General features: G+C 35.6%; 2 long non-coding RNA genes across 2 annotated transcripts; both read right to left on the reverse strand.

Annotated features, from left to right (window-relative positions):
• Positions 1-2,230: 2,230 nt before the first annotated feature.
• LOC131445140 (uncharacterized) lies at positions 2,231-7,381 on the reverse strand. Its single transcript, XR_009233811.1, has 3 exons — positions 7,106-7,381; positions 3,800-3,904; positions 2,231-3,250 (listed from the first exon to the last, which is right to left on the reverse strand). It is a non-coding gene; the product is annotated as an uncharacterized LOC131445140 (long non-coding RNA).
• Positions 7,382-39,319: 31,938 nt separating this feature from the next.
• LOC131445082 (uncharacterized) lies at positions 39,320-45,133 on the reverse strand. Its single transcript, XR_009233803.1, has 3 exons — positions 44,741-45,133; positions 41,434-41,538; positions 39,320-40,884 (listed from the first exon to the last, which is right to left on the reverse strand). It is a non-coding gene; the product is annotated as an uncharacterized LOC131445082 (long non-coding RNA).
• Between the last annotated feature and the right edge of the window lie 26,956 nt (positions 45,134-72,089).

Here is a 72,089-nt window from a genome sequence, read left to right on the forward strand (position 1 = left end):
AAAAACAAACACTGAGGGTACAGAAGTATATCTTATAAGTTGTTAACTTCATTTGTGAGGTTTATGTTATGGGACAGTACACAAATGAAAAATCCGAAAACAGCCTTATCTCAGCTGAATGCGTACACAAACAGACACAAATAGAAAAACACATCCAAACTGTGAAATCATTGCAAAAACAAACACTGAGGGTTCAGAAGTATATCTTATAAGATGTTAACTTCATTTGTGAGGTTTATATTATGGGACAGTAGAAAAATGAAAGAAATCCGGAAACAGCCTTATCTCAGCTGAATGCGCACAAAAATAGAAAAACACATTACAACAGTAAAATCATTGCAAAATCAAACAGTGAAGGTACAGAAGTATATCTTATATGATGTTAACTTCATTCATGAGGTTTATATTATGGGACAGTAGAAAAAATAAAGAAATCCGAAAACTTATCTCGGCTGAATGCGCACACAAACATACACAAATAGAAAAACAGATGCAAACTGTGAAATCATTGCAAAATCAGACAGTGAAGGTACAGAAGTATATATTATATGATGTTAACTTCATTTGTTAGGTTTATATTATGGGAGAGTAGAAAAATTAAAAAAAATCAGGAAACAGCCTTATCTCAGCTGTATGCGCACAAAACAGACACAAATAGAAAAACACATCCAAACAGTGAAATCATTGCAAAATCAAACAGTGAAGGTACAGAAGTATATCTTATGAGATGCTAACTTCATTTGTGAAGTATATGTTATGGGACAATAGTAAAAAGAAAAACATCCGAAAACAGTGAAATCATTGCAAAATCAAACACTTATAAGTATTATAAGTGTAGTATCTATTGGGAACAATGACATGATGATGCTCCAACATTCGCCTCCGATTTTCATTAAGTTTCGATTCCACCTTAAAAAAATGCACTTTTCGGCCAGTAGGGAGAAGTGCAAATTCAGGAATGGTTGCACTAGAATTCAGTCAGCATTCATAATTGAGATGGACTTCCTCCTATAGTCCAGAGTAGATATGGACATATAGGGGATCACTGGAAAAATAAGGAGCTGTAGTATGCAAAGCAGGTGACATATTTCCTGGGAAATCATATTAGGCCATTAGAGGGCAAATGGTTGCAAAATAATTGTCAAAATCTTGACTTTTGAGATTGATTTTCTCCAAAATTCTCAAACCAGGAAAATTCATCACAAATACCTGATCACGATATGACAATATCAAAATTCTAAGATCATATCTTGTCTCATGTCATGATATAGATATAATATTGTCCAGCCTTCCTCATCATAGTTCACATTCCATTTGTCAGAGATAAAATATGAATCCATAACCCATTTTGAGAGGCAGGTTCTCATAAGGTTGGGAAGTGTCGACTAACTGGGTTGTCACTGATAGGTAGACTTCCCTGTTTAAATGTTGGAGTTTAGTATTTTGGGCAACACCATGTTAGTTTTTGAAACCAGAAACAGCCATAGTTATAAGAGAAGGGATGGATACTGATAGCTTGTCCACTACAAATCCACCTATAACTGCAACTTTGCAACCATGAAATGCAAAATTAAATTTACATTGTGGACATGCAGCTCTACTGAAGAGGAACTAAGACCATAAACCCTTTAGAACAATGTATGTAGCCCCCCCCCATAACTGAATGTTTTAGGAGAGCAAGCAGAACATTTAGGGGCGCACACCTTAAACATTTCCTCTCATTTTCACTGTATTACTGATCAATACTTTGATAATAATTGAAGAAATTGCAATGTGCTATTTAGAATTCCCAGTGAATTTTATTGTGCACTTGTTTGTTGAAGAATAAGATCACATAAGAGACATTAAGTGTACATAAAATACCATCACTGTCACTACAGTACAGTTATTAACTAGAAGTGGCCCGGTACTGTCCAGTACACAGAACCGGCACTTTTATTTGTGTACTGGCACGTTTCACAAGATGCCGGTAATCTCTTATCAGTCCAATTCATGATTATGGTCCAGAGCAATAATGTCTCAGGGTACACTATGTGACGTTCACCTGTTCTCGCAAAAGTCAAGTGTTTATTCCTTGAGTTTGGAGTTTTTATTTTCTATCTAATCTCTATCTGGAAGATGGCCGCTGTGTTGACCATCATCATGCTTCAAAAGCATGAGTTAGCTCATCCACAAACTTATACTTTCTAATATAATAAAAATAAACATGGAACTGGCAAGTTGAGGCTTGAAAATATCAGAGGACCATGCACAGAAGGGATTAAGCTGGGATATTGCCCGGTATCCTGGACTCTTGCTCAAAATAATAAATTGATAAAGTTAGGTTGCCATGGAGATTTATTCTCTGAAGCTCTGCCAGACCAGGGTAAGAGCCAGAAGAGATTAATCCTGCTGATGATTCCATTTGGTCAGCTGTCACTCTGATTGGTAAATAATTGCATTAACCCCCATGAAAATATTATGCTGTATGTCATTCAAACAAGTAGCTACATCTTATATTATTTTGACTGTAATCAATTTTACAATGATTCATGCCTACTGTGGTCATTATTAGACCACCGTCATTTAGGTCAGTAAGAGGTTTGATAATAAAGGCTCCAGAAAAAAACAACAAAAAAAAACACTCAATGCTGCCATTGTGAAAGGTCAACTGTTAAGAAAACCGGTACAATTGAAATAAGTTTACTTCATTTTGAGTTGTTTTGGTGCAATCTTTCATGAACAATAGTGGTGTCACTCTTTCCATGTGCATTTTATTAATTTGGCACAGGACGTGGTTATCTCGCTAAATGATGTTTAGTTCATTAGACATTCAAGAAACTGGGATGATGACATCATATTTAAGAACGAGAAAGAGAAAAACACTGATTTCATATACTGACTCACATCTTGTTTTACAATAGCTACACCTTGTGTAGGAGTGACACAGGCAGTGGCAGTCACTTACGTTTCCTGACGTCTTAATTTGTGCTCATCTGAAGTGAAACAAAACCCTGAATTTTCTTTTACACTAAAACAAGGCCAGACCAAAAGTTTCACTCCCAGGGCTGGAGTATGCCAGATGTAATATTATGAGATATTAATGTGGATGTTATGCAAGAATTTGATGCACAAGCCTGTTTTCTTTGGGTATTACCTTAATGACTCTGTCCTGGCAGTGCTGGATGATCTTACACAGCTCCTCTGTACCCTGAGACTCGAGACTCTGATGAAGGATCTGCTCAAACATCTACACAGCATTGTCCATTTGCTGGTGGCACACAGACACATGCACACAAAAGTGTCTTATTATGCCAAAAAGTTGAAAAAATGAACAAGCTAAAGTAAAACATAATCTGTAGTTTTGTGACATACATGCATGTAACACCAGACAAACTGACTCATATAGGAATATCCCGTGAAATAATGATAATATATGATAATGTACTACACCCAGTCCCACAGTCTGTATTGTGGCATGTCTGTAGACAACTATATCTATTTAACTGTCCACTGAGTTATCGAACCGCCAAAAGATGTTTGCCTTTAGTACTACTGTGTCCTTGATCAATGCCACAGTCAGAACCTCATCATCCAACTATTTGACAAACTCTAGTCAAACAGGAGCTACAGTGTAGGAAAATGATCAAGAAATAAAATGAGTGTCAATAAAATGATTAGCTCTCATAGAAACTTCCCATTGTGTTAACCAGTTAACCACCACCAACCAGTCTATATTAGACTGGTTAGTCAGTAGTTGAGGTTTCACCTCTCTCATGGGGATCTGGGCCCTTTGGACAAACACTGAGGGGCTGCTCACGTCAAACTGTTGATGCAGACCCTCAAGGCTCAGGTTCACCACCTTCTCATAGCAGCTGTGCATCTTAACTGGATGGAAAGCCAGCATAGAGATCTTCTCCATGTGCTGAGGAGGAGGACAAGAAGGGAGAGGAAGAGATGGATGAGGCATGGACAGATTTGGGAAAAATGTATAATTGTGTCTCACAGTAAATATACTACTGCAAAAGTATCACTAATGTTACACTAGACAAATGCTGTTTAAATCACAAACATATTTGGAATAGGAGTATAGGAATTGCGGATAGATAACATTTGTTTTGTAAAGATCCAGATTCTTGTGCTTCAACTGAGAAAATCAGAGTGCATTTTCTATACATACACATACATCTCACGTTATGGGTTTTATTTAAAGCGACACAATTTTCAACCTTCACGTAATGTCTCTAAGCAGGGATGGGAAGTATTTCTGATAAATTTATTAAAAAAAATACATATTTAAAATACAAAATATCATGCTCTTTTCTGGAGATGATGAAATTTCCTTCATATTTTGTACCAATATATTTCCATTATGTCTATTTTATTTAAAATACTGTAACATACATCCTTTAAAAAAAAGTGATGACATAAGAAGACAAATTGCAGGATGCTGCTTCAGATTGGACGTCATGGTGCTTGTGCCTACTTTAATTTGCCGGGACTCAAATTCACGCGATTACCGTCAGAGCTGAGTTTCAAGACTTTAGAACTCACTCTGTCGTTTACATCGATGACAGTGTTAAAGTCGCCACATAAAATAATTTTGTATCCGACCAATAGCGGTTCTTTAAGTCTTTTAAAAAGTTGAAAAATGTTTGTTCTCTCATGAGAGGTGTACACGTTTATCATTCGTATTTTCTAGTCAGTAAAAACAATCCAACATGAGCAATCTACAAGGAATTAAATTAGGAATTAATTCGTTTTATGAATAATAGTGACATCACCAGTTTTAAAAAATATCCCACCATCAGCTTTACTTTCGTCAATAGAAATACACTTAGACCTTTGTTCCACATGCTGGATACCTTTACTCTTTACTTGTGTTCCGTCTCAGTTCTTGACAACATAATATGTCACAGTCAGTTTTCAACAAAAACGTAATTTGTTGGGCTCTAAAAGAATTTGATTGGATGCCACGGGCATTCCAAGATGAAACTTTGGGGAAGGTCATAAATGTTTGGGGGGAAGCTATGGTGTGGGTTTGTCGTCATTTTATAACTTATACTACAAGCTTTTATTTTATTTTTCTCTACCTCTACAAAAGGTGTTTCATGATCATCATCAGGCTCTGGAGCGGGGAATTCAGAAGAAGAGTGAAAGAGCCAAAGTTGTTGCTGTAAGGGGGGCTCTCTGCTACAGCCTGCGGGTGCAGCGGGGTGCTGCCGACTCGCTGACCCTGACCCTGACCCTTATACCTACTCCAAGCCCTACCAGTAGAGACCCCCCAAACCCCAATTTATGAGCTGGAATAAAATTATATCAAAGTTTATTTGGGGTGGCAAAAGACCCAGAATAAGACTGGAAACTCTCCAGCTGCCAAAAGAAGGAGGGATGGGACTTCCAAAATTAAAGGAATGCTACCATGCGGCCCAATTGAGATGAAACACAGTGAAATGAAATAGAAAAAGAGTTTGGAATTATATTCTGTACCCAGTACAGAATATAATTGGGGATAAAGAAACATACAAGAAGATTCAAAACCAAATAGACACAATCACGATGTTCACATACAAAATATGGTTCAGCATAATAAAAAAAATATAAGATACAGAAAGACACTAATTTATTGAATTGGCATATGATATTATAATAGCATATGATAGCAATTTTACACCGACTAGGTACGATATAGGATTGAAACAGTGGACAAACCAAGGGAATCACAGCATGGTGTGTTTTCGGTGAAAGATGGACAGCTGGAGAGTTTCCAAAATATGACAGAAAAAAAGGATCTAGATAATCAATCATGAATTCTGTGGATTCCTGCAATTTAGAGACTACTATATGAAAGAGATCAGTATGGACCCCTCCTGAGAAGTGAATAGTGTGATCCAGATCATCATAATCAACGCATACAAAGAAACCACAATTAGAATTATATTGGGACTATATAAAAAATTGCTACAAAATACATAAAAAAAGATGGGAATCAGGATTTAACATAAAACTTAGTGATGAAGATTGGCTAAGATTGGTATAATCTGCCAGACATTAGCCTCATGTATGAAACAAAGTGATTTTGAAGCAGAAACATATTTAGGTTACAAGGTCAGAGCTGCAGTGACTTTATGACAAGTATAAATGAGCATTTCATGGGTTGTACTGGCAACAGATATGACAAATGATGGGTGGCTGGGAGATTTTTTTTTTAATCAGTCTTGAATATGTCAAAGATTACCCACAATATTAACTTTGAAGCATTGTTAGTTTTGTGTAGCATCAGATAAAACATGTATTCCCTCCCCTCTTAATTTGAAAAGAGGACATTTGTAATATAGAAATGATTGAATATTTGGAAGTTTTGAGGAGGACTGATGGAGGAGGACAAAAGTATTAATCTTTTATGACAACAATTCTTGGGAGTGAACATCCCTGCCATATACTCAAGTGTATGGTGAAAACAATGTTCAGTGTTCTATTAATAAAATGTTTTCATTTGAATTCCAATTTGCCAAGAGACCTTCTTACAAGAAAGTGTGCCATATGCACTAACACAGTGGAAATTAATCATAATGAAGCCTGAGGTTTAAGGATAAGGGTTGTCATCAACTAAATACTGTAGGCAGCAGCGAAGCTCTCTGAACAGATCAGTAATGTGACCCACAGTCCTCACAACCGAAGACGCAGCCGAAACACAGCAAGCGGTTCCGCGGAGACGGGAGCTTTGCAGCTGCGGGTCCGGGTGAGAGGACATCGGTTCTCACGGTGGAACTGTTCAGACAGAAAGTCTGGCTCCCGTGTAACGTCGCACACAACACCATCTCAGAGATATCTCAGAGATAGGATACTGACTGTATTTAAACACTAAACTTTCGCAAAAAACAGCAAAGCGAAAAAGAAAAAAAAGAGCACGCAACATTTACATGTGCATAATTTATTATTAACTATATTTCGATTAATTCGTGTGTGTGTTTAAATACATGTGTATGTATGTATTTATGTATGTATGTGTTTTCAATGAGTGAAAAGACGTAGTTACCCTAATTAACGAACACATTTTAGCAACAACTCTTTAGCCACCTGCCCTGCTGTTTAGCTCATTATAATAATGTAAAATTTCACTTACCTCTACATTTTTGAGCATCTTCCTGTGACATGTCAATAGCCTCCCTCTACCACCAACTTCCCCAGTAATTCCTTGGTCAGCGACTGATGCTGCAACTCCATTACATGTTCATCCACCTGCTGAGCAGACACTAACCTGTTAACGTTTTGGATATTAATCCGCTGCTGCTGTGGTGGGGAACTACGTTGCTTGGCTGGAGTGTGATGATGGTCGATAATTCTCTTAAAGCTACAGTAGTCGTTGAAATAAACGCCCCTTTTTTTCACCATACGTGTGTGTGCGTGTTTGTGTGTGCGTGCGTGTGTGTGAGTGCGTGTGTGTGAGTGCGTGTGTGTGAGTGCGTGTGTGTGTGTGTGTGTGTGTGCAACTCCAGACACTTCTTGTTCTCACATCAAGTTCAAATCGACATGATACACACACACCTACATCTACAAAGAGGCTCATACACACATTCACTCCTTTGAGTAAAAAAAAACAACAGGCATCTTGAGGGACTTCAAAGACTTGCCCTCTAAGTGAACCCAAACAAAAGTCTGGTTTTGTTTACACAGGTGCAATTACACGTAAACACAATGTTTCACTTTGTTTGGGGCTCAATTCATCCTGACTGTCAAAGAAACAGCATCAGAAGCTGAAGACCTCCACCTCATCAACATCAGTCACAATGTACTGAAAAAGAAAAAGGTTAAATAATTTATCAAAACTAACCCTAGCCCTATCATATTATAGTGATTACATGTAAAATAATTACATCAAATCAAACATAAGGTAGATGTTTGTTTGACCTGTGTGATCTACCGTTTTTGATGAAGTTTAAAATCCATAATTTGTATTAGTAGTGTATGATTTCACTTTCACTGAACTCTGAACTTATACTTCATATACTAGTAGTATGGAGTACTTTTACTGTATACGTTTTGGAGGAATATAGGGTCAAAGTTCAATTTTTTGCAACAAACAATAGGGTAATCATTTTTGATGAAGTAAAACTTTTTTATCAGTAGTTTATGATTTTACTTTCACTGGATTCAGTACCTCTTGTACTTCATATGCTAGTAATGTGAAGTACTTTTAATGTATACTTTTGGAGTAACCTGGCCTCCCTTCAACCCTTTTTTGTCCATTTTACTTAAACTGCCATAACCAAGCAGTCTTATTTCTGGTTTTCAAAAAAAAGTCCTATCGGATGCGATTACAACATACTGAAAAATAAATGTTCAAATTATATGTCAGTTTAATTTATTATATAACAATTATATCACATTATAGTGATTACATGTAAAATAATTGTTGAATATTTTCTAGTTTCTGTCATTTTTCAGCTTCTTAAATGTGAATATTTTTGACTTTCGGTTGCAATTATAGGTAAACACAATACACTTTGTTTGGGGATCAATTCATCCTGACGGTCAAGACACAGCCTGAGACGCTGAAACCCTCGACCTCATCAACCATCAGTCACAATGTACTGATTATATATTAATTATAAATCAAAACTAACCCCAAGCCTATCACATTATAGTGATAACATGAAAAATAATGACATCAAATCAAGCATAAGGTAGATGTATGTCCCAACAGGAACATGTTAACATACTATACTATGACAATTTTGAAATATTTTGGCCGACATACTAAACTGACATTTTTGAGATATTTTGGACGACATACTATACTATGACATTTTTATCTCATATTGGACGGCATGCTATACTGTGTCATTTTTGTCTCATTTTGTACGACATGCTATACTATGACAATTTTGAGATTTATTTTTTATGACATACCATACTATGACATTTTTTGGTGATTTAGGACGACTAACTATACTATGAGATTTTTTAGTTATTTTGGACGACATACTATACTATGACATTTTTTTGTGATTTTGGACGACATACTATACTATGATGTTTTTGTCTCATATTGAAAAACATACTATACTATGAAATTTTTGTGTGATTTTGGACGACATACTACACTATGACATTATTGAGTTGCTTTGGACGACATACTATACTATGACCTTTTTGTGTCATTTTGGACGACATACTATACTATGACATTTTTGTGTCATTTTGGACGACATACTTTACTATGACGTTTTTGTCTGATTTTGGACAACATACTATACTATGACATTTTGTCTAATTTTGGACGACATAGTATACTATGACATTTTGTCCCATTTTGGACGACATACTATAGTATGGCGTTTTTGAATTATTTTGGAGGACATACTATACTGTGTCATTTTTGTCTAATTTTAGACGACATACTATACTATGACAATTTTGAGATTTATTTTTTACGACATACTATACTATGAGATTTATTAGTTATTTTGGACGACATACTATACTATAACATTTTTATCTCATTTTGGACAACATAGTATACTATGACATTTTGTCCCATTTTGGACGACATACTATAGTATGACGTTTTTGTCTCATTTTGGACAACATACTATACTATGACATTTTGTCTTATTTTGGACGACATACTATACTATGACATTTTGTCTCATTTTGGACGACATACTATACTATGACATTTTTATCTAATTTTGGACGACATACTATGCTATGACATTTTTGTGTCATTTTTGACGACATACTATACTATGACGTTTTTGTCTCACTTTGGACAACATACATTTTGACAACAACATACTATGACATTTTGTCTCATTTTGGACGACATTCTATACTATGACATTTTTGTCTAATTCTGGACGACATACTATACTATGACGTTTTTGTCTCATTTTGGACGACATACTATACTATCACATTTTTGAGTTATTTTGGACGACATACTATACTATGACGTTTTTGTCTCATTTTGGACATCATACTATACTATGACATTTGTGAGTTATTTTGGACGAAATACTATAGTGACATTTTTTAGTTGTTTGGACGACATACTATACTATGACATTTTTGTGTCATTTTGGACGACATACTTTACTATGACGTTTTTGTCTGATTTTGGACAACATACTATACTATGACATTTTGTCTCATTTTGGACGACATAGTATACTATGACATTTTGTCCCATTTTGGACGACATACTATAGTATGGCGTTTTTGAATTATTTTGGAGGACATACTATACTGTGTCATTTTTGTCTAATTTTAGACGACATACTATACTATGACAATTTTGAGATTTATTTTTTACGACATACTATACTATGAGATTTATTAGTTATTTTGGAAGACATACTATACTATAACATTTTTATCTCATTTTGGACAACATAGTATACTATGACATTTTGTCCCATTTTGGACGACATACTATAGTATGACGTTTTTGTCTCATTTTGGACAACATACTATACTATGACATTTTGTCTTATTTTGGACGACATACTATACTATGACATTTTGTCTCATTTTGGACGACATACTATACTATGACATTTTTATCTAATTTTGGACGACATACTATGCTATGACATTTTTGTGTCATTTTTGACGACATACTATACTATGACGTTTTTGTCTCACTTTGGACAACATACATTTTGACAACAACATACTATGACATTTTGTCTCATTTTGGACGACATTCTATACTATGACATTTTTGTCTAATTCTGGACGACATACTATACTATGACGTTTTTGTCTCATTTTGGACGACATACTATACTATCACATTTTTGAGTTATTTTGGACGACATACTATACTATGACGTTTTTGTCTCATTTTGGACATCATACTATACTATGACATTTGTGAGTTATTTTGGACGAAATACTATAGTGAAATTTTTTAGTTGTTTGGACGACATACTATACTATGACATTATTGAGTTGTTTTGGACGACATTCTATACTATGACATTCTTGTCTCATTTTGAAAGACACACTATGCAATGACATTCTTATCTCATTTTGGACGATATGCTATACTATAAAATTTTTATCTTATTTTGGGCGACATACTATACTATGACATTTTTGTCTCATTTTGAAAAACATACTATACTAAGACGTTTTTGTCTCATTTTGAAAAACATACTATACTATGACATTTTTGAGTTATTTTGGACGATATACTATAGTGACATTTTTTAGTTGTTTTGGACAATATACTATACTGACATTTTTTAGTTGTTTTGGACGTCATACTATACTATGACATTATTGAGTGATTTTGGACAACATACTTCATTTGTGAGGTTTATATTTTGGGACAGTAGAAAAATTAAAAAAATCAGGAAACAGCCTTAGCTCAGCTGAATACGCACACAAACAGACACCAATAGAAAAACCCATCCAAACTGTGAAATCATTGCAAAATCAAACACTGAGGGTACAGAAGTATTTTAGACGACATGCTATACTATGACATTTTTGTCTCTTTTTTGACCACATACTATACTATGACGTTTTTGTCTCATTTAGACTACATACTATACTATGACGTTTTTGTCTCATTTTGGAAGACATAGCATACTATGACATTTTTGAGTCATTTTGGACGACATACTATACTATGACATTTTTGTGTCATTTTGGACGACATACTATACTATGACATTTTTGTCTCATTTTGGACGACATACTATGCTATGACATTCTTATCTCATTTTGGACGATATGCTATACTATAAAATTTTTATCTTATTTTGGGCGACATACTATACTATGACATTTTTGACTCATTTTGAAAAACATACTATACTAAGACGTTTTTGTCTCATTTTGAAAAACATACTATACTATGACATTTTTGTGTGATTTTGGACGATATACTATACTATGTCGTTTTTGTCTCATTTTTGACAACATACGATACTATGACGTTTGTGTCTCATTTTGAAAAACATACTATACTATGACGTTTTTGTCTCATTTTGGACATCATACTATACTATGACATTTTTGAGTTATTTTGGACGATATACTATAGTGACATTTTTTAGTTGTTTTGGACAACATACTATACTATGACATTTTTGAGTTATTTTGGACAATATACTATACTGACATTTTTTAGTTGTTTTGGACGTCATACTATACTATGACATTATTGAGTGATTTTGGACAACATACTTCATTTGTGAGGTTTATATTTTGGGACAGTAGAAAAATTAAAAAAATCAGGAAACAGCCTTAGCTCAGCTGAATACGCACACAAAACAGACACCAATAGAAAAACCCATCCAAACTGTGAAATCATTGCAAAATCAAACACTGAGGGTACAGAAGTATATCATAAGATGTTAACTTCATTTGTGAAGTATATATTATGGGAGAGTAGAAAAAAGAAAAACATCCGAAAACAGCCTTATCTCAGCATAATGCGCACACAAACAGACACCAATAGAAAAACACATCCCAACTGTGAAATCGTTGCAAAATCAAACACTGAGGGAACAGAAGTATATCTTTTAAGATGTTAACTTCATTTGTGAGCTTTATATTATGGGACAGTAGAAAAATGAAAAAAATCAGTAAACAGCCTTACCTCAGCTGAATGCGCACACAAAAAGACAGTAATAGAAAAACACATCCGAACAGTGAAATCATTGCAAAATCAAACACTGAGGGTACATAAATATATCTTATATGATGTTAACTTAATTTGTGAGGTTAATATTGTGGGACAGTAGAAAAAAGAAAAAATCAGTAAACAGCCTTATCTCACCGTAATGTGCACACAAGAAGGACACCAATAGGAAAACATAACCAAACAGTGGAAAAATTACAAATTCAAATACTGAGGCTACATAAATATATCTTATAAGGTGTTAACTTCATTTGTGAGTTTTATATTATAGGACAGTAGAAAAAAGATTGAAATACCCTCGATCAGCCTTAGTCTCTACTACACATACTGAAAAATCAGACCCCTGGCTCAATGCCTTTATTAATTATTGAAGAAAATACAGTTTCCCGCCTTTTTTACGTTTGAATTTTACAGACTGTCCTTTTGGCCGCTACACAGTGACCTTTGGCCCTAGAGACCCCATATTCGGAACAGGGGATCCTCTGGACCCACTAAACAATAATCTGATAAAAAATATAAATAAAGTCCTCTAGAACAATATTTGGTGCAATTTCAGGCTGACCTTTGACCTTTCCAAAGGTTGCACAGGTCTGAAACTCGGCACCCTAGATCAGCCTAAGTCCCTGATACACATACGGAAAAATCTGACTCCTGGCTTAATGCCTTTAGGAATTATTACAAAAAACACACCCGAACGGCTGACCTTTGACCTTTCTGAAGGTTACACGGGTCTAAAACTCGGCACCCTAGATCAGCCTTAGTCCCTGATACACATACGGAAAAATCACACTCCTGGCTTAATGCCTTTAGGAATTATTACAAAAAACACACCCGAACGGCTGACCTTTGACCTTTCCGAAGGTTGCACAGGTCTGAAACTCAGCACCCTGGATCAGCCTCAGTCCCTGATACACATACTGAAAAATCAGACTCCTGGCTCAAAGCCTTTAGGAATTATTACAAAAAACACACCCGAACTGCTGACCTTTGACCTTTCTGAAGGTTGCACAGGTCTGAAACTCGGAACCCTGGATCAGCCTCAATCCCTGATACTCATACGGAGAAATCAGCATCCTGGCTCATTGCCTTTAGGAATTATTGAAGAAAAGACAGTTTCAGACCTTTTTTACTTTTTTGAATTTTACAGACTGTCTTTTTGTTCCGCTACGTGGAGACCTTTGACCTGGGGGCTCCATATTCGGAACAGAGGATCCTCCGGAGCCACTAAACAATAATCCGGGGGGGAAAAGCCCAAAGGACTGTTTGTCCTGTGTCCAAAAACTGAAAATCAGGTCGTGTCAGACTCTATACAGTCTTAGACCCTTTGGCCAGAGTGGAGGTTTTGGAGGGAACTACATTGCTACAGGTCGCAAGAGTGTGAATTTTTCATATGTCGTTTGGAGTCCTAAGACAAGCGGAACGACACCAGTCCCGTGCCGCGTCCCGGAAATAGCCTTATCTCAGTGTAATGCACACAGAAAGACACCAATAGGAAAACATAACCAAGCAGTGAAAAAATTACAAATTCAAACACTGAGGGTACATAAGTATATATTATAAGTTGTTAACTTCATTCGTGAGTTTTATATTATAGGACAGTAGAAAAAAGATAAAAATACGAAATATAGCCTTATCTCAGCATAATGTGCACACAAAAAGACACCAAAAGGAAAAAACACATCCACACAGTGAAATCCTTGCAGAATCAAATACTGAGGGTACAGAAGAATTTAGACGACATCCTATACTATGACATTTTTGAGTTATTTTGGACGATATACTATAGTGACATTTTTTAGTTGTTTTGGACAACATACTATACTATGACATTTTTGAGTTATTTTGGACAATATACTATACTGACATTTTTTAGTTGTTTTGGACGTCATACTATACTATGACATTATTGAGTGATTTTGGACAACATACTTCATTTGTGAGGTTTATATTTTGGGACAGTAGAAAAATTAAAAAAATCAGGAAACAGCCTTAGCTCAGCTGAATACGCACACAAACAGACACCAATAGAAAAACCCATCCAAACTGTGAAATCTTTGCAAAATCAAACACTGAGGGTACAGAAGTATGTCATAAGATGTTAACTTCATTTGTGAAGTATATATTATGGGAGAGTAGAAAAAAGAAAAACATCCGAAAACAGCCTTATCTCAGCATAATGCGCACACAAACAGACAACAATAGAAAAACACATCCCAACTGTGAACTCGTTGCAAAATCAAACACTGAGGGAACAGAAGTATATCTTTTAAGATGTTAACTTCATTTGTGAGCTTTATATTATGGGACAGTAGAAAAATGAAAAAAATCAGTAAACAGCCTTACCTCAGCTGAATGCGCACACAAAAAGACAGTAATAGAAAAACACATCCGAACAGTGAAATCATTGCAAAATCAAACACTGAGGGTACATAAATATATCTTATATGATGTTAACTTAATTTGTGAGGTTAATATTGTGGGACAGTAGAAAAAAGAAAAAATCTGGAAATAGCCTTATCTCACCGTAATGTGCACACAGAAAGACACCAATAGGAAAACATAACCAAACAGTGGAAAAATTACAAATTCAAATACTGAGGCTACATAAATATATCTTATAAGGTGTTAACTTCATTTGTGAGTTTTATATTATAGGACAGTAGAAAAAAGATTGAAATACCCTCGATCAGCCTTAGTCTCTACTACACATACTGAAAAATCAGACCCCTGGCTCAATGCCTTTATTAATTATTGAAGAAAATACAGTTTCCCGCCTTTTTTACGTTTGAATTTTACAGACTGTCCTTTTGGCCGCTACACGGTGACCTTTGGCCCTAGAGACCCCATATTCGGAACAGGGGATCCTCTGGACCCACTAAACAATAATCTGATAAAAAATATAAATAAAGTCCTCTAGAATAATATTTGGTGCAATTTCAGGCTGACCTTTGACCTTTCCGAAGGTTGCACAGGTCTGAAACTCGGCACCCTAGATCAGCCTAAGTCCCTGATACACATACGGAAAAATCACACTCCTGGCTTAATGCCTTTGGGAATTATTACAAAAAACACACCCGAACGGCTGACCTTTGACCTTTCCGAAGGTTACACGGGTCTAAAACTCGGCACCCTAGATCAGCCTTAGTCCCTGATACACATACGGAAAAATCACACTCCTGGCTTAATGCCTTTAGGAATTATTACAAAAAACACACCCGAACGGCTGACCTTTGACCTTTCCGAAGGTTGCACAGGTCTGAAACTCAGCACCCTGGATCAACCTCAGTCCCTGATACACATACTGAAAAATCAGACTCCTGGCTTAATGCCTTTAGGAATTATTACAAAAAACACACCCGAACGGCTGACCTTTGACCTTTCTGAAGGTTGCACAGGTCTGAAACTCGGCACCCTGGATCACTCTTACTCCCTGATACACATACGGAAAAATCAGACTCCTGGCTTAATGCCTTTACAAATAATTACAAAAAACACACCCGAACTGCTGACCTTTGACCTTTCTGAAGGTTGCACAGGTCTGAAACTCGGAACCCTGGATCAGCCTCAATCCCTGATACGCATACGGAGAAATCAGCATCCTGGCTCATTGCCTTTAGGAATTATTGAAGAAAAGACAGTCTCACACCTTTTTTACTTTTTTGAATTTTACAGACTGTCTTTTTGTTCCGCTACGTGGAGACCTTTGACCTGGGGGCTCCATATTCGGAACAGAGGATCCTCCGGAGCCACTAAACAATAATCCGGGGGGGAAAAGCCCAAAGGACTGTTTGTCCTGTGTCCAAAAACTGAAAATCAGGTCGTGTCAGACTCTATACAGTCTTAGACCCTTTGGCCAGAGTGGAGGTTTTGGAGGGAACTACATTGCTACAGGTCGCAAGAGTGTGAATTTTTCATATGTCGTTTGGGGTCCTAAGACAAGCGGAACGACACCAGTCCCGTGCCGCGTCCCGGAAATAGCCTTATCTCAGTGTAATGCGCACACAGAAAGACACCAATAGGAAAACATAACCAAACAGTGAAAAAATTACAAATTCAAACACTGAGGGTACATAAGTATATATTATAAGTTGTTAACTTCATTCGTGAGTTTTATATTATAGGACAGTAGAAAAAAGATAAAAATACAAAATATAGCCTTATCTCAGCATAATGCGCACACAAAAAGACACCAAAAGGAAAAAACACATCCACACAGTGAAATCATTGCAAAATCAAATACTGAGGGTACAGAAGTATTTTAGACGACATGCTATACTATGACATTTTTGTCTCTTTTTTGACAACATACTATACTATGACGTTTCTGTCTCATTTAGACGACATACTATTCTATGACATTTTTGAGTTATTTTGGACGACATACTATACTATGACGTTTTTATCTCATTTTGGACGACATACTATACTATGACCTTTTTATGTCATTTTGGACGACAAACTATACTATGACATTTTTGTGTCATTTTGGACGACATACTATACTATGACGTTTTTGTCTCATTTCGGACAACATACTATACTTTGACGTTTTTGTCTCATTTTGGACGACATACTATACTATGACATTTTTGAGTTATTTTGGACGACATACTATACAATGACATTTTTGTGTCATTTTGGACAACATACTATACTATGACATTTTTGTGTCATTTTGGAAGACATACTATACTATGACGTTTTTGTCTCATTTTGGACATCATACTATACTATGACATTTTTGAGTTATTTTGGACGAAATACTATAGTGACATTTTTTAGTTGTTTGGACGACATACTATACTATGACATTATCGAGTTGTTTTGGACGACATTCTATACTATGACATGTTTGTCTCATTTTGAACGACACACTATGCAATGACATTTTTGTCTCATTTTGGACGACATACTATGCTATGACATTCTTATCTCATTTTGGACGATATGCTATACTATAACATTTTTATCTTATTTTGGGCGACATACTATACTATGACATTTTTGTCTCATTTTGAAAAACATACTATACTAAGACGTTTTTGTCTCATTTTGAAAAACATACTATACTATGACATTTTTGTGTGATTTTGGACGATATACTATACTATGTCGTTTTTGTCTCATTTTGGACAACATACGATACTATGACGTTTGTGTCTCATTTTGAAAAACATACTATACTATGACATTTTTGAGTTATTTTGGACGATATACTATAGTGACATTTTTTAGTTGTTTTGGACAACATACTATACTATGACATTTTTGAGTTATTTTGGACAATATACTATACTGACATTTTTTAGTTGTTTTGGACGTCATACTATACTATGACATTATTGAGTGATTTTGGACAACATACTTCATTTGTGAGGTTTATATTTTGGGACAGTAGAAAAATTAAAAAAATCAGGAAACAGCCTTAGCTCAGCTGAATACGCACACAAACAGACACCAATAGAAAAACCCATCCAAACTGTGAAATCATTGCAAAATCAAACACTGAGGGTACAGAAGTATGTCATAAGATGTTAACTTCATTTGTGAAGTATATATTATGGGAGAGTAGAAAAAAGAAAAACATCCGAAAACAGCCTTATCTCAGCATAATGCGCACACAAACAGACAACAATAGAAAAACACATCCCAACTGTGAACTCGTTGCAAAATCAAACACTGAGGGAACAGAAGTATATCTTTTAAGATGTTAACTTCATTTGTGAGCTTTATATTATGGGACAGTAGAAAAATGAAAAAAATCAGTAAACAGCCTTACCTCAGCTGAATGCGCACACAAAAAGACAGTAATAGAAAAACACATCCGAACAGTGAAATCATTGCAAAATCAAACACTGAGGGTACATAAATATATCTTATATGATGTTAACTTAATTTGTGAGGTTAATATTGTGGGACAGTAGAAAAAAGAAAAAATCTGGAAATAGCCTTATCTCACCGTAATGTGCACACAGAAAGACACCAATAGGAAAACATAACCAAACAGTGGAAAAATTACAAATTCAAATACTGAGGCTACATAAATATATCTTATAAGGTGTTAACTTCATTTGTGAGTTTTATATTATAGGACAGTAGAAAAAAGATTGAAATACCCTCGATCAGCCTTAGTCTCTACTACACATACTGAAAAATCAGACCCCTGGCTCAATGCCTTTATTAATTATTGAAGAAAATACAGTTTCCCGCCTTTTTTACGTTTGAATTTTACAGACTGTCCTTTTGGCCGCTACACGGTGACCTTTGGCCCTAGAGACCCCATATTCGGAACAGGGGATCCTCTGGACCCACTAAACAATAATCTGATAAAAAATATAAATAAAGTCCTCTAGAATAATATTTGGTGCAATTTCAGGCTGACCTTTGACCTTTCCGAAGGTTGCACAGGTCTGAAACTCGGCACCCTAGATCAGCCTAAGTCCCTGATACACATACGGAAAAATCACACTCCTGGCTTAATGCCTTTGGGAATTATTACAAAAAACACACCCGAACGGCTGACCTTTGACCTTTCCGAAGGTTACACGGGTCTAAAACTCGGCACCCTAGATCAGCCTTAGTCCCTGATACACATACGGAAAAATCACACTCCTGGCTTAATGCCTTTAGGAATTATTACAAAAAACACACCCGAACGGCTGACCTTTGACCTTTCCGAAGGTTGCACAGGTCTGAAACTCAGCACCCTGGATCAACCTCAGTCCCTGATACACATACTGAAAAATCAGACTCCTGGCTTAATGCCTTTAGGAATTATTACAAAAAACACACCCGAACGGCTGACCTTTGACCTTTCTGAAGGTTGCACAGGTCTGAAACTCGGCACCCTGGATCACTCTTACTCCCTGATACACATACGGAAAAATCAGACTCCTGGCTTAATGCCTTTACAAATAATTACAAAAAACACACCCGAACTGCTGACCTTTGACCTTTCTGAAGGTTGCACAGGTCTGAAACTCGGAACCCTGGATCAGCCTCAATCCCTGATACGCATACGGAGAAATCAGCATCCTGGCTCATTGCCTTTAGGAATTATTGAAGAAAAGACAGTCTCACACCTTTTTTACTTTTTTGAATTTTACAGACTGTCTTTTTGTTCCGCTACGTGGAGACCTTTGACCTGGGGGCTCCATATTCGGAACAGAGGATCCTCCGGAGCCACTAAACAATAATCCGGGGGGGAAAAGCCCAAAGGACTGTTTGTCCTGTGTCCAAAAACTGAAAATCAGGTCGTGTCAGACTCTATACAGTCTTAGACCCTTTGGCCAGAGTGGAGGTTTTGGAGGGAACTACATTGCTACAGGTCGCAAGAGTGTGAATTTTTCATATGTCGTTTGGGGTCCTAAGACAAGCGGAACGACACCAGTCCCGTGCCGCGTCCCGGAAATAGCCTTATCTCAGTGTAATGCGCACACAGAAAGACACCAATAGGAAAACATAACCAAACAGTGAAAAAATTACAAATTCAAACACTGAGGGTACATAAGTATATATTATAAGTTGTTAACTTCATTCGTGAGTTTTATATTATAGGACAGTAGAAAAAAGATAAAAATACAAAATATAGCCTTATCTCAGCATAATGCGCACACAAAAAGACACCAAAAGGAAAAAACACATCCACACAGTGAAATCATTGCAAAATCAAATACTGAGGGTACAGAAGTATTTTAGACGACATGCTATACTATGACATTTTTGTCTCTTTTTTGACAACATACTATACTATGACGTTTCTGTCTCATTTAGACGACATACTATTCTATGACATTTTTGAGTTATTTTGGACGACATACTATACTATGACGTTTTTATCTCATTTTGGACGACATACTATACTATGACCTTTTTATGTCATTTTGGACGACAAACTATACTATGACATTTTTGTGTCATTTTGGACGACATACTATACTATGACGTTTTTGTCTCATTTCGGACAACATACTATACTTTGACGTTTTTGTCTCATTTTGGACGACATACTATACTATGACATTTTTGAGTTATTTTGGACGACATACTATACAATGACATTTTTGTGTCATTTTGGACAACATACTATACTATGACATTTTTGTGTCATTTTGGAAGACATACTATACTATGACGTTTTTGTCTCATTTTGGACATCATACTATACTATGACATTTTTGAGTTATTTTGGACGAAATACTATAGTGACATTTTTTAGTTGTTTGGACGACATACTATACTATGACATTATCGAGTTGTTTTGGACGACATTCTATACTATGACATGTTTGTCTCATTTTGAACGACACACTATGCAATGACATTTTTGTCTCATTTTGGACGACATACTATGCTATGACATTCTTATCTCATTTTGGACGATATGCTATACTATAACATTTTTATCTTATTTTGGGCGACATACTATACTATGACATTTTTGTCTCATTTTGAAAAACATACTATACTAAGACGTTTTTGTCTCATTTTGAAAAACATACTATACTATGACATTTTTGTGTGATTTTGGACGATATACTATACTATGTCGTTTTTGTCTCATTTTGGACAACATACGATACTATGACGTTTGTGTCTCATTTTGAAAAACATACTATACTATGACATTTTTGAGTTATTTTGGACGATATACTATAGTGACATTTTTTAGTTGTTTTGGACAACATACTATACTATGACATTTTTTAGTTGTTTTGGACAACATACTATACTATGACATTTTTGAGTTATTTTGGACAATATACTATACTGACATTTTTTAGTTGTTTTGGACGTCATACTATACTATGACATTATTGAGTGATTTTGGACAACATACTTCATTTGTGAGGTTTATATTTTGGGACAGTAGAAAAATTAAAAAAATCAGGAAACAGCCTTAGCTCAGCTGAATACGCACACAAACAGACACCAATAGAAAAACCCATCCAAACTGTGAAATCATTGCAAAATCAAACACTGAGGGTACAGAAGTATGTCATAAGATGTTAACTTCATTTGTGAAGTATATATTATGGGAGAGTAGAAAAAAGAAAAACATCCGAAAACAGCCTTATCTCAGCATAATGCGCACACAAACAGACAACAATAGAAAAACACATCCCAACTGTGAACTCGTTGCAAAATCAAACACTGAGGGAACAGAAGTATATCTTTTAAGATGTTAACTTCATTTGTGAGCTTTATATTATGGGACAGTAGAAAAATGAAAAAAATCAGTAAACAGCCTTACCTCAGCTGAATGCGCACACAAAAAGACAGTAATAGAAAAACACATCCAAACAGTGAAATCATTGCAAAATCAAACACTGAGGGTACATAAATATATCTTATATGATGTTAACTTAATTTGTGAGGTTAATATTGTGGGACAGTAGAAAAAAGAAAAAATCTGGAAATAGCCTTATCTCACCGTAATGTGCACACAGAAAGACACCAATAGGAAAACATAACCAAACAGTGGAAAAATTACAAATTCAAATACTGAGGCTACATAAATATATCTTATAAGGTGTTAACTTCATTTGTGAGTTTTATATTATAGGACAGTAGAAAAAAGATTGAAATACCCTCGATCAGCCTTAGTCTCTACTACACATACTGAAAAATCAGACCCCTGGCTCAATGCCTTTATTAATTATTGAAGAAAATACAGTTTCCCGCCTTTTTTACGTTTGAATTTTACAGACTGTCCTTTTGGCCGCTACACGGTGACCTTTGGCCCTAGAGACCCCATATTCGGAACAGGGGATCCTCTGGACCCACTAAACAATAATCTGATAAAAAATATAAATAAAGTCCTCTAGAATAATATTTGGTGCAATTTCAGGCTGACCTTTGACCTTTCCGAAGGTTGCACAGGTCTGAAACTCGGCACCCTAGATCAGCCTAAGTCCCTGATACACATACGGAAAAATCACACTCCTGGCTTAATGCCTTTGGGAATTATTACAAAAAACACACCCGAACGGCTGACCTTTGACCTTTCCGAAGGTTACACGGGTCTAAAACTCGGCACCCTAGATCAGCCTTAGTCCCTGATACACATACGGAAAAATCACACTCCTGGCTTAATGCCTTTAGGAATTATTACAAAAAACACACCCGAACGGCTGACCTTTGACCTTTCCGAAGGTTGCACAGGTCTGAAACTCAGCACCCTGGATCAACCTCAGTCCCTGATACACATACTGAAAAATCAGACTCCTGGCTTAATGCCTTTAGGAATTATTACAAAAAACACACCCGAACGGCTGACCTTTGACCTTTCTGAAGGTTGCACAGGTCTGAAACTCGGCACCCTGGATCACTCTTACTCCCTGATACACATACGGAAAAATCAGACTCCTGGCTTAATGCCTTTACAAATAATTACAAAAAACACACCCGAACGGCTGACCTTTGACCTTTCTGAAGGTTGCACAGGTCTGAAACTCGGAACCCTGGATCAGCCTCAATCCCTGATACGCATACGGAGAAATCAGCATCCTGGCTCATTGCCTTTAGGAATTATTGAAGAAAAGACAGTCTCACACCTTTTTTACTTTTTTGAATTTTACAGACTGTCTTTTTGTTCCGCTACGTGGAGACCTTTGACCTGGGGGCTCCATATTCGGAACAGAGGATCCTCCGGAGCCACTAAACAATAATCCGGGGGGGAAAAGCCCAAAGGACTGTTTGTCCTGTGTCCAAAAACTGAAAATCAGGTCGTGTCAGACTCTATACAGTCTTAGACCCTTTGGCCAGAGTGGAGGTTTTGGAGGGAACTACATTGCTACAGGTCGCAAGAGTGTGAATTTTTCATATGTCGTTTGGGGTCCTAAGACAAGCGGAACGACACCAGTCCCGTGCCGCGTCCCGGAAATAGCCTCATCTCAGTGTAATGCGCACACAGAAAGACACCAATAGGAAAACATAACCAAACAGTGAAAAAATTACAAATTCAAACACTGAGGGTACATAAGTATATATTATAAGTTGTTAACTTCATTCGTGAGTTTTATATTATAGGACAGTAGAAAAAAGATAAAAATACAAAATATAGCCTTATCTCAGCATAATGCGCACACAAAAAGACACCAAAAGGAAAAAACACATCCACACAGTGAAATCATTGCAAAATCAAATACTGAGGGTACAGAAGTATTTTAGACGACATGCTATACTATGACATTTTTGTCTCTTTTTTGACAACATACTATACTATGACGTTTCTGTCTCATTTAGACGACATACTATTCTATGACATTTTTGAGTTATTTTGGACGACATACTATACTATGACGTTTTTATCTCATTTTGGACGACATACTATACTATGACCTTTTTATGTCATTTTGGACGACAAACTATACTATGACATTTTTGTGTCATTTTGGACGACATACTATACTATGACGTTTTTGTCTCATTTCGGACAACATACTATACTTTGACGTTTTTGTCTCATTTTGGACGACATACTATACTATGACATTTTTGAGTTATTTTGGACGACATACTATACAATGACATTTTTGTGTCATTTTGGACAACATACTATACTATGATATACTGAAAAATCAGACCCCTGGCTCAATGCCTTTATTAATTATTGAAGAAAATACAGTTTCCCGCCTTTTTTACGTTTGAATTTTACAGACTGTCCTTTTGGCCGCTACACGGTGACCTTTGGCCCTAGAGACCCCATATTCGGAACAGGGGATCCTCTGGACCCACTAAACAATAATCTGATAAAAAATATAAATAAAGTCCTCTAGAATAATATTTGGTGCAATTTCAGGCTGACCTTTGACCTTTCCGAAGGTTGCACAGGTCTGAAACTCGGCACCCTAGATCAGCCTAAGTCCCTGATACACATACGGAAAAATCACACTCCTGGCTTAATGCCTTTGGGAATTATTACAAAAAACACACCCGAACGGCTGACCTTTGACCTTTCCGAAGGTTACACGGGTCTAAAACTCGGCACCCTAGATCAGCCTTAGTCCCTGATACACATACGGAAAAATCACACTCCTGGCTTAATGCCTTTAGGAATTATTACAAAAAACACACCCGAACGGCTGACCTTTGACCTTTCCGAAGGTTGCACAGGTCTGAAACTCAGCACCCTGGATCAACCTCAGTCCCTGATACACATACTGAAAAATCAGACTCCTGGCTTAATGCCTTTACAAATAATTACAAAAAACACACCCGAACTGCTGACCTTTGACCTTTCTGAAGGTTGCACAGGTCTGAAACTCGGAACCCTGGATCAGCCTCAATCCCTGATACGCATACGGAGAAATCAGCATCCTGGCTCATTGCCTTTAGGAATTATTGAAGAAAAGACAGTCTCACACCTTTTTTACTTTTTTGAATTTTACAGACTGTCTTTTTGTTCCGCTACGTGGAGACCTTTGACCTGGGGGCTCCATATTCGGAACAGAGGATCCTCCGGAGCCACTAAACAATAATCCGGGGGGGAAAGCCCAAAGGACTGTTTGTCCTGTGTCCAAAAACTGAAAATCAGGTCGTGTCAGACTCTATACAGTCTTAGACCCTTTGGCCAGAGTGGAGGTTTTGGAGGGAACTACATTGCTACAGGTCGCAAGAGTGTGAATTTTTCATATGTCGTTTGGGGTCCTAAGACAAGCGGAACGACACCAGTCCCGTGCCGCGTCCCGGAAATAGCCTCATCTCAGTGTAATGCGCACACAGAAAGACACCAATAGGAAAACATAACCAAACAGTGAAAAAATTACAAATTCAAACACTGAGGGTACATAAGTATATATTATAAGTTGTTAACTTCATTCGTGAGTTTTATATTATAGGACAGTAGAAAAAAGATAAAAATACAAAATATAGCCTTATCTCAGCATAATGCGCACACAAAAAGACACCAAAAGGAAAAAACACATCCACACAGTGAAATCATTGCAAAATCAAATACTGAGGGTACAGAAGTATTTTAGACGACATGCTATACTATGACATTTTTGTCTCTTTTTTGACAACATACTATACTATGACGTTTCTGTCTCATTTAGACGACATACTATTCTATGACATTTTTGAGTTATTTTGGACGACATACTATACTATGACGTTTTTATCTCATTTTGGACGACATACTATACTATGACCTTTTTATGTCATTTTGGACGACAAACTATACTATGACATTTTTGTGTCATTTTGGACGACATACTATACTATGACGTTTTTGTCTCATTTCGGACAACATACTATACTTTGACGTTTTTGTCTCATTTTGGACGACATACTATACTATGACATTTTTGAGTTATTTTGGACGACATACTATACAATGACATTTTTGTGTCATTTTGGACAACATACTATACTATGACATTTTTGTGTCATTTTGGAAGACATACTATACTATGACGTTTTTGTCTCATTTTGGACATCATACTATACTATGACATTTTTGAGTTATTTTGGACGAAATACTATAGTGACATTTTTTAGTTGTTTGGACGACATACTATACTATGACATTATCGAGTTGTTTTGGACGACATTCTATACTATGACATGTTTGTCTCATTTTGAACGACACACTATGCAATGACATTTTTGTCTCATTTTGGACGACATACTATGCTATGACATTCTTATCTCATTTTGGACGATATGCTATACTATAACATTTTTATCTTATTTTGGGCGACATACTATACTATGACATTTTTGTCTCATTTTGAAAAACATACTATACTAAGACGTTTTTGTCTCATTTTGAAAAACATACTATACTATGACATTTTTGTGTGATTTTGGACGATATACTATACTATGTCGTTTTTGTCTCATTTTGGACAACATACGATACTATGACGTTTGTGTCTCATTTTGAAAAACATACTATACTATGACATTTTTGAGTTATTTTGGACGATATACTATAGTGACATTTTTTAGTTGTTTTGGACAACATACTATACTATGACATTTTTTAGTTGTTTTGGACAACATACTATACTATGACATTTTTGAGTTATTTTGGACAATATACTATACTGACATTTTTTAGTTGTTTTGGACGTCATACTATACTATGACATTATTGAGTGATTTTGGACAACATACTTCATTTGTGAGGTTTATATTTTGGGACAGTAGAAAAATTAAAAAAATCAGGAAACAGCCTTAGCTCAGCTGAATACGCACACAAACAGACACCAATAGAAAAACCCATCCAAACTGTGAAATCATTGCAAAATCAAACACTGAGGGTACAGAAGTATGTCATAAGATGTTAACTTCATTTGTGAAGTATATATTATGGGAGAGTAGAAAAAAGAAAAACATCCGAAAACAGCCTTATCTCAGCATAATGCGCACACAAACAGACAACAATAGAAAAACACATCCCAACTGTGAACTCGTTGCAAAATCAAACACTGAGGGAACAGAAGTATATCTTTTAAGATGTTAACTTCATTTGTGAGCTTTATATTATGGGACAGTAGAAAAATGAAAAAAATCAGTAAACAGCCTTACCTCAGCTGAATGCGCACACAAAAAGACAGTAATAGAAAAACACATCCGAACAGTGAAATCATTGCAAAATCAAACACTGAGGGTACATAAATATATCTTATATGATGTTAACTTAATTTGTGAGGTTAATATTGTGGGACAGTAGAAAAAAGAAAAAATCTGGAAATAGCCTTATCTCACCGTAATGTGCACACAGAAAGACACCAATAGGAAAACATAACCAAACAGTGGAAAAATTACAAATTCAAATACTGAGGCTACATAAATATATCTTATAAGGTGTTAACTTCATTTGTGAGTTTTATATTATAGGACAGTAGAAAAAAGATTGAAATACCCTCGATCAGCCTTAGTCTCTACTACACATACTGAAAAATCAGACCCCTGGCTCAATGCCTTTATTAATTATTGAAGAAAATACAGTTTCCCGCCTTTTTTACGTTTGAATTTTACAGACTGTCCTTTTGGCCGCTACACGGTGACCTTTGGCCCTAGAGACCCCATATTCGGAACAGGGGATCCTCTGGACCCACTAAACAATAATCTGATAAAAAATATAAATAAAGTCCTCTAGAATAATATTTGGTGCAATTTCAGGCTGACCTTTGACCTTTCCAAAGGTTGCACAGGTCTGAAACTCGGCACCCTAGATCAGCCTAAGTCCCTGATACACATACGGAAAAATCACACTCCTGGCTTAATGCCTTTGGGAATTATTACAAAAAACACACCCGAACGGCTGACCTTTGACCTTTCCGAAGGTTACACGGGTCTAAAACTCGGCACCCTAGATCAGCCTTAGTCCCTGATACACATACGGAAAAATCACACTCCTGGCTTAATGCCTTTAGGAATTATTACAAAAAACACACCCGAACGGCTGACCTTTGACCTTTCCGAAGGTTGCACAGGTCTGAAACTCAGCACCCTGGATCAACCTCAGTCCCTGATACACATACTGAAAAATCAGACTCCTGGCTTAATGCCTTTAGGAATTATTACAAAAAACACACCCGAACGGCTGACCTTTGACCTTTCTGAAGGTTGCACAGGTCTGAAACTCGGCACCCTGGATCACTCTTACTCCCTGATACACATACGGAAAAATCAGACTCCTGGCTTAATGCCTTTACAAATAATTACAAAAAACACACCCGAACTGCTGACCTTTGACCTTTCTGAAGGTTGCACAGGTCTGAAACTCGGAACCCTGGATCAGCCTCAATCCCTGATACGCATACGGAGAAATCAGCATCCTGGCTCATTGCCTTTAGGAATTATTGAAGAAAAGACAGTCTCACACCTTTTTTACTTTTTTGAATTTTACAGACTGTCTTTTTGTTCCGCTACGTGGAGACCTTTGACCTGGGGGCTCCATATTCGGAACAGAGGATCCTCCGGAGCCACTAAACAATAATCCGGGGGGGAAAAGCCCAAAGGACTGTTTGTCCTGTGTCCAAAAACTGAAAATCAGGTCGTGTCAGACTCTATACAGTCTTAGACCCTTTGGCCAGAGTGGAGGTTTTGGAGGGAACTACATTGCTACAGGTCGCAAGAGTGTGAATTTTTCATATGTCGTTTGGGGTCCTAAGACAAGCGGAACGACACCAGTCCCGTGCCGCGTCCCGGAAATAGCCTTATCTCAGTGTAATGCGCACACAGAAAGACACCAATAGGAAAACATAACCAAACAGTGAAAAAATTACAAATTCAAACACTGAGGGTACATAAGTATATATTATAAGTTGTTAACTTCATTCGTGAGTTTTATATTATAGGACAGTAGAAAAAAGATAAAAATACAAAATATAGCCTTATCTCAGCATAATGCGCACACAAAAAGACACCAAAAGGAAAAAACACATCCACACAGTGAAATCATTGCAAAATCAAATACTGAGGGTACAGAAGTATTTTAGACGACATGCTATACTATGACATTTTTGTCTCTTTTTTGACAACATACTATACTATGACGTTTCTGTCTCATTTAGACGACATACTATTCTATGACATTTTTGAGTTATTTTGGACGACATACTATACTATGACGTTTTTATCTCATTTTGGACGACATACTATACTATGACCTTTTTATGTCATTTTGGACGACAAACTATACTATGACATTTTTGTGTCATTTTGGACGACATACTATACTATGACGTTTTTGTCTCATTTCGGACAACATACTATACTTTGACGTTTTTGTCTCATTTTGGACGACATACTATACTATGACATTTTTGAGTTATTTTGGACGACATACTATACAATGACATTTTTGTGTCATTTTGGACAACATACTATACTATGACATTTTTGTGTCATTTTGGAAGACATACTATACTATGACGTTTTTGTCTCATTTTGGACATCATACTATACTATGACATTTTTGAGTTATTTTGGACGAAATACTATAGTGACATTTTTTAGTTGTTTGGACGACATACTATACTATGACATTATCGAGTTGTTTTGGACGACATTCTATACTATGACATGTTTGTCTCATTTTGAACGACACACTATGCAATGACATTTTTGTCTCATTTTGGACGACATACTATGCTATGACATTCTTATCTCATTTTGGACGATATGCTATACTATAACATTTTTATCTTATTTTGGGCGACATACTATACTATGACATTTTTGTCTCATTTTGAAAAACATACTATACTAAGACGTTTTTGTCTCATTTTGAAAAACATACTATACTATGACATTTTTGTGTGATTTTGGACGATATACTATACTATGTCGTTTTTGTCTCATTTTGGACAACATACGATACTATGACGTTTGTGTCTCATTTTGAAAAACATACTATACTATGACATTTTTGAGTTATTTTGGACGATATACTATAGTGACATTTTTTAGTTGTTTTGGACAACATACTATACTATGACATTTTTTAGTTGTTTTGGACAACATACTATACTATGACATTTTTGAGTTATTTTGGACAATATACTATACTGACATTTTTTAGTTGTTTTGGACGTCATACTATACTATGACATTATTGAGTGATTTTGGACAACATACTTCATTTGTGAGGTTTATATTTTGGGACAGTAGAAAAATTAAAAAAATCAGGAAACAGCCTTAGCTCAGCTGAATACGCACACAAACAGACACCAATAGAAAAACCCATCCAAACTGTGAAATCATTGCAAAATCAAACACTGAGGGTACAGAAGTATGTCATAAGATGTTAACTTCATTTGTGAAGTATATATTATGGGAGAGTAGAAAAAAGAAAAACATCCGAAAACAGCCTTATCTCAGCATAATGCGCACACAAACAGACAACAATAGAAAAACACATCCCAACTGTGAACTCGTTGCAAAATCAAACACTGAGGGAACAGAAGTATATCTTTTAAGATGTTAACTTCATTTGTGAGCTTTATATTATGGGACAGTAGAAAAATGAAAAAAATCAGTAAACAGCCTTACCTCAGCTGAATGCGCACACAAAAAGACAGTAATAGAAAAACACATCCGAACAGTGAAATCATTGCAAAATCAAACACTGAGGGTACATAAATATATCTTATATGATGTTAACTTAATTTGTGAGGTTAATATTGTGGGACAGTAGAAAAAAGAAAAAATCTGGAAATAGCCTTATCTCACCGTAATGTGCACACAGAAAGACACCAATAGGAAAACATAACCAAACAGTGGAAAAATTACAAATTCAAATACTGAGGCTACATAAATATATCTTATAAGGTGTTAACTTCATTTGTGAGTTTTATATTATAGGACAGTAGAAAAAAGATTGAAATACCCTCGATCAGCCTTAGTCTCTACTACACATACTGAAAAATCAGACCCCTGGCTCAATGCCTTTATTAATTATTGAAGAAAATACAGTTTCCCGCCTTTTTTACGTTTGAATTTTACAGACTGTCCTTTTGGCCGCTACACGGTGACCTTTGGCCCTAGAGACCCCATATTCGGAACAGGGGATCCTCTGGACCCACTAAACAATAATCTGATAAAAAATATAAATAAAGTCCTCTAGAATAATATTTGGTGCAATTTCAGGCTGACCTTTGACCTTTCCAAAGGTTGCACAGGTCTGAAACTCGGCACCCTAGATCAGCCTAAGTCCCTGATACACATACGGAAAAATCACACTCCTGGCTTAATGCCTTTGGGAATTATTACAAAAAACACACCCGAACGGCTGACCTTTGTCCTTTCCGAAGGTTACACGGGTCTAAAACTCGGCACCCTAGATCAGCCTTAGTCCCTGATACACATACGGAAAAATCACACTCCTGGCTTAATGCCTTTAGGAATTATTACAAAAAACACACCCGAACGGCTGACCTTTGACCTTTCCGAAGGTTACACGGGTCTAAAACTCGGCACCCTAGATCAGCCTTAGTCCCTGATACACATACGGAAAAATCACACTCCTGGCTTAATGCCTTTAGGAATTATTACAAAAAACACACCCGAACGGCTGACCTTTGACCTTTCCGAAGGTTGCACAGGTCTGAAACTCAGCACCCTGGATCAACCTCAGTCCCTGATACACATACTGAAAAATCAGACTCCTGGCTTAATGCCTTTAGGAATTATTACAAAAAACACACCCGAACGGCTGACCTTTGACCTTTCTGAAGGTTGCACAGGTCTGAAACTCGGCACCCTGGATCACTCTTACTCCCTGATACACATACGGAAAAATCAGACTCCTGGCTTAATGCCTTTACAAATAATTACAAAAAACACACCCGAACTGCTGACCTTTGACCTTTCTGAAGGTTGCACAGGTCTGAAACTCGGAACCCTGGATCAGCCTCAATCCCTGATACGCATACGGAGAAATCAGCATCCTGGCTCATTGCCTTTAGGAATTATTGAAGAAAAGACAGTCTCACACCTTTTTTACTTTTTCGAATTTTACAGACTGTCTTTTTGTTCCGCTACGTGGAGACCTTTGACCTGGGGGCTCCATATTCGGAACAGAGGATCCTCCGGAGCCACTAAACAATAATCCGGGGGGGAAAAGCCCAAAGGACTGTTTGTCCTGTGTCCAAAAACTGAAAATCAGGTCGTGTCAGACTCTATACAGTCTTAGACCCTTTGGCCAGAGTGGAGGTTTTGGAGGGAACTACATTGCTACAGGTCGCAAGAGTGTGAATTTTTCATATGTCGTTTGGGGTCCTAAGACAAGCGGAACGACACCAGTCCCGTGCCGCGTCCCGGAAATAGCCTTATCTCAGTGTAATGCGCACACAGAAAGACACCAATAGGAAAACATAACCAAACAGTGAAAAAATTACAAATTCAAACACTGAGGGTACATAAGTATATATTATAAGTTGTTAACTTCATTCGTGAGTTTTATATTATAGGACAGTAGAAAAAAGATAAAAATACAAAATATAGCCTTATCTCAGCATAATGCGCACACAAAAAGACACCAAAAGGAAAAAACACATCCACACAGTGAAATCATTGCAAAATCAAATACTGAGGGTACAGAAGTATTTTAGACGACATGCTATACTATGACATTTTTGTCTCTTTTTTGACAACATACTATACTATGACGTTTTTGTCTCATTTTGGACATCATATGACATTTTTGAGTTATTTTGGACGAAATACTATAGTGACATTTTTTAGTTGTTTGGACGACATACTATACTATGACATTATCGAGTTGTTTTGGACGACATTCTATACTATGACATGTTTGTCTCATTTTGAACGACACACTATGCAATGACATTTTTGTGTGATTTTGGACGATATACTATACTATGTCGTTTTTGTCTCATTTTGGACAACATACGATACGATGACGTTTGTGTCTCATTTTGAAAAACATACTATACTATGACGTTTTTGTCTCATTTTGGACAACATACTATACTATGACATTTTTGAGTTATTTTGGACAACATACTATACTATGACATTTTTGAGTTATTTTGGACAATATACTATACTGACATTTTTTAGTTGTTTTGGACGTCATACTATACTATGACATTATTGAGTGATTTTGGACAACATACTTCATTTGTGAGGTTTATATTTTGGGACAGTAGAAAAATGAAAAAAATCCGGAAACAGCCTTATCTCAGCGTATTGCGCACACAAATAGAAAAACACATTACAACAGTAAAATCATTGCAAAAACAAACACTGAGGGTACAGAAGTATAACTTATATGATGTTAACTTCATTCATGAGGTTTATATCATGGGACAGTAGAAAAAATAAAATACATCCGAAAACAGCCTTATCTCAGCTGAATGCGCACAAAAATAGAAAAACACATGCAAACAGTGAAATCATTGCAAAAATCAAACACTGACGGTACATAAGTATATCTTATAAGATGTAGACTTCATTAGTGAGGTTTATTTTATGGTAGAGTAGAAAAATAAAAAAAAATCCGGAAACAGCCTTATCTCAGCGTATTGCGCACACGAACAGACACCAATAGAAAAACACATGCAAACAGTGAAATCATTGCAAAAACAAACACTGAGGGTACATAAGTATATCTTATAAGATGTTAACTTCATTTGTGAGGTTTATATTATGGGACAGTAGAAAAATGAAAAAAATCCGGAAACAGCCTTATCTCAGCTGAATGCGCACAAAAATAGAAAAACACATTACAACAGTGAAATCATTGCAAAAATCAAACACTGACGGTACATAAGTATATCTTATAAGATGTACACTTCATTTGTGAGGTTTATGTTATGGTACAGTAGAAAAATGAAAAAAATCCGGAAACAGCCTTATCTCAGCGTATTGCGCACACGAACAGACACCAATAGAAAAACACATGCAAACAATGAAATCATTGCAAAAATCAAACACTGACGGTACATAAGTATATATTATAAGTTGTTTACTTCATTTGTGAGGTTTATATTATGGGACAGTAGACAAAAGAAAAAAAATCAGAAAACAGCCTTATCTCAGCTGGATGTGCACAAAACAGACATACATAGAAAAACACATGCAATCAGTGAAATCATTGCAAAAACAAACACTGACGGTACAGAAGTATATCTTATATGATGTTAACTTCATTTGTGAGGTTTATGTTATGGGACAGTAGACAAATGAAAAATCCGAAAACAGCCTTATCTCAGCTGAATGCGCACACAAACAGACACAAATAGAAAAACACATCCAAACTGTGAAATCATTGCAAAAACAAACAATGAAGGCACAGAAGTATATATTATAAGTTGTTTACTTCATTTGTGAGGTTTATATTATGGGACAGTAGAAAAATGAAAAAAATCCGGAAACAGCCTTATCTCAGCTGAATGCGCACAAAAATAGAAAAACACATTACAACAGTAAAATCATTGCAAAATCAAACAATGAAGGCACAGAAGTATATCTTATAAGATGCGAACTTCATTTGTGAGGTTTATGTTATGGTAGAGTAGAAAAATGAAAAAAATCCGGAAACAGCCTTATCTCAGCTGAATGCGCACACAAACAGACACCAATAGAAAAACACATGCAAACAGTGAAATCATTGCAAAAACAAACACTGAGGGTACAGAAGTATATCTTATAAGTTGTTAACTTCATTTGTGAGGTTTATATTATGGGACAGTAGAAAAATGAAAAAAATCCGGAAACAGCCTTATCTCAGCTGAATGCGCACAAAAATAGAAAAACACATTACAACAGTAAAATCATTGCAAAATCAAACAATGAAGGCACAGAAGTATATCTTATAAGATGCGAACTTCATTTGTGAGGTTTATGTTATGGTAGAGTAGAAAAATGAAAAAAATCCGGAAACAGCCTTATCTCAGCGTATTGCGCACACGAACAGACACCAATAGAAAAACACATGCAAACAGTGAAATCATTGCAAAAACAAACACTGAGGGTACATAAGTATATATTATAAGTTGTTTACTTCATTTGTGAGGTTTATATTATGGGACAGTAGACAAAAGAAAAAAAATCAGAAAACAGCCTTATCTCAGCTGAATGCGCACAAAAATAGAAAAACACATTACAACAGTAAAATCATTGCAAAATCTAACAATGAAGGCACAGAAGTATATCTTATAAGATGCGAACTTCATTTGTGAGGTTTATGTTATGGTAGAGTAGAAAAATGAAAAAAATCCGGAAACAGCCTTATCTCAGCGTATTGCGCACACGAACAGACACCAATAGAAAAACACATGCAAACAGTGAAATCATTACAAAAATCAAACACTGACGGTACATAAGTATATCTTATAAGATGTACACTTCATTAGTGAGGTTTATGTTATGGTAGAGTAGAAAAATAAAAAAAAATCCGGAAACAGCCTTATCTCAGCGTATTGCGCACACGAACAGACACCAATAGAAAAACACATGCAAACAGTGAAATCATTGCAAAAACAAACACTGAGGGTACAGAAGTATATCTTATAAGTTGTTAACTTCATTTGTGAGGTTTATGTTATGGGACAGTACACAAATGAAAAATCCGAAAACAGCCTTATCTCAGCTGAATGCGCACACAAACAGACACAAATAGAAAAACACATCCAAACTGTGAAATCATTGCAAAAACAAACACTGAGGGTACAGAAGTATATCTTATAAGATGTTAACTTCATTTGTGAGGTTTATATTATGGGACAGTAGAAAAATGAAAGAAATCCGGAAACAGCCTTATCTCAGCTGAATGCGCACAAAAATAGAAAAACACATTACAACAGTGAAATCATTACAAAAATCAAACACTGACGGTACATAAGTATATCTTATAAGATGTACACTTCATTAGTGAGGTTTATGTTATGGTAGAGTAGAAAAATAAAAAAAAATCCGGAAACAGCCTTATCTCAGCGTATTGCGCACACGAACAGACACCAATAGAAAAACACATGCAAACAGTGAAATCATTGCAAAAACAAACACTGAGGGTACAGAAGTATATCTTATAAGTTGTTAACTTCATTTGTGAGGTTTATGTTATGGGACAGTACACAAATGAAAAATCCGAAAAACAGCCTTATCTCAGCTGAATGCGCACACAAACAGACACAAATAGAAAAACACATCCAAACTGTGAAATCATTGCAAAAACAAACACTGAGGGTACAGAAGTATATCTTATAAGATGTTAACTTCATTCATGAGGTTTATATCATGGGACAGTAGAAAAAATAAAATAAATCCGAAAACAGCCTTATCTCAGCTGAATGCGCACAAAAATAGAAAAACACATGCAAACAGTGAAATCATTACAAAAATCAAACACTGACGGTACATAAGTATATCTTATAAGATGTACACTTCATTAGTGAGGTTTATGTTATGGTAGAGTAGAAAAATAAAAAAAAATCCGGAAACAGCCTTATCTCAGCGTATTGCGCACACGAACAGACACCAATAGAAAAACACATGCAAACAGTGAAATCATTGCAAAAACAAACACTGAGGGTACAGAAGTATATCTTATAAGTTGTTAACTTCATTTGTGAGGTTTATGTTATGGGACAGTACACAAATGAAAAATCCGAAAACAGCCTTATCTCAGCTGAATGCGCACACAAACAGACACAAATAGAAAAACACATCCAAACTGTGAAATCATTGCAAAAACAAACACTGAGGGTACAGAAGTATATCTTATAAGATGTTAACTTCATTTGTGAGGTTTATATTATGGGACAGTAGAAAAATGAAAGAAATCCGGAAACAGCCTTATCTCAGCTGAATGCGCACAAAAATAGAAAAACACATTACAACAGTGAAATCATTACAAAAATCAAACACTGACGGTACATAAGTATATCTTATAAGATGTACACTTCATTAGTGAGGTTTATGTTATGGTAGAGTAGAAAAATAAAAAAAAATCCGGAAACAGCCTTATCTCAGCGTATTGCGCACACGAACAGACACCAATAGAAAAACACATGCAAACAGTGAAATCATTGCAAAAACAAACACTGAGGGTACAGAAGTATATCTTATAAGTTGTTAACTTCATTTGTGAGGTTTATGTTATGGGACAGTACACAAATGAAAAATCCGAAAACAGCCTTATCTCAGCTGAATGCGCACACAAACAGACACAAATAGAAAAACACATCCAAACTGTGAAATCATTGCAAAAACAAACACTGAGGGTACAGAAGTATATCTTATAAGATGTTAACTTCATTCATGAGGTTTATATCATGGGACAGTAGAAAAAATAAAATAAATCCGAAAACAGCCTTATCTCAGCTGAATGCGCACAAAAATAGAAAAACACATGCAAACAGTGAAATCATTACAAAAATCAAACACTGACGGTACATAAGTATATCTTATAAGATGTACACTTCATTAGTGAGGTTTATGTTATGGTAGAGTAGAAAAATAAAAAAAAATCCGGAAACAGCCTTATCTCAGCGTATTGCGCACACGAACAGACACCAATAGAAAAACACATGCAAACAGTGAAATCATTGCAAAAACAAACACTGAGGGTACAGAAGTATATCTTATAAGTTGTTAACTTCATTTGTGAGGTTTATGTTATGGGACAGTACACAAATGAAAAATCCGAAAACAGCCTTATCTCAGCTGAATGCGCACACAAACAGACACAAATAGAAAAACACATCCAAACTGTGAAATCATTGCAAAAACAAACACTGAGGGTACAGAAGTATATCTTATAAGATGTTAACTTCATTTGTGAGGTTTATATTATGGGACAGTAGAAAAATGAAAGAAATCCGGAAACAGCCTTATCTCAGCTGAATGCGCACAAAAATAGAAAAACACATTACAACAGTAAAATCATTGCAAAATCAAACAGTGAAGGTACAGAAGTATATCTTATATGATGTTAACTTCATTCATGAGGTTTATATTATGGGACAGTAGAAAAAATAAAGAAATCCGAAAACAGCCTTATCTCGGCTGAATGCGCACACAAACATACACAAATAGAAAAACAGATGCAAACTGTGAAATCATTGCAAAATCAGACAGCGAAGGTACAGAAGTATATATTATATGATGTTAACTTCATTTGTTAGGTTTATATTATGGGAGAGTAGAAAAATTAAAAAAAATCAGGAAACAGCCTTATCTCAGCTGTATGCGCACAAAACAGACACAAATAGAAAAACACATCCAAACAGTGAAATCATTGCAAAATCAAACAGTGAAGGTACAGAAGTATATCTTATGAGATGCTAACTTCATTTGTGAAGTATATGTTATGGGACAATAGTAAAAAGAAAAACATCCGAAAACAGTGAAATCATTGCAAAATCAAACACTTATAAGTATTATAAGTGTAGTATCTATTGGGAACAATGACATGATGATGCTCCAACATTCGCCTCCGATTTTCATTAAGTTTCGATTCCACCTTAAAAAAATGCACGTTTCGGCCAGTAGGGAGAAGTGCAAATTCAGGAATGGTTGCACTAGAATTCAGTCAGCATTCATAATTGAGATGGACTTCCTCCTATAGTCCAGAGTAGATATGGACATATAGGGGATCACTGGAAAAATAAGGAGCTGTAGTATGCAAAGCAGGTGACATATTTCCTGGGAAATCATATTAGGCCATTAGAGGGCAAATGGTTGCAAAATAATTGTCAAAATCTTGACTTTTGAGATTGATTTTCTCCAAAATTCTCAAACCAGGAAAATTCATCACAAATACCTGATCACGATATGACAATATCAAAATTCTAAGATCATATCTTGTCTCATGTCATGATATAGATATAATATTGTCCAGCCTTCCTCATCATAGTTCACATTCCATTTGTCAGAGATAAAATATGAATCCATAACCCATTTTGAGAGGCAGGTTCTCATAAGGTTGGGAAGTGTCGACTAACTGGGTTGTCACTGATAGGTAGACTTCCCTGTTTAAATGTTGGAGTTTAGTATTTTGGGCAACACCATGTTAGTTTTTGAAACCAGAAACAGCCATAGTTATAAGAGAAGGGATGGATACTGATAGCTTGTCCACTACAAATCCACCTATAACTGCAACTTTGCAACCATGAAATGCAAAATTAAATTTACATTTACAATGTATGTAGCCCCCCCCCCATAACTGAATGTTTTAGGAGAGCAAGCAGAACATTTAGGGGCGCACACCTTAAACATTTCCTCTCATTTTCACTGTATTACTGATCAATACTTTGATAATAATTGAAGAAATTGCAATGTGCTATTTAGAATTCCCAGTGAATTTTATTGTGCACTTGTTTGTTGAAGAATAAGATCACATAAGAGACATTAAGTGTACATAAAATACCATCACTGTCACTACAGTACAGTTATTAACTAGAAGTGGCCCGGTACTGTCCAGTACACAGAACCGGCACTTTTATTTGTGTACTGGCACGTTTCACAAGATGCCGGTAATCTCTTATCAGTCCAATTCATGATTATGGTCCAGAGCAATAATGTCTCAGGGTACACTATGTGACGTTCACCTGTTCTCGCAAAAGTCAAGTGTTTATTCCTTGAGTTTGGAGTTTTTATTTTCTATCTAATCTCTATCTGGAAGATGGCCGCTGTGTTGACCATCATCATGCTTCAAAAGCATGAGTTAGCTCATCCACAAACTTATACTTTCTGATATAATAAAAATAAACATGGAACTGGCAAGTTGAGGCTTGAAAATATCAGAGGACCATGCACAGAAGGGATTAAGCTGGGATATTGCCCGGTATCCTGGACTCTTGCTCAAAATAATAAATTGATAAAGTTAGGTTGCCATGGAGATTTATTCTCTGAAGCTCTGCCAGACCAGGGTAAGAGCCAGAAGAGATTAATCCTGCTGATGATTCCATTTGGTCAGCTGTCACTCTGATTGGTAAATAATTGCATTAACCCCCATGAAAATATTATGCTGTATGTCATTCAAACAAGTAGCTACATCTTATATTATTTTGACTGTAATCAATTTTACAATGATTCATGCCTACTGTGGTCATTATTAGACCACCGTCATTTAGGTCAGTAAGAGGTTTGATAATAAAGGCTCCAGAAAAAAACAACAAAAAAAAACACTCAATGCTGCCATTGTGAAAGGTCAACTGTTAAGAAAACCGGTACAATTGAAATAAGTTTACTTCATTTTGAGTTGTTTTGGTGCAATCTTTCATGAACAATAGTGGTGTCACTCTTTCCATGTGCATTTTATTAATTTGGCACAGGACGTGGTTATCTCGCTAAATGATGTTTAGTTCATTAGACATTCAAGAAACTGGGATGATGACATCATATTTAAGAACGAGAAAGAGAAAAACACTGATTTCATATACTGACTCACATCTTGTTTTACAATAGCTACACCTTGTGTAGGAGTGACACAGGCAGTGGCAGTCACTTACGTTTCCTGACGTCTTAATTTGTGCTCATCTGAAGTGAAACAAAACCCTGAATTTTCTTTTACACTAAAACAAGGCCAGACCAAAAGTTTCACTCCCAGGGCTGGAGTATGCCAGATGTAATATTATGAGATATTAATGTGGATGTTATGCAAGAATTTGATGCACAAGCCTGTTTTCTTTGGGTATTACCTTAATGACTCTGTCCTGGCAGTGCTGGATGATCTTACACAGCTCCTCTGTACCCTGAGACTCGAGACTCTGATGAAGGATCTGCTCAAACATCTACACAGCATTGTCCATTTGCTGGTGGCACACAGACACATGCACACAAAAGTGTCTTATTATGCCAAAAAGTTGAAAAAATGAACAAGCTAAAGTAAAACATAATCTGTAGTTTTGTGACATACATGCATGTAACACCAGACAAACTGACTCATATAGGAATATCCCGTGAAATAATGATAATATATGATAATGTACTACACCCAGTCCCACAGTCTGTATTGTGGCATGTCTGTAGACAACTATATCTATTTAACTGTCCACTGAGTTATCGAACCGCCAAAAGATGTTTGCCTTTAGTACTACTGTGTCCTTGATCAATGCCACAGTCAGAACCTCATCATCCAACTATTTGACAAACTCTAGTCAAACAGGAGCTACAGTGTAGGAAAATGATCAAGAAATAAAATGAGTGTCAATAAAATGATAAGCTCTCATAGAAACTTCCCATTGTGTTAACCAGTTAACCACCACCAACCAGTCTATATTAGACTGGTTAGTCAGTAGTTGAGGTTTCACCTCTCTCATGGGGATCTGGGCCCTTTGGACAAACACTGAGGGGCTGCTCACGTCAAACTGTTGATGCAGACCCTCAAGGCTCAGGTTCACCACCTTCTCATAGCAGCTGTGCATCTTAACTGGATGGAAAGCCAGCATAGAGATCTTCTCCATGTGCTGAGGAGGAGGACAAGAAGGGAGAGGAAGAGATGGATGAGGCATGGACAGATTTGGGAAAAATGTATAATTGTGTCTCACAGTAAATATACTACTGCAAAAGTATCACTAATGTTACACTAGACAAATGCTGTTTAAATCACAAACATATTTGGAATAGGAGTATAGGAATTGCGGATAGATAACATTTGTTTTGTAAAGATCCAGATTCTTGTGCTTCAACTGAGAAAATCAGAGTGCATTTTCTATACATACACATACATCTCACGTTATGGGTTTTATTTAAAGCGACACAATTTTCAACCTTCACGTAATGTCTCTAAGCAGGGATGGGAAGTATTTCTGATAAATTTATTAAAAAAAATACATATTTAAAATACAAAATATCATGCTCTTTTCTGGAGATGATGAAATTTCCTTCATATTTTGTACCAATATATTTCCATTATGTCTATTTTATTTAAAATACTGTAACATACATCCTTTAAAAAAAAGTGATGACATAAGAAGACAAATTGCAGGATGCTGCTTCAGATTGGACGTCATGGTGCTTGTGCCTACTTTAATTTGCCGGGACTCAAATTCACGCGATTACCGTCAGAGCTGAGTTTCAAGACTTTAGAACTCACTCTGTCGTTTACATCGATGACAGTGTTAAAGTCGCCACATAAAATAATTTTGTATCCGACCAATAGCGGTTCTTTAAGTCTTTTAAAAAGTTGAAAAATGTTTGTTCTCTCATGAGAGGTGTACACGTTTATCATTCGTATTTTCTAGTCAGTAAAAACAATCCAACATGAGCAATCTACAAGGAATTAAATTAGGAATTAATTCGTTTTATGAATAATAGTGACATCACCAGTTTTAAAAAATATCCCACCATCAGCTTTACTTTCGTCAATAGAAATACACTTAGACCTTTGTTCCACATGCTGGATACCTTTACTCTTTACTTGTGTTCCGTCTCAGTTCTTGACAACATAATATGTCAAAGTCAGTTTTCAACAAAAACGTAATTTGTTGGGCTCTAAAAGAATTTGATTGGATGCCACGGGCATTCCAAGATGAAACTTTGGGGAAGGTCATAAATGTTTGGGGGGAAGCTATGGTGTGGGTTTGTCGTCATTTTATAACTTATACTACAAGCTTTTATTTTATTTTTCTCTACCTCTACAAAAGGTGTTTCATGATCATCATCAGGCTCTGGAGCGGGGAATTCAGAAGAAGAGTGAAAGAGCCAAAGTTGTTGCTGTAAGGGGGGCTCTCTGCTACAGCCTGCGGGTGCAGCGGGGTGCTGCCGACTCGCTGACCCTGACCCTGACCCTTATACCTACTCCAAGCCCTACCAGTAGAGACCCCCCAAACCCCAATTTATGAGCTGGAATAAAATTATATCAAAGTTTATTTGGGGTGGCAAAAGACCCAGAATAAGACTGGAAACTCTCCAGCTGCCAAAAGAAGGAGGGATGGGACTTCCAAAATTAAAGGAATGCTACCATGCGGCCCAATTGAGATGAAACACAGTGAAATGAAATAGAAAAAGAGTTTGGAATTATATTCTGTACCCAGTACAGAATATAATTGGGGATAAAGAAACATACAAGAAGATTCAAAACCAAATAGACACAATCACGATGTTCACATACAAAATATGGTTCAGCATAATAAAAAAAATATAAGATACAGAAAGACACTAATTTATTGAATTGGCATATGATATTATAATAGCATATGATAGCAATTTTACACCGACTAGGTACGATATAGGATTGAAACAGTGGACAAACCAAGGGAATCACAGCATGGTGTGTTTTCGGTGAAAGATGGACAGCTGGAGAGTTTCCAAAATATTACAGAAAAAAAGGATCTAGATAATCAATCATGAATTCTGTGGATTCCTGCAATTTAGAGACTACTATATGAAAGAGATCAGTATGGACCCCTCCTGAGAAGTGAATAGTGTGATCCAGATCATCATAATCAACGCATACAAAGAAACCACAATTAGAATTATATTGGGACTATATAAAAAATTGCTACAAAATACATAAAAAAAGATGGGAATCAGGATTTAACATAAAACTTAGTGATGAAGATTGGCTAAGATTGGTATAATCTGCCAGACATTAGCCTCATGTATGAAACAAAGTGATTTTGAAGCAGAAACATATTTAGGTTACAAGGTCAGAGCTGCAGTGACTTTATGACAAGTATAAATGAGCATTTCATGGGTTGTACTGGCAACAGATATGACAAATGATGGGTGGCTGGGAGATTTTTTTTTTTAATCAGTCTTGAATATGTCAAAGATTACCCACAATATTAACTTTGAAGCATTGTTAGTTTTGTGTAGCATCAGATAAAACATGTATTCCCTCCCCTCTTAATTTGAAAAGAGGACATTTGTAATATGGAAATGATTGAATATTTGGAAGTTTTGAGGAGGACTGATGGAGGAGGACAAAAGTATTAATCTTTTATGACAACAATTCTTGGGAGTGAACATCCCTGCCATATACTCAAGTGTATGGTGAAAACAATGTTCAGTGTTCTATTAATAAAATGTTTTCATTTGAATTCCAATTTGCCAAGAGACCTTCTTACAAGAAAGTGTGCCATATGCACTAACACAGTGGAAATTAATCATAATGAAGCCTGAGGTTTAAGGATAAGGGTTGTCATCAACTAAATACTGTAGGCAGCAGCGAAGCTCTCTGAACAGATCAGCAATGTGACCCACAGTCCTCACAACCGAAGACGCAGCCGAAACACAGCAAGCGGTTCCGCGGAGACGGGAGCTTTGCAGCTGCGGGTCCGGGTGAGAGGACATCGGTTCTCACGGTGGAACTGTTCAGACAGAAAGTCTGGCTCCCGTGTAACGTCGCACACAACACCATCTCAGAGATATCTCAGAGATAGGATACTGACTGTATTTAAACACTAAACCTTCGCAAAAAACAGCAAAGCGAAAAAGAAAAAAAAGAGCACGCAACATTTACATGTGCATAATTTATTATTAACTATATTTCGATTAATTCGTGTGTGTGTTTAAATACATGTGTATGTATGTATTTATGTATGTATGTGTTTTCAATGAGTGAAAAGACGTAGTTACCCTAATTAACGAACACATTTTAGCAACAACTCTTTAGCCACCTGCCCTGCTGTTTAGCTCATTATAATAATGTAAAATTTCACTTACCTCTACATTTTTGAGCATCTTCCTGTGACATGTCAATAGCCTCCCTCTACCACCAACTTCCCCAGTAATTCCTTGGTCAGCGACTGATGCTGCAACTCCATTACATGTTCATCCACCTGCTGAGCAGACACTAACCTGTTAACGTTTTGGATATTAATCCGCTGCTGCTGTGGTGGGGAACTACGTTGCTTGGCTGGAGTGTGATGATGGTCGATAATTCTCTTAAAGCTACAGTAGTCGTTGAAATAAACGCCCCTTTTTTTCACCATACGTGTGTGTGCGTGTTTGTGTGTGCGTGCGTGTGTGTGAGTGCGTGTGTGTGTGTGTGTGTGTGTGTGTGTATGTGCAACTCCAGACACTTCTTGTTCTCACATCAAGTTCAAATCGACATGATACACACACACCTACATCTACAAAGAGGCTCATACACACATTCACTCCTTTGAGTAAAAAAAACAACAGGCATCTTGAGGGACTTCAAAGACTTGCCCTCTAAGTGAACCCAAACAAAAGTCTGGTTTTGTTTACACAGGTGCAATTACAGGTAAACACAATGTTTCACTTTGTTTGGGGCTCAATTCATCCTGACTGTCAAAGACACAGCATCAGAAGCTGAAGACCTCCACCTCATCAACATCAGTCACAATGTACTGAAAAAGAAAAAGGTTAAATAATTTATCAAAACTAACCCTAGCCCTATCATATTATAGTGATTACATGTAAAATAATTACATCAAATCAAACATAAGGTAGATGTTTGTTTGACCTGTGTGATCTACCGTTTTTGATGAAGTTTAAAATCCATACTTTGTATTAGTAGTGTATGATTTCACTTTCACTGAACTCTGAACTTATACTTCATATACTAGTAGTATGGAGTACTTTTACTGTATACGTTTTGGAGGAATATAGGGTCAAAGTTAAATTTTTTGCAACAAACAATAGGGTAATCATTTTTGATGAAGTAAAACTTTTTTATCAGTAGTTTATGATTTTACTTTCACTGGATTCAGTACCTCTTGTACTTCATATGCTAGTAATGTGAAGTACTTTTAATGTATACTTTTGGAGTAACCTGGCCTCCCTTCAACCCTTTTTTGTCCATTTTACTTAAACTGCCATAACCAAGCAGTCTTATTTCTGGTTTTCAAAAAAAAGTCCTATCGGATGGGATTACAACATACTGAAAAATAAATGTTCAAATTATATGTCAGTTTAATTTATTATATAACAATTATATCACATTATAGTGATTACATGTAAAATAATTGTTGAATATTTTCTAGTTTCTGTCATTTTTCAGCTTCTTAAATGTGAATATTTTTGACTTTCGGTTGCAATTATAGGTAAACACAATACACTTTGTTTGGGGCTCAATTCATCCTGACGGTCAAGACACAGCCTGAGACGCTGAAACCCTCGACCTCATCAACCATCAGTCACAATGTACTGATTATATATTAATTATAAATCAAAACTAACCCCAAGCCTATCACATTATAGTGATTACATGACAAATAATGACATCAAATCAAGCATAAGGTAGATGTATGTCCCAACAGGAACATGTTAACATACTATACTATGACATTTTTGAGTTATTTTGGACGACATACTATACTATGACATTTTTATCTCATATTGGACAGCATGCTATACTGTGTCATTTTTGTCTAATTTTGGACGACATACTATACTATGACAATTTTGAGATTTATTTTTTACGACATACCATACTATGACATTTTTTGGTGATTTTGGACGACTAACTATACTATGAGATTTTTTAGTTATTTTGGACGACATACTATACTATGACATTTTTTTGTGATTTTGGACGACATACTATACTATGATGTTTTTGTCTCATATTGAAAAACATACTATACTATGAAATTTTTGTGTGATTTTGGACGACATACTACACTATGACATTATTGAGTTGCTTTGGACGACATATTATACTATGACCTTTTTGTGTCATTTTGGACGACATACTATACTATGACATTTTTGTGTCATTTTGGACGACATACTTTACTATGACGTTTTTGTCTGATTTTGGACAACATACTATACTATGACATTTTGTCTCATTTTGGACGACATAGTATACTATGACATTTTGTCCCATTTTGGACGACATACTATAGTATGGCGTTTTTGAATTATTTTGGAGGACATACTATACTGTGTCATTTTTGTCTAATTTTAGACGACATACTATACTATGACAATTTTGAGATTTATTTTTTACGACATACTATACTATGAGATTTATTAGTTATTTTGGACGACATACTATAGTATAACATTTTTATCTCATTTTGGACAACATAGTATACTATGACATTTTGTCCCATTTTGGACGACATACTATAGTATGACGTTTTTATCTCATATTGGACAGCATGCTATACTGTGTCATTTTTGTCTAATTTTGGACGACATACTATACTATGACAATTTTGAGATTTATTTTTTACGACATACCATACTATGACATTTTTTGGTGATTTTGGACGACTAACTATACTATGAGATTTTTTAGTTATTTTGGACGACATACTATACTATGACATTTTTTTGTGATTTTGGACGACATACTATACTATGATGTTTTTGTCTCATATTGAAAAACATACTATACTATGAAATTTTTGTGTGATTTTGGACGACATACTACACTATGACATTATTGAGTTGCTTTGGACGACATATTATACTATGACCTTTTTGTGTCATTTTGGACGACATACTATACTATGACATTTTTGTGTCATTTTGGACGACATACTTTACTATGACGTTTTTGTCTGATTTTGGACAACATACTATACTATGACATTTTGTCTCATTTTGGACGACATAGTATACTATGACATTTTGTCCCATTTTGGACGACATACTATAGTATGGCGTTTTTGAATTATTTTGGAGGACATACTATACTGTGTCATTTTTGTCTAATTTTAGACGACATACTATACTATGACAATTTTGAGATTTATTTTTTACGACATACTATACTATGAGATTTATTAGTTATTTTGGACGACATACTATACTATAACATTTTTATCTCATTTTGGACAACATAGTATACTATGACATTTTGTCCCATTTTGGACGACATACTATAGTATGACGTTTTTGTCTCATTTTGGACAACATACTATACTATGACATTTTGTCTTATTTTGGACGACATACTATACTATGACATTTTGTCTCATTTTGGACGACATACTATACTATGACATTTTTATCTAATTTTGGACGACATACTATGCTATGACATTTTTGTGTCATTTTTGACGACATACTATACAATGACGTTTTTGTCTCACTTTGGACAACATACATTTTGACAACAACATACTATGACATTTTGTCTCATTTTGGACGACATTCTATACTATGACATTTTTGTCTCATTTTGGACGACATACTATACTATCACATTTTTGAGTTATTTTGGACGACATACTATACTATGACGTTTTTGTCTCATTTTGGACATCATACTATACTATGACATTTGTGAGTTATTTTGGACGAAATACTATAGTGACATTTTTTAGTTGTTTGGACGACATACTATACTATGACATTATTGAGTTGTTTTGGACGACATTCTATACTATGACATTCTTGTCTCATTTTGAAAGACACACTATGCAATGACATTCTTATCTAATTTTGGACGATATGCTATACTATAAAATTTTTATCTTATTTTGGGCGACATACTATACTATGACATTTTTGTCTCATTTTGAAAAACATACTATACTAAGACGTTTTTGTCTCATTTTGAAAAACATACTATACTATGACATTTTTGAGTTATTTTGGACGATATACTATAGTGACATTTTTTAGTTGTTTTGGACAATATACTATACTGACATTTTTTAGTTGTTTTGGACGTCATACTATACTATGACATTATTGAGTGATTTTGGACAACATACTTCATTTGTGAGGTTTATATTTTGGGACAGTAGAAAAATTAAAAAAATCAGGAAACAGCCTTAGCTCAGCTGAATACGCACACAAACAGACACCAATAGAAAAACCCATCCAAACTGTGAAATCATTGCAAAATCAAACACTGAGGGTACAGAAGTATTTTAGACGACATGCTATACTATGACATTTTTGTCTCTTTTTTGACCACATACTATACTATGACGTTTTTGTCTCATTTAGACTACATACTATACTATGACGTTTTTGTCTCATTTTGGAAGACATAGCATACTATGACATTTTTGAGTCATTTTGGACGACATACTATACTATGACATTTTTGTGTCATTTTGGACGACATACTATACTATGACATTTTTGTGTCATTTTGGAAGACATACTATACTATGACGTTTTTGTCTCATTTTGGACATCATACTATACTATGACATTTTTGAGTTATTTTGGACGAAATACTATAGTGACATTTTTTAGTTGTTTGGACGACATACTATACTATGACATTATTGAGTTGTTTTGGACGACATTCTATACTATGACATTTTTGTCTCATTTTAAACGACACACTATGCAATGACATTTTTGTCTCATTTTGGACGACATACTATGCTATGACATTCTTATCTCATTTTGGACGATATGCTATACTATAAAATTTTTATCTTATTTTGGGCGACATACTATACTATGACATTTTTGACTCATTTTGAAAAACATACTATACTAAGACGTTTTTGTCTCATTTTGAAAAACATACTATACTATGACATTTTTGTGTGATTTTGGACGATATACTATACTATGTCGTTTTTGTCTCATTTTTGACAACATACGATACTATGACGTTTGTGTCTCATTTTGAAAAACATACTATACTATGACGTTTTTGTCTCATTTTGGACATCATACTATACTATGACATTTTTGAGTTATTTTGGACGATATACTATAGTGACATTTTTTAGTTGTTTTGGACAACATACTATACTATGACATTTTTGAGTTATTTTGGACAATATACTATACTGACATTTTTTAGTTGTTTTGGACGTCATACTATACTATGACATTATTGAGTGATTTTGGACAACATACTTCATTTGTGAGGTTTATATTTTGGGACAGTAGAAAAATTAAAAAAATCAGGAAACAGCCTTAGCTCAGCTGAATACGCACACAAAACAGACACCAATAGAAAAACCCATCCAAACTGTGAAATCATTGCAAAATCAAACACTGAGGGTACAGAAGTATATCATAAGATGTTAACTTCATTTGTGAAGTATATATTATGGGAGAGTAGAAAAAAGAAAAACATCCGAAAACAGCCTTATCTCAGCATAATGCGCACACAAACAGACACCAATAGAAAAACACATCCCAACTGTGAAATCGTTGCAAAATCAAACACTGAGGGAACAGAAGTATATCTTTTAAGATGTTAACTTCATTTGTGAGCTTTATATTATGGGACAGTAGAAAAATGAAAAAAATCAGTAAACAGCCTTACCTCAGCTGAATGCGCACACAAAAAGACAGTAATAGAAAAACACATCCGAACAGTGAAATCATTGCAAAATCAAACACTGAGGGTACATAAATATATCTTATATGATGTTAACTTAATTTGTGAGGTTAATATTGTGGGACAGTAGAAAAAAGAAAAAATCAGTAAACAGCCTTATCTCACCGTAATGTGCACACAGAAGGACACCAATAGGAAAACATAACCAAACAGTGGAAAAATTACAAATTCAAATACTGAGGCTACATAAATATATCTTATAAGGTGTTAACTTCATTTGTGAGTTTTATATTATAGGACAGTAGAAAAAAGATTGAAATACCCTCGATCAGCCTTAGTCTCTACTACACATACTGAAAAATCAGACCCCTGGCTCAATGCCTTTATTAATTATTGAAGAAAATACAGTTTCCCGCCTTTTTTACGTTTGAATTTTACAGACTGTCCTTTTGGCCGCTACACAGTGACCTTTGGCCCTAGAGACCCCATATTCGGAACAGGGGATCCTCTGGACCCACTAAACAATAATCTGATAAAAAATATAAATAAAGTCCTCTAGAACAATATTTGGTGCAATTTCAGGCTGACCTTTGACCTTTTCAAAGGTTGCACAGGTCTGAAACTCGGCACCCTAGATCAGCCTAAGTCCCTGATACACATACGGAAAAATCTGACTCCTGGCTTAATGCCTTTAGGAATTATTACAAAAAACACACCCGAACGGCTGACCTTTGACCTTTCTGAAGGTTACACGGGTCTAAAACTCGGCACCCTAGATCAGCCTTAGTCCCTGATACACATACGGAAAAATCACACTCCTGGCTTAATGCCTTTAGGAATTATTACAAAAAACACACCCGAACGGCTGACCTTTGACCTTTCCGAAGGTTGCACAGGTCTGAAACTCAGCACCCTGGATCAGCCTCAGTCCCTGATACACATACTGAAAAATCAGACTCCTGGCTCAAAAGCCTTTAGGAATTATTACAAAAAACACACCCGAACGGCTGACCTTTGACCTTTCTGAAGGTTGCACAGGTCTGAAACTCGGCACCCTGGATCACTCTTACTCCCTGATACACATACGGAAAAATCAGACTCCTGGCTTAATGCCTTTACAAATAATTACAAAAAACACACCCGAACTGCTGACCTTTGACCTTTCTGAAGGTTGCACAGGTCTGAAACTCGGAACCCTGGATCAGCCTCAATCCCTGATACGCAAACGGAGAAATCAGCATCCTGGCTCATTGCCTTTAGGAATTATTGAAGAAAAGACAGTTTCAGACCTTTTTTACTTTTTTGAATTTTACAGACTGTCTTTTTGTTCCGCTACGTGGAGACCTTTGACCTGGGGGCTCCATATTCGGAACAGAGGATCCTCCGGAGCCACTAAACAATAATCCGGGGGGGAAAAGCCCAAAGGACTGTTTGTCCTGTGTCCAAAAACTGAAAATCAGGTCGTGTCAGACTCTATACAGTCTTAGACCCTTTGGCCAGAGTGGAGGTTTTGGAGGGAACTACATTGCTACAGGTCGCAAGAGTGTGAATTTTTCATATGTCGTTTGGGGTCCTAAGACAAGCGGAACGACACCAGTCCCGTGCCGCGTCCCGGAAATAGCCTTATCTCAGTGTAATGCGCACACAGAAAGACACCAATAGGAAAACATAACCAAACAGTGAAAAAATTACAAATTCAAACACTGAGGGTACATAAGTATATATTATAAGTTGTTAACTTCATTCGTGAGTTTTATATTATAGGACAGTAGAAAAAAGATAAAAATACAAAATATAGCCTTATCTCAGCATAATGCGCACACAAAAAGACACCAAAAGGAAAAAACACATCCACACAGTGAAATCATTGCAAAATCAAATACTGAGGGTACAGAAGTATTTTAGACGACATGCTATACTATGACATTTTTGTCTCTTTTTTGAACAACATACTATACTATGACGTTTTTGTCTCATTTAGACGACATACTAATCTATGACATTTTTGAGTTATTTTGGACGACATACTATACTATGACGTTTTTATCTCAGTTTGGACGACATACTATACTATGACCTTTTTATGTAATTTTGGACGACAAACTATGCTATGACATTTTTGTGTCATTTTGGACGACATACTATACTATGACGTTTTTGTCTCATTTTGGACAACATACTATACTATGACGTTTTTGTCTCATTTTGGACGACATACTATACTATGACATTTTTGAGTTATTTTGGACGACATACTATACTATGACGTTTTTATCTCATTTTGGACGACATACTATACTATGACCTTTTTATGTCATTTTGGACGACATACTATACTATGACATTTTTGTGTCATTTTGGAAGACATACTATACTATGACGTTTTTGTCTCATTTTGGACATCATACTATACTATGACATTTTTGAGTTATTTTGGACGAAATACTATAGTGACATTTTTTAGTTGTTTGGACGAAATACTATACTATGACATTATTGAGTTGTTTTGGACGACATTCTATACTATGACATTTTTGTCTCATTTTGAACGACACACTATGCAATGACATTCTTATCTCATTTTGGACGATATTCTATACTATAAAATTTTTATCTTATTTTGGGCGACATACTATACTATGACATTTTGTCTCATTTTGAAAAACATACTATACTAAGACGTTTTTGTCTCATTTTGAAAAACATACTATACTATGACATTTTTGAGTTATTTTGGACGATATACTATAGTGACATTTTTTAGTTGTTTTGGACAATATACTATACTGACATTTTTTAGTTGTTTTGGACATCATACTATACTATGACATTATTGAGTTATTTTGGACGACATACTATACTATAACATTTTTATCTCATTTTGGACAACATAGTATACTATGACATTTTGTCCCATTTTGGACGACATACTATAGTATGACGTTTTTGTCTCATTTTGGACAACATACTATACTATGACATTTTGTCTCATTTTGGACGACATAGTATACTATGACATTTTGTCCCATTTTGGACGACATACTATAGTATGGCGTTTTTGAATTATTTTGGAGGACATACTATACTGTGTCATTTTTGTCTAATTTTAGACGACATACTATACTATGACAATTTTGAGATTTATTTTTTACGACATACTATACTATGAGATTTATTAGTTATTTTGGACGACATACTATAGTATAACATTTTTATCTCATTTTGGACAACATAGTATACTATGACATTTTGTCCCATTTTGGACGACATACTATAGTATGACGTTTTTATCTCATATTGGACAGCATGCTATACTGTGTCATTTTTGTCTAATTTTGGACGACATACTATACTATGACAATTTTGAGATTTATTTTTTACGACATACCATACTATGACATTTTTTGGTGATTTTGGACGACTAACTATACTATGAGATTTTTTAGTTATTTTGGACGACATACTATACTATGACATTTTTTTGTGATTTTGGACGACATACTATACTATGATGTTTTTGTCTCATATTGAAAAACATACTATACTATGAAATTTTTGTGTGATTTTGGACGACATACTACACTATGACATTATTGAGTTGCTTTGGACGACATATTATACTATGACCTTTTTGTGTCATTTTGGACGACATACTATACTATGACATTTTTGTGTCATTTTGGACGACATACTTTACTATGACGTTTTTGTCTGATTTTGGACAACATACTATACTATGACATTTTGTCTCATTTTGGACGACATAGTATACTATGACATTTTGTCCCATTTTGGACGACATACTATAGTATGGCGTTTTTGAATTATTTTGGAGGACATACTATACTGTGTCATTTTTGTCTAATTTTAGACGACATACTATACTATGACAATTTTGAGATTTATTTTTTACGACATACTATACTATGAGATTTATTAGTTATTTTGGACGACATACTATACTATAACATTTTTATCTCATTTTGGACAACATAGTATACTATGACATTTTGTCCCATTTTGGACGACATACTATAGTATGACGTTTTTGTCTCATTTTGGACAACATACTATACTATGACATTTTGTCTTATTTTGGACGACATACTATACTATGACATTTTGTCTCATTTTGGACGACATACTATACTATGACATTTTTATCTAATTTTGGACGACATACTATGCTATGACATTTTTGTGTCATTTTTGACGACATACTATACAATGACGTTTTTGTCTCACTTTGGACAACATACATTTTGACAACAACATACTATGACATTTTGTCTCATTTTGGACGACATTCTATACTATGACATTTTTGTCTCATTTTGGACGACATACTATACTATCACATTTTTGAGTTATTTTGGACGACATACTATACTATGACGTTTTTGTCTCATTTTGGACATCATACTATACTATGACATTTGTGAGTTATTTTGGACGAAATACTATAGTGACATTTTTTAGTTGTTTGGACGACATACTATACTATGACATTATTGAGTTGTTTTGGACGACATTCTATACTATGACATTCTTGTCTCATTTTGAAAGACACACTATGCAATGACATTCTTATCTCATTTTGGACGATATGCTATACTATAAAATTTTTATCTTATTTTGGGCGACATACTATACTATGACATTTTTGTCTCATTTTGAAAAACATACTATACTAAGACGTTTTTGTCTCATTTTGAAAAACATACTATACTATGACATTTTTGAGTTATTTTGGACGATATACTATAGTGACATTTTTTAGTTGTTTTGGACAATATACTATACTGACATTTTTTAGTTGTTTTGGACGTCATACTATACTATGACATTATTGAGTGATTTTGGACAACATACTTCATTTGTGAGGTTTATATTTTGGGACAGTAGAAAAATTAAAAAAATCAGGAAACAGCCTTAGCTCAGCTGAATACGCACACAAACAGACACCAATAGAAAAACCCATCCAAACTGTGAAATCATTGCAAAATCAAACACTGAGGGTACAGAAGTATTTTAGACGACATGCTATACTATGACATTTTTGTCTCTTTTTTGACCACATACTATACTATGACGTTTTTGTCTCATTTAGACTACATACTATACTATGACGTTTTTGTCTCATTTTGGAAGACATAGCATACTATGACATTTTTGAGTCATTTTGGACGACATACTATACTATGACATTTTTGTGTCATTTTGGACGACATACTATACTATGACATTTTTGTGTCATTTTGGAAGACATACTATACTATGACGTTTTTGTCTCATTTTGGACATCATACTATACTATGACATTTTTGAGTTATTTTGGACGAAATACTATAGTGACATTTTTTAGTTGTTTGGACGACATACTATACTATGACATTATTGAGTTGTTTTGGACGACATTCTATACTATGACATTTTTGTCTCATTTTAAACGACACACTATGCAATGACATTTTTGTCTCATTTTGGACGACATACTATGCTATGACATTCTTATCTCATTTTGGACGATATGCTATACTATAAAATTTTTATCTTATTTTGGGCGACATACTATACTATGACATTTTTGACTCATTTTGAAAAACATACTATACTAAGACGTTTTTGTCTCATTTTGAAAAACATACTATACTATGACATTTTTGTGTGATTTTGGACGATATACTATACTATGTCGTTTTTGTCTCATTTTTGACAACATACGATACTATGACGTTTGTGTCTCATTTTGAAAAACATACTATACTATGACGTTTTTGTCTCATTTTGGACATCATACTATACTATGACATTTTTGAGTTATTTTGGACGATATACTATAGTGACATTTTTTAGTTGTTTTGGACAACATACTATACTATGACATTTTTGAGTTATTTTGGACAATATACTATACTGACATTTTTTAGTTGTTTTGGACGTCATACTATACTATGACATTATTGAGTGATTTTGGACAACATACTTCATTTGTGAGGTTTATATTTTGGGACAGTAGAAAAATTAAAAAAATCAGGAAACAGCCTTAGCTCAGCTGAATACGCACACAAAACAGACACCAATAGAAAAACCCATCCAAACTGTGAAATCATTGCAAAATCAAACACTGAGGGTACAGAAGTATATCATAAGATGTTAACTTCATTTGTGAAGTATATATTATGGGAGAGTAGAAAAAAGAAAAACATCCAAAACAGCCTTATCTCAGCATAATGCGCACACAAACAGACACCAATAGAAAAACACATCCCAACTGTGAAATCGTTGCAAAATCAAACACTGAGGGAACAGAAGTATATCTTTTAAGATGTTAACTTCATTTGTGAGCTTTATATTATGGGACAGTAGAAAAATGAAAAAAATCAGTAAACAGCCTTACCTCAGCTGAATGCGCACACAAAAAGACAGTAATAGAAAAACACATCCGAACAGTGAAATCATTGCAAAATCAAACACTGAGGGTACATAAATATATCTTATATGATGTTAACTTAATTTGTGAGGTTAATATTGTGGGACAGTAGAAAAAAGAAAAAATCAGTAAACAGCCTTATCTCACCGTAATGTGCACACAGAAGGACACCAATAGGAAAACATAACCAAACAGTGGAAAAATTACAAATTCAAATACTGAGGCTACATAAATATATCTTATAAGGTGTTAACTTCATTTGTGAGTTTTATATTATAGGACAGTAGAAAAAAGATTGAAATACCCTCGATCAGCCTTAGTCTCTACTACACATACTGAAAAATCAGACCCCTGGCTCAATGCCTTTATTAATTATTGAAGAAAATACAGTTTCCCGCCTTTTTTACGTTTGAATTTTACAGACTGTCCTTTTGGCCGCTACACAGTGACCTTTGGCCCTAGAGACCCCATATTCGGAACAGGGGATCCTCTGGACCCACTAAACAATAATCTGATAAAAAATATAAATAAAGTCCTCTAGAACAATATTTGGTGCAATTTCAGGCTGACCTTTGACCTTTTCAAAGGTTGCACAGGTCTGAAACTCGGCACCCTAGATCAGCCTAAGTCCCTGATACACATACGGAAAAATCTGACTCCTGGCTTAATGCCTTTAGGAATTATTACAAAAAACACACCCGAACGGCTGACCTTTGACCTTTCTGAAGGTTACACGGGTCTAAAACTCGGCACCCTAGATCAGCCTTAGTCCCTGATACACATACGGAAAAATCACACTCCTGGCTTAATGCCTTTAGGAATTATTACAAAAAACACACCCGAACGGCTGACCTTTGACCTTTCCGAAGGTTGCACAGGTCTGAAACTCAGCACCCTGGATCAGCCTCAGTCCCTGATACACATACTGAAAAATCAGACTCCTGGCTCAAAAGCCTTTAGGAATTATTACAAAAAACACACCCGAACGGCTGACCTTTGACCTTTCTGAAGGTTGCACAGGTCTGAAACTCGGCACCCTGGATCACTCTTACTCCCTGATACACATACGGAAAAATCAGACTCCTGGCTTAATGCCTTTACAAATAATTACAAAAAACACACCCGAACTGCTGACCTTTGACCTTTCTGAAGGTTGCACAGGTCTGAAACTCGGAACCCTGGATCAGCCTCAATCCCTGATACGCAAACGGAGAAATCAGCATCCTGGCTCATTGCCTTTAGGAATTATTGAAGAAAAGACAGTTTCAGACCTTTTTTACTTTTTTGAATTTTACAGACTGTCTTTTTGTTCCGCTACGTGGAGACCTTTGACCTGGGGGCTCCATATTCGGAACAGAGGATCCTCCGGAGCCACTAAACAATAATCCGGGGGGGAAAAGCCCAAAGGACTGTTTGTCCTGTGTCCAAAAACTGAAAATCAGGTCGTGTCAGACTCTATACAGTCTTAGACCCTTTGGCCAGAGTGGAGGTTTTGGAGGGAACTACATTGCTACAGGTCGCAAGAGTGTGAATTTTTCATATGTCGTTTGGGGTCCTAAGACAAGCGGAACGACACCAGTCCCGTGCCGCGTCCCGGAAATAGCCTTATCTCAGTGTAATGCGCACACAGAAAGACACCAATAGGAAAACATAACCAAACAGTGAAAAAATTACAAATTCAAACACTGAGGGTACATAAGTATATATTATAAGTTGTTAACTTCATTCGTGAGTTTTATATTATAGGACAGTAGAAAAAAGATAAAAATACAAAATATAGCCTTATCTCAGCATAATGCGCACACAAAAAGACACCAAAAGGAAAAAACACATCCACACAGTGAAATCATTGCAAAATCAAATACTGAGGGTACAGAAGTATTTTAGACGACATGCTATACTATGACATTTTTGTCTCTTTTTTGAACAACATACTATACTATGACGTTTTTGTCTCATTTAGACGACATACTATTCTATGACATTTTTGAGTTATTTTGGACGACATACTATACTATGACGTTTTTATCTCAGTTTGGACGACATACTATACTATGACCTTTTTATGTAATTTTGGACGACAAACTATGCTATGACATTTTTGTGTCATTTTGGACGACATACTATACTATGACGTTTTTGTCTCATTTTGGACAACATACTATACTATGACGTTTTTGTCTCATTTTGGACGACATACTATACTATGACATTTTTGAGTTATTTTGGACGACATACTATACTATGACGTTTTTATCTCATTTTGGACGACATACTATACTATGACCTTTTTATGTCATTTTGGACGACATACTATACTATGACATTTTTGTGTCATTTTGGAAGACATACTATACTATGACGTTTTTGTCTCATTTTGGACATCATACTATACTATGACATTTTTGAGTTATTTTGGACGAAATACTATAGTGACATTTTTTAGTTGTTTGGACGAAATACTATACTATGACATTATTGAGTTGTTTTGGACGACATTCTATACTATGACATTTTTGTCTCATTTTGAACGACACACTATGCAATGACATTCTTATCTCATTTTGGACGATATTCTATACTATAAAATTTTTATCTTATTTTGGGCGACATACTATACTATGACATTTTGTCTCATTTTGAAAAACATACTATACTAAGACGTTTTTGTCTCATTTTGAAAAACATACTATACTATGACATTTTTGAGTTATTTTGGACGATATACTATAGTGACATTTTTTAGTTGTTTTGGACAATATACTATACTGACATTTTTTAGTTGTTTTGGACATCATACTATACTATGACATTATTGAGTTATTTTGGACGACATACTATACTATAACATTTTTATCTAATTTTGGACAACATAGTATACTATGACATTTTGTCCCATTTTGGACGACATACTATAGTATGACGTTTTTGTCTCATTTTGGACAACATACTATACTATGACATTTTGTCTTATTTTAGACGACATGCTATACTATGACATTTTTGTCTCTTTTTTGAACAACATACTATACTATGACGTTTTTGTCTCATTTAGACGACATACTATTCTATGACATTTTTGAGTTATTTTGGACGACATACTATACTATGACGTTTTTATCTCAGTTTGGACGACATACTATACTATGACCTTTTTATGTAATTTTGGACGACAAACTATGCTATGACATTTTTGTGTCATTTTGGACGACATACTATACTATGACGTTTTTGTCTCATTTTGGACAACATACTATACTATGACGTTTTTGTCTCATTTTGGACGACATACTATACTATGACATTTTTGAGTTATTTTGGACGACATACTATACTATGACGTTTTTATCTCATTTTGGACGACATACTATACTATGACCTTTTTATGTCATTTTGGACGACATACTATACTATGACATTTTTGTGTCATTTTGGAAGACATACTATACTATGACGTTTTTGTCTCATTTTGGACATCATACTATACTATGACATTTTTGAGTTATTTTGGACGAAATACTATAGTGACATTTTTTAGTTGTTTGGACGAAATACTATACTATGACATTATTGAGTTGTTTTGGACGACATTCTATACTATGACATTTTTGTCTCATTTTGAACGACACACTATGCAATGACATTCTTATCTCATTTTGGACGATATTCTATACTATAAAATTTTTATCTTATTTTGGGCGACATACTATACTATGACATTTTGTCTCATTTTGAAAAACATACTATACTAAGACGTTTTTGTCTCATTTTGAAAAACATACTATACTATGACATTTTTGAGTTATTTTGGACGATATACTATAGTGACATTTTTTAGTTGTTTTGGACAATATACTATACTGACATTTTTTAGTTGTTTTGGACATCATACTATACTATGACATTATTGAGTGATTTTGGACAACATACTTCATTTGTGAGGTTTATATTTTGGGACAGTAGAAAAATTAAAAAAATCAGGAAACAGCCTTAGCTCAGTTGAATACGCACACAAACAGACACCAATAGAAAAACCCATCCAAACTGTGAAATCATTGCAAAATCAAACACTGAGGGAACAGAAGTATATCATAAGATGTTAACTTCATTTGTGAAGTATATATTATTGGAGAGTAGAAAAAAGAAAAACATCCGAAAACAGCCTTATCTCAGCATAATGCGCACACAAACAGACACCAATAGAAAAACACATCCCAACTGTGAAATCGTTGCAAAGTCAAACACTGAGGGAACAGAAGTATATCTTTTAAGATGTTAACTTCATTTGTGAGCTTTATATTATGGGACAGTAGAAAAATGAAAAAAATCAGTAAACAGCCTTACCTCAGCTGAATGCGCACACAAAAAGACAGTAATAGAAAAACACATCCGAACAGTGAAATCATTGCAAAATCAAACACTGAGGGTACATAAATATATCTTATATGATGTTAACTTAATTTGTCAGGTTAATATTGTGGGACAGTAGAAAAAAGAAAAAATCTGGAAATAGCCTTATCTCACCGTAATGTGCACACAGAAAGACACCAATAGGAAAACATAACCAAACAGTGGAAAAATTACAAATTCAAATACTGAGGCTACATAAATATATCTTATAAGGTGTTAACTTCATTTGTGAGTTTTATATTATAGGACAGTAGAAAAAAGATTGAAATACCCTCGATCAGCCTTAGTCTCTACTACACATACTGAAAAATCAGACCCCTGGCTCAATGCCTTTATTAATTATTGAAGAAAATACAGTTTCCCGCCTTTTTTATGTTTGAATTTTACAGACTGTCCTTTTGGCCGCTACACGGTGACCTTTGGCCCTAGAGACCCCATATTCGGAACAGGGGATCCTCTGGACCCACTAAACAATAATCTGATAAAAAATATAAATAAAGTCCTCTAGAATAATATTTGGTGCAATTTCAGGCTGACCTTTGACCTTTCCGAAGGTTGCACATGTCTGAAACTCGGCACCCTAGATGAGCCCAAGTCCCTGATACACATACGGAAAAATCTGACTCCTGGCTTAATGCCTTTAGGAATTATTACAAAAAACACACCCGAACGGCTGACCTTTGACCTTTCCGAAGGTTACACGGGTCTAAAACTCGGCACCCTAGATCAGCCTTAGTCCCTGATACACATACGGAAAAATCACACTCCTGGCTCAATGCCTTTAGGAATTATTACAAAAAACACACCCGAACGGCTGACCTTTGACCTTTCCGAAGGTTACACGGGTCTAAAACTCGGCACCCTAGATCAGCCTTAGTCCCTGATACACATACGGAAAAATCACACTCCTGGCTCAATGCCTTTAGGAATTATTACAAAAAACACACCCGAACGGCTGACCTTTGACCTTTCCAAAGGCTGCACAGGTCTGAAACTCGGCACCCTGGATCACTCTTACTCCCTGATACACATACGGAAAAATCAGACTCCTGGCTTAATGCCTTTACAAATAATTACAAAAAACACACCCGAACTGCTGACCTTTGACCTTTCTGAAGGTTGCACAGGTCTGAAACTCGGAACCCTGGATCAGCCTCAATCCCAGATACTCATACGGAGAAATCAGCATCCTGGCTCATTGCCTTTAGGAATTATTGAAGAAAAGACAGTTTCAGACCTTTTTTACTTTTTTGAATTTTACAGACTGTCTTTTTGTTCCGCTACGTGGAGACCTTTGACCTGGGGGCTCCATATTCGGAACAGAGGATCCTCCGGAGCCACTAAACAATAATCCGGGGGGGAAAAGCACAAAGGACTGTTTGTCCTGTGTCCAAAAACTGAAAATCAGGTCGTGTCAGACTCTATACAGTCTTAGACCCTTTGGCCAGAGTGGAGGTTTTGGAGGGAACTACATTGCTACAGGTCGCAAGAGTGTGAATTTTTCATATGTCGTTTGGGGTCCTAAGACAAGCGGAACGACACCAGTCCCGTGCCGCGTCCCGGAAATAGCCTTATCTCAGTGTAATGCGCACACAGAAAGACACCAAGGGAAAACATAACCAAGCAGTGAAAAAATTACAAATTCAAACACTGAGGGTACATAAGTATATAATATAAGTTGTTAACTTCATTCGTGAGTTTTATATTATAGGACAGTAGAAAAAAGATAAAAATACGGAATATAGCCTTATCTCAGAATAATGCGCACACAAAAAGACACCAAAAGGAAAAAACACATCCACACAGTGAAATCATTGCAAAATCAAATACTGAGGGTACAGAAGTATTTTAGACGACATGCTATACTATGACATTTTTGTCTCTTTTTTGACAACATACTATACTATGACGTTTTTGTCTCATTTAGACGACATACTATTCTATGACATTTTTGAGTTATTTTGGGCGACATACTATACTATGACGTTTTTATCTCATTTTGGACAACATACTATACTATGACCTTTTTATGTCATTTTGGACGACAAACTATACTATGACGTTTTTGTCTCATTTTGGACAACATACTATACTATGACGTTTCTGTCTCATTTTGGACGACATACTATACTATGACATTTTTGAGTTATTTTGGAGGACATACTATACTATGACGTTTTTGTCTCATTTTGGACGACATACTATACAATGACATTTTTGTGTCATTTTGGACGACATACTATACTATGACATTTTTGTGTCATTTTGGAAGACATACTATACTATGACGTTTTTGTCTCATTTTGGACATCATACTATACTATGACATTTTTGAGTTATTTTGGACGAAATACTATAGTGACATTTTTTAGTTGTTTGGACGACATACTATACTATGACATTATTGAGTTGTTTTGGACGACATTCTATACTATGACATTTTTGTCTCATTTTGAACGACACACAATGCAATGACATTTTTGTCTCATTTTGGACGACATACTATGCTATGACATTCTTATCTCATTTTGGACGATATGCTATACTATAAAATTTTTATCTTATTTTGGGCGAAATACTATACTATGACATTTTTGTCTCATTTTGAAAAACATACTATACTAAGACGTTTTTGTCTCATTTTGAAAAACATACTATACTATGACATTTTTGTGTGATTTTGGACGATATACTATACTATGTCGTTTTTGTCTCATTTTGGACAACATACGATACTATGACGTTTGTGTCTCATTTTGAAAAACATACTATACTATGACGTTTTTGAGTTATTTTGGACAATATACTATACTGACATTTTTTAGTTGTTTTGGACGTCATACTATACTATGACATTATTGAGTGATTTTGGACAACATACTTCATTTGTGAGGTTTATATTATGGGACAGTAGAAAAATGAAAAAAATCAGTAAACAGCCTTACCTCAGCTGAATGCGCACACAAAAAGACAGTAATAGAAAAACACATCCGAACAGTGAAATCATTGCAAAATCAAACACTGAGGGTACATAAATATATCTTATATGATGTTAACTTAATTTGTCAGGTTAATATTGTGGGACAGTAGAAAAAAGAAAAAATCTGGAAATAGCCTTATCTCACCGTAATGTGCACACAGAAAGACACCAATAGGAAAACATAACCAAACAGTGGAAAAATTACAAATTCAAATACTGAGGCTACATAAATATATCTTATAAGGTGTTAACTTCATTTGTGAGTTTTATATTATAGGACAGTAGAAAAAAGATTGAAATACCCTCGATCAGCCTTAGTCTCTACTACACATACTGAAAAATCAGACCCCTGGCTCAATGCCTTTATTAATTATTGAAGAAAATACAGTTTCCCGCCTTTTTTATGTTTGAATTTTACAGACTGTCCTTTTGGCCGCTACACGGTGACCTTTGGCCCTAGAGACCCCATATTCGGAACAGGGGATCCTCTGGACCCACTAAACAATAATCTGATAAAAAATATAAATAAAGTCCTCTAGAATAATATTTGGTGCAATTTCAGGCTGACCTTTGACCTTTCCGAAGGTTGCACATGTCTGAAACTCGGCACCCTAGATGAGCCCAAGTCCCTGATACACATACGGAAAAATCTGACTCCTGGCTTAATGCCTTTAGGAATTATTACAAAAAACACACCCGAACGGCTGACCTTTGACCTTTCCGAAGGTTACACGGGTCTAAAACTCGGCACCCTAGATCAGCCTTAGTCCCTGATACACATACGGAAAAATCACACTCCTGGCTCAATGCCTTTAGGAATTATTACAAAAAACACACCCGAACGGCTGACCTTTGACCTTTCCAAAGGCTGCACAGGTCTGAAACTCGGCACCCTGGATCACTCTTACTCCCTGATACACATACGGAAAAATCAGACTCCTGGCTTAATGCCTTTACAAATAATTACAAAAAACACACCCGAACTGCTGACCTTTGACCTTTCTGAAGGTTGCACAGGTCTGAAACTCGGAACCCTGGATCAGCCTCAATCCCAGATACTCATACGGAGAAATCAGCATCCTGGCTCATTGCCTTTAGGAATTATTGAAGAAAAGACAGTTTCAGACCTTTTTTACTTTTTTGAATTTTACAGACTGTCTTTTTGTTCCGCTACGTGGAGACCTTTGACCTGGGGGCTCCATATTCGAAACAGAGGATCCTCCGGAGCCACTAAACAATAATCCGGGGGGGAAAAGCCCAAAGGACTGTTTGTCCTGTGTCCAAAAACTGAAAATCAGGTCGTGTCAGACTCTATACAGTCTTAGACCCTTTGGCCAGAGTGGAGGTTTTGGAGGGAACTACATTGCTACAGGTCGCAAGAGTGTGAATTTTTCATATGTCGTTTGGGGTCCTAAGACAAGCGGAACGACACCAGTCCCGTGCCGCGTCCCGGAAATAGCCTTATCTCAGTGTAATGCGCACACAGAAAGACACCAAGGGAAAACATAACCAAGCAGTGAAAAAATTACAAATTCAAACACTGAGGGTACATAAGTATATAATATAAGTTGTTAACTTCATTCGTGAGTTTTATATTATAGGACAGTAGAAAAAAGATAAAAATACGGAATATAGCCTTATCTCAGAATAATGCGCACACAAAAAGACACCAAAAGGAAAAAACACATCCACACAGTGAAATCATTGCAAAATCAAATACTGAGGGTACAGAAGTATTTTAGACGACATGCTATACTATGACATTTTTGTCTCTTTTTTGACAACATACTATACTATGACGTTTTTGTCTCATTTAGACGACATACTATTCTATGACATTTTTGAGTTATTTTGGGCGACATACTATACTATGACGTTTTTATCTCATTTTGGACAACATACTATACTATGACCTTTTTATGTCATTTTGGACGACAAACTATACTATGACGTTTTTGTCTCATTTTGGACAACATACTATACTATGACGTTTCTGTCTCATTTTGGACGACATACTATACTATGACATTTTTGAGTTATTTTGGAGGACATACTATACTATGACGTTTTTGTCTCATTTTGGACGACATACTATACAATGACATTTTTGTGTCATTTTGGACGACATACTATACTATGACATTTTTGTGTCATTTTGGAAGACATACTATACTATGACGTTTTTGTCTCATTTTGGACATCATACTATACTATGACATTTTTGAGTTATTTTGGACGAAATACTATAGTGACATTTTTTAGTTGTTTGGACGACATACTATACTATGACATTATTGAGTTGTTTTGGACGACATTCTATACTATGACATTTTTGTCTCATTTTGAACGACACACAATGCAATGACATTTTTGTCTCATTTTGGACGACATACTATGCTATGACATTCTTATCTCATTTTGGACGATATGCTATACTATAAAATTTTTATCTTATTTTGGGCGAAATACTATACTATGACATTTTTGTCTCATTTTGAAAAACATACTATACTAAGACGTTTTTGTCTCATTTTGAAAAACATACTATACTATGACATTTTTGTGTGATTTTGGACGATATACTATACTATGTCGTTTTTGTCTCATTTTGGACAACATACGATACTATGACGTTTGTGTCTCATTTTGAAAAACATACTATACTATGACGTTTTTGAGTTATTTTGGACAATATACTATACTGACATTTTTTAGTTGTTTTGGACGTCATACTATACTATGACATTATTGAGTGATTTTGGACAACATACTTCATTTGTGAGGTTTATATTTTGGGACAGTAGAAAAATTAAAAAAATCAGGAAACAGCCTTAGCTCAGCTGAATACGCACACAAACAGACACCAATAGAAAAACCCATCCAAACTGTGAAATCATTGCAAAATCAAACACTGAGGGTACAGAAGTATATCATAAGATGTTAACTTCATTTGTGAAGTATATATTATGGGAGAGTAGAAAAAAGAAAAACATCCGAAAACAGCCTTATCTCAGCATAATGAGCACACAAACAGACACCAATAGAAAAACACATCCCAACTGTGAAATCGTTGCAAAATCAAACACTGAGGGAACAGAAGTATATCTTTTAAGATGTTAACTTCATTTGTGAGCTTTATATTATGGGACAGTAGAAAAATGAAAAAAATCAGTAAACAGCCTTACCTCAGCTGAATGCGCACACAAAAAGACAGTAATAGAAAAACACATCCGAACAGTGAAATCATTGCAAAATCAAACACTGAGGGTACATAAATATATCTTATATGATGTTAACTTAATTTGTCAGGTTAATATTGTGGGACAGTAGAAAAAAGAAAAAATCTGGAAATAGCCTTATCTCACCGTAATGTGCACACAGAAAGACACCAATAGGAAAACATAACCAAACAGTGGAAAAATTACAAATTCAAATACTGAGGCTACATAAATATATCTTATAAGGTGTTAACTTCATTTGTGAGTTTTATATTATAGGACAGTAGAAAAAAGATTGAAATACCCTCGATCAGCCTTAGTCTCTACTACACATACTGAAAAATCAGACCCCTGGCTCAATGCCTTTATTAATTATTGAAGAAAATACAGTTTCCCGCCTTTTTTATGTTTGAATTTTACAGACTGTCCTTTTGGCCGCTACACGGTGACCTTTGGCCCTAGAGACCCCATATTCGGAACAGGGGATCCTCTGGACCCACTAAACAATAATCTGATAAAAAATATAAATAAAGTCCTCTAGAATAATATTTGGTGCAATTTCAGGCTGACCTTTGACCTTTCCGAAGGTTGCACATGTCTGAAACTCGGCACCCTAGATGAGCCCAAGTCCCTGATACACATACGGAAAAATCTGACTCCTGGCTTAATGCCTTTAGGAATTATTACAAAAAACACACCCGAACGGCTGACCTTTGACCTTTCCGAAGGTTACACGGGTCTAAAACTCGGCACCCTAGATCAGCCTTAGTCCCTGATACACATACGGAAAAATCACACTCCTGGCTCAATGCCTTTAGGAATTATTACAAAAAACACACCCGAACGGCTGACCTTTGACCTTTCCAAAGGCTGCACAGGTCTGAAACTCGGCACCCTGGATCACTCTTACTCCCTGATACACATACGGAAAAATCAGACTCCTGGCTTAATGCCTTTACAAATAATTACAAAAAACACACCCGAACTGCTGACCTTTGACCTTTCTGAAGGTTGCACAGGTCTGAAACTCGGAACCCTGGATCAGCCTCAATCCCAGATACTCATACGGAGAAATCAGCATCCTGGCTCATTGCCTTTAGGAATTATTGAAGAAAAGACAGTTTCAGACCTTTTTTACTTTTTTGAATTTTACAGACTGTCTTTTTGTTCCGCTACGTGGAGACCTTTGACCTGGGGGCTCCATATTCGGAACAGAGGATCCTCCGGAGCCACTAAACAATAATCCGGGGGGGAAAAGCCCAAAGGACTGTTTGTCCTGTGTCCAAAAACTGAAAATCAGGTCGTGTCAGACTCTATACAGTCTTAGACCCTTTGGCCAGAGTGGAGGTTTTGGAGGGAACTACATTGCTACAGGTCGCAAGAGTGTGAATTTTTCATATGTCGTTTGGGGTCCTAAGACAAGCGGAACGACACCAGTCCCGTGCCGCGTCCCGGAAATAGCCTTATCTCAGTGTAATGCGCACACAGAAAGACACCAAGGGAAAACATAACCAAGCAGTGAAAAAATTACAAATTCAAACACTGAGGGTACATAAGTATATAATATAAGTTGTTAACTTCATTCGTGAGTTTTATATTATAGGACAGTAGAAAAAAGATAAAAATACGGAATATAGCCTTATCTCAGAATAATGCGCACACAAAAAGACACCAAAAGGAAAAAACACATCCACACAGTGAAATCATTGCAAAATCAAATACTGAGGGTACAGAAGTATTTTAGACGACATGCTATACTATGACATTTTTGTCTCTTTTTTGACAACATACTATACTATGACGTTTTTGTCTCATTTAGACGACATACTATTCTATGACATTTTTGAGTTATTTTGGGCGACATACTATACTATGACGTTTTTATCTCATTTTGGACAACATACTATACTATGACCTTTTTATGTCATTTTGGACGACAAACTATACTATGACGTTTTTGTCTCATTTTGGACAACATACTATACTATGACGTTTCTGTCTCATTTTGGACGACATACTATACTATGACATTTTTGAGTTATTTTGGAGGACATACTATACTATGACGTTTTTGTCTCATTTTGGACGACATACTATACAATGACATTTTTGTGTCATTTTGGACGACATACTATACTATGACATTTTTGTGTCATTTTGGAAGACATACTATACTATGACGTTTTTGTCTCATTTTGGACATCATACTATACTATGACATTTTTGAGTTATTTTGGACGAAATACTATAGTGACATTTTTTAGTTGTTTGGACGACATACTATACTATGACATTATTGAGTTGTTTTGGACGACATTCTATACTATGACATTTTTGTCTCATTTTGAACGACACACAATGCAATGACATTTTTGTCTCATTTTGGACGACATACTATGCTATGACATTCTTATCTCATTTTGGACGATATGCTATACTATAAAATTTTTATCTTATTTTGGGCGAAATACTATACTATGACATTTTTGTCTCATTTTGAAAAACATACTATACTAAGACGTTTTTGTCTCATTTTGAAAAACATACTATACTATGACATTTTTGTGTGATTTTGGACGATATACTATACTATGTCGTTTTTGTCTCATTTTGGACAACATACGATACTATGACGTTTGTGTCTCATTTTGAAAAACATACTATACTATGACGTTTTTGAGTTATTTTGGACAATATACTATACTGACATTTTTTAGTTGTTTTGGACGTCATACTATACTATGACATTATTGAGTGATTTTGGACAACATACTTCATTTGTGAGGTTTATATTTTGGGACAGTAGAAAAATTAAAAAAATCAGGAAACAGCCTTAGCTCAGCTGAATACGCACACAAACAGACACCAATAGAAAAACCCATCCAAACTGTGAAATCATTGCAAAATCAAACACTGAGGGTACAGAAGTATATCATAAGATGTTAACTTCATTTGTGAAGTATATATTATGGGAGAGTAGAAAAAAGAAAAACATCCGAAAACAGCCTTATCTCAGCATAATGAGCACACAAACAGACACCAATAGAAAAACACATCCCAACTGTGAACTCGTTGCAAAATCAAACACTGAGGGAACAGAAGTATATCTTTAAGATGTTAACTTCATTTGTGAGCTTTATATTATGGGACAGTAGAAAAATGAAAAAAATCAGTAAACAGCCTTACCTCAGCTGAATGCGCACACAAAAAGACAGTAATAGAAAAACACATCCGAACAGTGAAATCATTGCAAAATCAAACACTGAGGGTACATAAATATATCTTATATGATGTTAACTTAATTTGTCAGGTTAATATTGTGGGACAGTAGAAAAAAGAAAAAATCTGGAAATAGCCTTATCTCACCGTAATGTGCACACAGAAAGACACCAATAGGAAAACATAACCAAACAGTGGAAAAATTACAAATTCAAATACTGAGGCTACATAAATATATCTTATAAGGTGTTAACTTCATTTGTGAGTTTTATATTATAGGACAGTAGAAAAAAGATTGAAATACCCTCGATCAGCCTTAGTCTCTACTACACATACTGAAAAATCAGACCCCTGGCTCAATGCCTTTATTAATTATTGAAGAAAATACAGTTTCCCGCCTTTTTTATGTTTGAATTTTACAGACTGTCCTTTTGGCCGCTACACGGTGACCTTTGGCCCTAGAGACCCCATATTCGGAACAGGGGATCCTCTGGACCCACTAAACAATAATCTGATAAAAAATATAAATAAAGTCCTCTAGAATAATATTTGGTGCAATTTCAGGCTGACCTTTGACCTTTCCGAAGGTTGCACATGTCTGAAACTCGGCACCCTAGATGAGCCCAAGTCCCTGATACACATACGGAAAAATCTGACTCCTGGCTTAATGCCTTTAGGAATTATTACAAAAAACACACCCGAACGGCTGACCTTTGACCTTTCCGAAGGTTACACGGGTCTAAAACTCGGCACCCTAGATCAGCCTTAGTCCCTGATACACATACGGAAAAATCACACTCCTGGCTCAATGCCTTTAGGAATTATTACAAAAAACACACCCGAACGGCTGACCTTTGACCTTTCCAAAGGCTGCACAGGTCTGAAACTCGGCACCCTGGATCACTCTTACTCCCTGATACACATACGGAAAAATCAGACTCCTGGCTTAATGCCTTTACAAATAATTACAAAAAACACACCCGAACTGCTGACCTTTGACCTTTCTGAAGGTTGCACAGGTCTGAAACTTGGAACCCTGGATCAGCCTCAATCCCAGATACTCATACGGAGAAATCAGCATCCTGGCTCATTGCCTTTAGGAATTATTGAAGAAAAGACAGTTTCAGACCTTTTTTACTTTTTTGAATTTTACAGACTGTCTTTTTGTTCCGCTACGTGGAGACCTTTGACCTGGGGGCTCCATATTCGGAACAGAGGATCCTCCGGAGCCACTAAACAATAATCCGGGGGGGAAAAGCCCAAAGGACTGTTTGTCCTGTGTCCAAAAACTGAAAATCAGGTCGTGTCAGACTCTATACAGTCTTAGACCCTTTGGCCAGAGTGGAGGTTTTGGAGGGAACTACATTGCTACAGGTCGCAAGAGTGTGAATTTTTCATATGTCGTTTGGGGTCCTAAGACAAGCGGAACGACACCAGTCCCGTGCCGCGTCCCGGAAATAGCCTTATCTCAGTGTAATGCGCACACAGAATGACACCAAGGGAAAACATAACCAAGCAGTGAAAAAATTACAAATTCAAACACTGAGGGTACATAAGTATATAATATA

Source organism: Solea solea, chromosome 18, assembly GCF_958295425.1.
Source record: "Solea solea chromosome 18, fSolSol10.1, whole genome shotgun sequence".
NCBI lineage: Eukaryota > Metazoa > Chordata > Actinopteri > Pleuronectiformes > Soleidae > Solea > Solea solea.